Here is a 71393-nt window from a genome sequence, read left to right as displayed (position 1 = left end):
GTCTGTCTGTCTGTCTGTCTGTCTGTCTGTCTGTCTGTCTGTCTGTCTGTCTGTCTGTCTGTCTGTCTGTCTGTCTGTCTGTCTGTCTGTCTGTCTGTCTGTCTGTCTGTCTGTCTGTCTGTCTGTCTGTCTGTCTGTCTGTCTGTCTGTCTGTCTGTCTGTCTGTCTGTCTGTCTGTCTGTCTGTCTGTCTGTCTGTCTGTCTGTCTGTCTGTCTGTCTGTCTGTCTGTCTGTCTGTCTGTCTGTCTGTCTGTCTGTCTGTCTGTCTGTCTGTCTGTCTGTCTGTCTGTCTGTCTGTCTGTCTGTCTGTCTGTCTGTCTGTCTGTCTGTCTGTCTGTCTGTCTGTCTGTCTGTCTGTCTGTCTGTCTGTCTGTCTGTCTGTCTGTCTGTCTGTCTGTCTGTCTGTCTGTCTGTCTGTCTGTCTGTCTGTCTGTCTGTCTGTCTGTCTGTCTGTCTGTCTGTCTGTCTGTCTGTCTGTCTGTCTGTCTGTCTGTCTGTCTGTCTGTCTGTCTGTCTGTCTGTCTGTCTGTCTGTCTGTCTGTCTGTCTGTCTGTCTGTCTGTCTGTCTGTCTCTCTGTCTCTCTGTCTCTCTGTCTCTCTCTCTCTCTCTCTCTCTCTCTCTCTCTCTCTCTCTCTCTCTCTCTCTCTCTCTCTCTCTCTCTCTCTCTCTCTCTCTCTCTTTCTCCCCTGCTCTCTCTCGGCGGGTCGCGTGCCGACCACACAATCCCCCTCCTGATCGCCGCCAAGTGTCAGCCACTTCTGAGGGCTGCCGGTGACGGCTGTCTGATGGATCGGCCACGCCGTCATATCGCAGCACTGACGAATCGCTCTGAAATCGGAGCGTATCACTGGACGCAGCTCCACTGTGCTGCAGGCACACCGCTAGAGGACAGACCCACACGTGAGCTGTCTGACTGTCTGTCTGACATTGCCGGTCTCACGGACTTGACCCACACGTACTCACCGCTGTGTCACATGTGCGCTGTCTCACTGTCTGACCCACTCTTGCGCTTCCTAGCCGTCTCACATAAGCGCTGTCTCATTGTCTGTCTGATCGTCTCACACGCGGACCGTGTTTTACTGTCTCACGTAGGCTGTACCGATGGCCCGACTGCTCTTAGTCTGCTGATCTCTAATTAGTGTCACATGACGCCGAAGGCAAACTCGAGAAATTAATTCCTGGTCTATGGTGGCGACAGTGCCAGTGTGATATAATCAAAAGATTGGAAGGGGCAATCAGTTACCGAGTGGATGTGTTGCGCCGTATGTCAAGGTCAGACGTATTTGATGCGGGTTTCGAGGTATCGAGACCACGACCAGGGCTCTGGTATGGGAGAAAAGGGACTAGCGGGTGCTATATGTCCTCAGTTTAGAAGATAATAAGTCCTTAGTAACTTCAAGCGATAAGATAATCCGGTAGGGAGATTCACGATACCGAGGATCTACTAACGGTGTTTTATCGCTCGTTGCACTGCGCTGACTCGTTTCGGTGGCCGGCGGAATGCCACTGTATTCCGGCTGCGTCGGTTCCGTTCCAGTCGGCCTCCGTTCAGTGTCATTCTGCAGGTGCTCCGGAACGCGGAGCGGTCACAGGAAGCTGACCCGGCGCTGACCCGGCGCTGACCCGGCGTCCCAGAACCGCTGACCGTTGACGGACGTATTCTGCCGCGCGCGGCCTCACTCGGGCGAAGGCGCGCGACCTTTCTGACCGTCCACCGCGACCGGCGCCCCGTGCGTCGTGTCGCTTCGTGGCCGAATCAGACCGCTGCCGACGGCACTGGCGTGGGGCCGGACCACCGGGTGACGTCTCGGTCCTGGAGCGAGCGACGCATCGCCAGCCGCGCCTGTCCACGACCACGGCTGGCCGGCGGCGGCGCCTCAGAAAACGTGTCACGGAGAGACGTATGTGTCACGCTAAGACACGGGGTGGCACGCAGCGTGTCATGGAACACTGGACACGTGCCGGACACGTGCGGACTAACACGTGCGGTGGCTGGTCCGGACAGAATGGTTTGTAGAAGGCGTGACCGCTGCTCACGTGGCATTGGCCGGCCGGCCCGCAATCGACCGAGCAGGTGGTGGTTGATGCAATAAAAGTCCTATGCTATTTTGGTGGACGCAATGACGATGCATATTGATCTAATCGTTCAGGAAATCCACCTCCACATATACAGCAGCTATCCCTTCGGCACTGATCAGCGTCTCTCTCTTGTCTCGTCCGTCCGTGAGGTCTGACGTTTCGGTGCCGTTCCCAGCCCCTGCGCGCTCTGAGGGCGATCCCGCCGTTCGTCCGGGGTCCGCAGCCGCCCCGTCCCGCCCCGCTGCACCACCCCCCGGCCGTTCTCACCGCTCCAGAGCAGGCTGACTGACACTCCGAGTGCTCGACGCCGCCGATCACATCGTATCGAGGCAGGATCGACCGGCGCTGCCTCCCCGGCACCTCCCGACACGCCCCGTGCGAGGGAGCACCGCTGTGATACGCGGGATCAGTGAAGACAGTCACCCTTCGGGGGTGTTCCCGCACTGCTCCGGGGGTGTTCCCACGTCAGTCGGGGGCCGAGGCCCGTCAGAAGCAGCCCCGCCCCAGCCGCCAGGCGACAGAGAGCAGTGCCGAGTACAGACCAAATCGGGGTTGGGGTGAGATCCTTTGTGGCAGAGGGGCCAACGGCGCGGTATCCAGAAATTCGTTTGATTACGCACCGTTTAAAAGAAATCTAGTCCGTGTAAAACAATTGTTATTGGCCTGGTTATTTGTTACGGAGGCTTGTTGGCATTCGCGGAAATAAAAATGTTTCGGAGGCATTGAAATCTCAAGATCTCGTTCGTAGATGTAAACGAAAGCCACACTTATTTCGTCAGTAGGTACTTTTTCATTCATATTTTTGTTTTTGCTTAAAAACACGGCGACGTTGAGACAAATGAACTGAAAATCGATGTGACCAATTTCACATAGCCCGACTGTATGAGCATACACGTTCTCCAAGGCCGAATTAGACCACCGAAGCTAATCGGTCAGTATTTTTGCCCTTCCTGTCGGGCGCTTCTCGAACAGCTCCGAGAACTGCCCGGACTGCTCCGGCCTGTTCTCGGCCAGTCCTACCGTCTTTGTTCTTGTGTCAGGAACACACATTAACTGGACTTGAATCCCCCACTCCTGCCACTCTTCCAATGGCGGACACCAGTGCAGCCTCCCTCTTCCGAGCCTGCGCGGTCTGTTATCGCCCCATCTGGGAACGGGCGCCGGTGAGCGGTGGCTGGCCCGCCCGGGTCCGTATTTACACGTGCATTACACGCGTCGCGGCGGGCGGCGGATGTGTCAGTGTCACCCGACGCGTCACCCGCCGTGTCGGACTCAGTGCGGCCGGTTGAGGAACGGTCGGCGACACGGGGCGTCCACGGGGCGTCCACGGGGCGTCCAGGGGCGTCCGGGGTGCAGCGGCGCGCTCCGGGGCCACTGAAGTACCGGACTCCGCCGCTGCACTGGTGAGACCTAAAAGACCTTTGGCTGTCGGAGCAGCTATGAAACCGGCCAGGAGGCTGGCTGCATTTGCATGTCAATACGGCAGCCAAAGCCCCTCAGATGCTTGTTGAGATTAGCTGATGGGTTTCGCTAGATAAATGCTCCCAGAATCTATAGACGCATCGGTGTAGGTGCATTTTATCGTGGCTATGAAAATAAAAAGGCGAAAGCGGTCGAGGGCCGGAAGAAAGCCAAGCTCTCGAGGACGGCGCTCGTGCTGGAGTTCCAATGGGCTGAGCTGGCCGCGCATTCTGGTCCGCGGTAAATGCGGCTGATTTGCGGCACTCTGATCGGGGTCACTGCAGTGAACCTGCTGCTCTAAGCACGACAAAGTTCCTTTTCACTGAAAATATAACTTACAGCCCAAAGGCGGTATCTAAGTCTGCGTGCTAAGCTGAGATAATGTGCAATCGATGCCATCGGGACAAACATGCACAACTCCACCTGGCAAAAAACAACATCTGCAACACATATCACTTTATCAATGCAGCAACATCATTTTTCCGTCACTGGTATCCATTCACGCCGTTTGCTCCCAGCTCAGCCACTTTATACCGCCTCTGCCCGATATTCAATGGCTGGTCTAAATCCCCGGCTGCCGGGCCGAAAGGTGTCTGGCCCTCGGCCGCCGGCCCGCGCCTTACAACCTCCGCCGCCCGGCAGCGACCGCGCGGCGCTGACGAGGGCTCACCTCGCGGGCCAGATGTGGTCACACTAATTGACGGCGGTGGAAGCCAGCGGCCCCTTTGATGTCGACCGTTTAGGCGAGAGCACTAAACTGAACAGTCCGCTCTGATATACAGTGCCACTTATAATTTGAACGAATCACACAATAAAGTTTGACTGTTGGTTTCTTGTAATTTAAGCGTGGTCAAAACAGCCCGAACGTGTCTTGTTACAAGGAAAGTGAAATTAGGGTTTCGGTGGATTTAATGGCTCCAGCGCATTCCGATTGCTAGTGGGATGGTGCTTTTTATAAGTGATCCCCGCTTACCTCCTATCATAATAACAACTTTTGAAGCAGAATTGCCAACTTTCATTCACCTTGGTACGAATGGATTGCAAAGGATTGCAATTACATTTTGGTCTACATATATAAGCCAAAATACTGCTGCATGAACGTCATTTCAAACTGGTGCAGAACATACTGATTAGGTACCTGTGGTGTCTACCTGATAGTAAGCTAATCGATGAGTGTGCAGATCTACGCACATTGTTTGCATCCTTTCGTATTGTGTGAATGAAATAAACAAAATTTTACAGCGATGTGTCCCAATAATGTGAAAATTACTTCCTTTATGAAAGGAGATAGGTGCACACATTTCATCGATAGTGCGTTAGGAAGGCGTCAGGATAAGATAAACGTTCGGAATACGTTGTGACAGCCGAATTTATAACCCAAAAGGTCTGTGCACACCGATTATTATGCGATTGGTCTGCATCAGTCGCCGTTGACGGACGGTGGCTGCAGAGCGCGCGTGCCTGCACCGGCCGTTCTGCCGCCGGACCGCCCGTCGTTCCCATGGGACCACCTGAACCGCCCTGCACGTAACGTGACCCACCCAGAACAGCCGGCAAAACAACCAGCCCGATAATGTATGCGCGCCGCGGCGGCCCGTATTTCATGTACAGCCTGCGTGGAGGGCCCACACCGGCCCTGCCGCCAGTATCCGCCCCATCTCGGGCTGGTCGGGTTTCACAGGACCGTGTTTCAGGCCGGCCACCCCCTCCGTCTTCTCATCTACCTCGCCTTTCCCTTCTCCCTTTCCTTCTCTGCGCTCCCCTCGCGTCCGGTCATGGACCATTGAGAACGCTAAACGAGTTCTCGACCCGGTGACGCCTCAGTGCCCGTCGAACGAGACGGCTCCCCGATTGCAGGCCTTTGATGTGGCGCTGCCGGCCCGGCCGGACCTTGGACGGGCCAGGCGAGTGGCGCAGGACGAGAGCGAAGGCCGCGTCAAGAAGTATGCCGCAGATTCCACAGCTTTATCTCGTCCTCTGCCTCGCTCAACAGGGCTCTATAAGGACGAATTTGGAAAGAATTCGCCCCTGCTGTGCTTTGGAGCTCCAATCACAGCATTTAGCTCTGAAGAGGACCGTGTTCATCATCATCATCATCACGTTTATTAAGAAACAAAAGAATACACAAAATCAAGATAAGTAAGAACTGGTGCAAAAGCACTCGAAAGTGCTTAATTCGAGGCACCAGCTCTGTTAAAGAACATACAAGCAAATAAACACATACACACATATACAAGAACTTAAAATGGATTCAAACAAACTAAATCGCCGGTCGCCGCCACCAAGCCGAACGCGTCGCGCATTACAGGTTGTCCAGAGAGCCCCGTTGCCGACGCCACCCCACCGAGACACGCCCATCCCGCCTCGTAATTAAGTAGTCAGAGTGTTGGGATTGTAAAGCGCCCAGAATTAAGTAAGAACGTTTGGAAGTGTTGAGCCACCGCCCGGCCGTCGCCACTATTTAGGTTGGTGCCATGAAGAAGGATTTCCAATTTTTTATTAGTTTGGTATTCATGAAAGTTAGTATGGAGTGTTTGCGATACTTTTTGGTAAAGGATGCGTCTTTGAGGTAAAAACAATGGACATGCTGTGATGAAATGACGAACGCTTTCTATGCTGTGACCACAAGGGCATGCCGGAGAATCTTGTTTTTGTTCTTTCAATGGGGCAGATTCCGCGGAGTGACTGTCAGAAATTTGTCAGCGAGATCATTTGACGGGAAACAGAGGGAGATGACGAGGGCAAGTTTTCAGACGACCGATTAGGGGTACCTCACTGAAGCTCTCTGTGACGACGATTTCAGACTCTCTAAAGGCGGTGCTGCAGCAGAAATATCCGGCACCTAAAGACGATCCAGTTTCTCAGGTCCAGATCCAAGTCAGTTTCCGGAAAACGTGGTGTCGAACCGTGGGTTCTGGGTCGTCGAGCGCTAACAGCTGATGTGATATATGAGACTGTCACTGTGTCATGTGTTCTATACTGCCCATAGCTTCCAAAGAATCCACGTGTATCTTTCCTAATATTTGTTTGTTTCTCCGGTCCACTAACGTCCCACTTCCCAGGCTCCATGATCTTTAACGCTGCTTGACCTGTCAGGGACCGATCTCCGAGGCGCCGTCGCTGGTCCCTCTCCTCTCCAGACCACCTCTTGATCAGAGTGGTCCCAACGGTCCCCGGTCCGGTCCGGCGTCCAGCGGACGCGTGCCAGACCAGACAGGCACTGTCTCAGGTATCGGCCGGTGGGCTAGCGGCCCCATTTTTGGAAGATCGTTTTTACGACGTGCGGCCATCTTTCAGGCGCGTTATGGCCGGGCGTTACTGCTCATAGTTCGTCGACTCCGCGATAGACATCGGAGGCGGAATGCGGCGTCTCGTCGCGGCGGTGCTGGACGTCCCTGCGTGCGCTATGTCCCCGAACAGTTTCCCCTACGTACCGGGACGCGAGGTCGCAGGGGAGATGACCGCGAGTGTGTCTCGGAACAGCTCCTGAGGCACGTACCCGTGCTGTACTTACACTGGATACGACTTGCATCAACTTATGGCCCATCGTGGGAGATCCACTCGATGCCTGAAATAGGAGAGCAAGAGATGCTGATAAAAATTCCGTATATGCCACGAAGAAACTAAGTGCCATTGATCAAAGCAGAACATACGGCATACCACAGATAAGGATCGGTTTTGGTAATGTTCTATTGTTGAGGGGATTATGTTCGCTGGAGCAACAATTTTCGGTTCAGGCCACTGCCAGATTTAGCTTGTACTTTCCTTTGAAACGACGATTAGAAAAGCGTAGCTGTTAAAAGTGCGTGAACACCGATATCAGCAACGTTATCAATCAGACAACACGGTATACTTTCTGAGCCATGGAAATTTAAACAATGACTCAAAACATTGTAGCTCAATTCTGAGAACTTATGCCATGGATGAAAGCACTTCAAAGACAATTACCTACAATGCTGAAAAGGCATTAATCTTTTCTTCTATTGTAAGCGCATCGTAACTGACTGGAAATGTTTCCTGAAAGCTGGCGACACCGCTGGGGTCCGACGACTTTATGTGACTCAAGAACTCGCAAAATGTCTACTGAAATTCATAAAAAGGTAAAGTGGTTGTCAGTTTAAAATTAGTTATTTCTTTTATCGCGCATTTGCCTCAGCGTCACAAGTAGCACTAACCGATGGCCAGCAAAGGCTGAGCGGATCCCTTTGAACCCAACTCACTCGCGCTCAGGTGGGCGTCTGGCATGTGGCGCTCTCCCTCTCCCTCTCCCTCGGCGAGCGGCCGACCGTGCACCGATGACGGGTGACGTCGGACCGACCTCCATCGGACCATCGGACATCACCGGCCGCCATCGGACCATCGCCGAAATACCACCGGCGGCGTGCGCGCGCCGCGCCCGTCGCCGCCTGGGGTCCGCTGTCAGTCACTCGATAACGGGACGGCCCAACGGCCGAATTGAGACGCCACCGGAGCGGGCTATATGGGTCTCGAACGACAATCTCGTGCTCTCCACGGGGGATGCGGCCGCGGGCGCGCGTGGTCATTGGGCAGTCGGAGCGGCCGGCCCGGCGCCGCCGCTCGGCGGTTTGAGCCGCCTCCGCCGGCAGCTCCGCGCGTGCCACGTGCGCCCGAAAAGAGTCAGCCGACCGTGAAATTCAGCCGACAGAGCGCCCGTCAGCTCCGAGGGTTCATCCGACCAGCTCAATCCATTCCGTCGTATTGTAGCTTGGCAGCTGAGGTAGGCGAAAGAAGAGAACATTTTCTTCCCCTTTATGAACGGGAAACTGAGTTATATGTCCCATGACGCCGGAAACGAATAACGTGTGAAAAGCAAAAGATTAAGAGCTAGATGTCTATCTAGTATTAGCTTTGCGAAGTGGATTCGGCATATACCCGCATAGAGAGTAATGTATCTGAGAAGGATGAATAAAAAAGCGCTCACAACACAGGGCTGCTCCGGAACTCAGTCCACAAGAGCGCCATTTCAGATGGGGTGATAGGTGATCGGGCCGAGCCGCCCGAACGCGCTCCGTCAATGGCTCCAGAGCTCACCCCTCCAATCGAGGCGTCGCGCCGCTCGCCGCGCTGGTCACCTTTTGTAAGCCGCTGACGAGGTTCACACCGGCGAGCAGCAGGCGGCCGCGCCGCGCCGGAACCGGCCCCCATGAGCCCCTATTCGTCCCTATGCGCCCCCGTTGTCCCCGCCGTCAGCCCGCTTTCAGTCGCCGCGATGGCCATCTCCGCGGCTCGGAGCGCGATCGGCGGCGGGAGACGAAACGGCACGCGACCCGGCCGTCACCAGCGCGGCGCCTCCGCCATCGATGGAGAACGGCGCCGGACGGCCGCGGCCGCCGCTCTGAAGAAACGCCGCTCGGACAGTGGCACCGTGACGCCGGCGGAGGCACGCGACCGCCGCCGTGACGGCCGTCGCGGGCGTCACGCGGCACGGCGAAACAGAGCGCGGCCGGCGCGCACGCCGCCGTCCGGTGACGTTATTAATCAGCCCGCCGTCCGAGTCGCCAGGAAAGCCTCTTTGTGAGTGAGCGCCGCCAATGATAACGGGCCCCGATCGGCCCATCACCACTCCGCGCCATCGCACGGCTTTCACGGAAAAGAGGACTTCCACAGTTTCCGCGATACGCCGAATGTGATAAGATTGGATTTTAAAACAATGGGTTTATGGTAGGAGGTTTACAGCTGCGTATTACGGTCTTAATAGATTGATGATGGCCAAAAACCCTTTGATAAAAGTGCTTTAGACTCCGGAGAAATAAAAGGCAGATGCTTTCCTGGTCCACACATGGGTGGAAACCATTACACGCGGTGACAGTTTCCCTGACTGTGCCTGTCAGCAGTTTTTTAGCCAGCGCCAGGCCCCATCATCCCCGACCTAGTCTTTCACAGAGGATGGCCAGTCTTCTCCCAACCAGTGAGATCATTATTCACCATCCAGCAATCCGGCGGCCGAGGCGGGGCGGGGCGGGGCGGACCCGGTGGGCTATACGGTCGGCGGAGGAGGATCAGCGCTACCGTTCTGTTTGTGCGCCAGGAGCAACGTCTCGGTGACCAGCGCCTGTTTGTTATTGGTTCACGGCTGGGCAAACAAACACGCCGGCCGCGCCATGAATGCCGCGCCGCGCCGAGAATGCCGCCGCGCCGAGAAACGTCGCCGCGCGTTCATCACGGTCGGGAGGGCCAGGCGACCGTGAGGATTCTGCGGCCGGATCGGCTGTCTGCGAGGGGGCCTCGGGGGCCGAGGAATGAATGAATTTACCTAGTCCAATATTGAGAAGAGGAGCATACAATCGCAGTGAGGTGGATGGTTTTGGTGTGCGCAATCAGTTCCCAATCAGGAAAAGATATGTGGGCAAACTTTTTTTTTGTGAAATGGGAAATATATGAAGTGAACATTTCTTATGTCGATCATGTAAAAGAGCTTATTTATATGATCTACTGATGACCATGTACATTGAGCAACGATAAGATAACATCCTAAAGGCATATAAAGCCCAATCGATTCATATTAAAATAAATATAAGTCGTGTGAATATAGGTACGTTTTGCTTTAGTAAATGTCATTGGATGACTTTTCTAGATCCAATTTAATCTATTTAATAGGCATAACATTTATGGCCTTGATCACCTTTTCACGGTTAAGTACAAGTCTCAGCAACGTATCCACACAATAAAAATGTACTGCGGAACAATTTACCTTGGCAAGAAAGAGTCTGCAGGTTGCATAAGCACAAACAGATTATGTTGCGGAACCAGCTCCTGTGGTTGGTACCGATCTTCCTCCTTATTTCGTCATAGGTTAGCTCCCATGCCTAAAATGGTGTGCGTCGTGCGGAACTGAGCCATCATGGCCAGCTCAAACGTTACAGTGAACGTCTGTAAGTCTTCGCGTTTGTTTACAAAAGTGTAAAATACGGCCGCCGCAAAAACCGCTGTCTGGCCCAGTACAAAAACGGCGCCGTCGCCGTGTGTTTCAGACTGCTCTTTCAGCAGTGGGGTGTTGACGCAGCCCGCGCCGGGAGGGGAGCAGGGGAGCCAGGGGGAGGGGAGCAGGGGAGCCAGGGGAGGTGAGGACGGATTGGAGCCGGGGGAGCCGTGAGAGCCGCGCCGCGGAGCCGGGAGGAGCGGGAGCCGGGGAGGGAGGAAGTCGGGCAGCTGGCGGCGGCTGACCCGTGACCCCTCCGCGGGGAGCGGGGAACCGGAGCCAGCCAGTGTCAACGGGCGATGATTGGTTTTCTGCCAGTCCGACCGGCCGGTCTGCGTCACCGCCGCCGGCTGTCGGCCGTGTCGCCCCAAGCACGGCAATTTGCCGGCGCTGAGGTGACAGATGACCTGTGCGACAGCGTTACCACACAGTTATTGATGGCCAGCGCCGCGAGATTGAGCAAAAATGTGGCAGAAAGGAGAGCTGAGGATGATAAATGTCAGGAGGAGCTGCAGAGAGGGAGAATGTTGAGTTATTGACAACATTCCATTCCAGGGCTCTTTTTGCCGAAAGTGTGTAGGGAAATCATGTTTTGGATTTGATTTTCTCTATGATATACATAGGTAGAGATAGGTAGGTATAAATAAATATAAATACCGTTCAGACGAATTGAGGTTAGAAATGTTGATGAAACTTCGAGCAGAGCTCGTTTATCAAGTCAGCCATATTTAGTTTAGACAATATCCGGCTTCCCGAGCGCACTCTGGCGTCCCGATAACATCTCGCGTCTTCCGGAGAAAATCAGGACCATGAAATTTGGTCTGCTCCACAATTCATGTTATCACCAAGGACACATTAGCACAAAAGAAATTCCGCACATTAGCCGAAATGAATCGTTGTTTCGTCGTCGGCTCTGCGGTGCCGGGAATTGATGGCGGCGCGGCGCATCTCAGCGGCAGCGGTGCCGCGGCGCTGTTCATTTGTCACCCGATATCATCCATTACGGAGAGCGGCGCGGCGGCAGCACCTGACCCGGCCGGGCCGCCGAACATACAGGCAGCAGGGCCGACCCCTCGCCACCCGCCACCTGCAGCGGTGTTAGGGTCAGGGGTTCACCCGAGCAATAGCCATCATTTGTGTGATGTCAGGCATGAACAGTGAAAGGAATTGGATGGAAGATATTGCTTACCTAAGAGCGCGATATTTGAAAATGCAGTGCAAAAGCAGTGCGTTCGAAAACATAGAGGCTGGTGGTGACAACTTATGTGGTAAACTTTCACTTGGCGATGCCAAAAATGCTTAGGACTCTTCTTACATGCATGCTCCCCCCCCCCATCCACGTGTGTCGCCTCATTTGAGGCGTCCTCGACGGAGCGAATTCTTCCTCGGAGGAGCAGGATTCCCCTCAGAGGACGGCCCACGTGCTGCGCCACGGACCGTGGCGAGGACAGCCGCTCCTTCAGCGACTGTCGGTAGCACGTGGCGGGGACCGGCGGACCAAGGCCGGACTGGGACCACTGACCGGCCGCCGTCACGCCGGTGGTCGTCACGGCGATCGGTCGCGTCACGCCGTCACCGTGACGCTCTGAGCAGGATGGCCCCCTCCGGACCAGGGCGGCCGGCCCGCGGCGCCGCTCCACCTCTGACAAAGGTCTCGGCCGGCCCGATCACCTCTGCGAGGGACGGCACCGGAACAGGGGCGAGGGCCGTGACGGCTCCTCCGCGGCTCCTCCGCTGCTCCGGACACCAGCGGACCTCCACTGACGGCGCCCCCGCGGAGTCTGATGACGATAACCAGTGCCGGTGGTCTGACTCTGAGGGGGGGGGGGGCTCTCGGGGCAGAGCAGCGGCCGTGGGTGGCCGGTCGGTGTGATCGCAGTCGACCCCTCACCCCGCTCTCCGGCCCCCTCTGCAGGGCGCCGGCCGGATGTCGCCACTGAGCGGCGACAGGAGACCATTTGTCGCTCGGTGGTCGCCGTCGGCGCCCGTCGCCGGTCGTCGCTGTCGGCGCGAGACCCGGCTGGCAGACGCCGTCGGCCGTCGCTCCAGCTGCCAGCCCGGCGTCGGCCGACTCATTATTGAACTGTCAAACAGCGCGAGAACGGAGGAGGGCTGACCGAGTTTGAACATTAGTCTGATCGACTGCGCCGGGGTGCAGCTGGGGACTGGTGGCGCCCGCGACTGGCAAAACACGGCCGGCGCCGAGTCAAAACGCGACCGCTACTTCCGGTGTTGATGCGTATAACATCCATCTCCTCCCGCGTCCTCGAGCTGTTTATAAACACGGGCCAAGAACGGCTCGACCCGAGTGCAATGGTTGGTATTTATAGCCGTTTGTTTTACAAAAAGAGTGGCCGTGCCGTTCGCCCCGCGTCGTCGTCTATAGAGCAGCTCGTGCTCCCTTCATCCCCGGTAATTTACAGCCGTCCCTAGCTTCCCCGTGCGCCGAAATTCGCCTGACCAGGCGCGGTGCCATTGTCTGGACGGCGTGCCCTGGCCTCCTGAGCAGCCGGAGCAGTAAACACCTGAGCCCGGACCGGACTGTAATCGCCCCGGTATAATTCGCAGGCCAGGGCGGGGCGGCCCAGCGCCAGCTCTCCAGTGGCTGATCTGCCCTCATCTCGGCCTGAAGTACCGGCCATCGCTGACGGGGAGTCGCCACCCCATCGGCGCCGCGCCGCCGCTGCCGCCGGCCCGCCGCATTGTCGCTAAACGGCTCAGGCGCGGCCGGCCAGAAAATGATAATTTTACGGTGTCATTAGTCAATGGCGGCCGGCGGCGCGCGGTGCCAATGCGCTCGCCGCCGGCGGCGGTCTGCGTGGCGCCACCGATTGGCAGAGCGCTCCACGGGCAGGCTCTGATCACAACAACCGCGCGTGCATTGGCAGCGGAGAGCGCGCGGCGGGAGGGCAGAGCGAGGGAGGACGGGAGGTGATCGCGGGGTCCACCATCGACAGGGACTCGAGTGTCTGGAAGGTCAACGAACGGTTAGAGCAAACCTCGAACGTAGGTACAGTCGACTGTATGATACCATCAAAGCGAATGGACAACCTATCTTGCGAGAATATAACTGAAATGGTGTAAAAAAAAAGCAGTGGAGCACCTCTCATAGCAGGTAACATATTCATTCAAACATAAAGTCATAAGAGGTTAACGAATGTCGTTTGTGGTCGGACCATATCACAACAGGCAGAGATTTGAGTATAGAGCGGAGGATGCCGATGCATGAAATGTTCACAGGAAATGTTGAGCAGAGGTCACATGTCTGAGAGGTCAGCAGAGGTCAGGTCACATCCCCGTCCGTCCAGCACCGTTTGGAGAATACACACATTGTGCCACTCAAACGCCAGAGCCCACACTTAGTCAAATTATCGCCGGCCGGGTCGGACATTAGTGCCACACCTCCGGGCCTGTGTCACCGAGAGGTCAGTCAAACCACCACCCCGGGCCAACCCCGGCCCCGGGCCACGCCGGCCCACTCAACAGTCAACACCTCCCAAAACCCATCCGGGGCGGGGCCGCACGCCACCGATGGCGCTTTACGAGCTCCATCTCGCGCGGCGCGTTCGCGGAAAATCCCGCCGCGAGCGATTGCGATCGGAGTTCGGCAGCGGCTCCTGCACTTTCATGCTCATAAACCATTCGCCGGGCTGAGTGCAGGGCCCGGCCGCCGGCGGCGCCCTGTCCAGACCACTTAACTCTTTATCTGCGGCCGCGTCGGTAGCTGAGAGGGTGCCGGCGGCGGCGGCACAGCCGGCAGCGGCGCCGGCCCGCGGCGGACGCTGCACCCGACACGGCCGGCCATTAGAGCAGGGCGGCGGCCGGGAGTTATGATGGCAGCAGCCAGCAGCAGCTCACTGGACCTCGTCCGTAGATGGGAGGGACATGAGCTGAGTGCAGAGCTCGGCTGACGGCGCGGCGTCGGCCCGGTGCCGGTGGCCGCTCTCCCATTACCCGGCCGCGGCGGCGGACCGGCAGCGGCGCGAGGTGCCGGGCGGAGGAGGTCCATCGACCGTGCTGCCGCCTGGCGGAGTGAGTGGCAGCGCCCGGGTGCGTGCTCCCTCTCCGCGCCGGACCGGCTCGCCCGGGCAGTGTGCGTCTGAAGGTGGGACCGGGTGGACGTGTGTAGAGAGAGCCCCGTACCGCGCCGCACGAGGTGATTGGGCCGGACAGCCTGAGTGACCTGTGACCGAACTCGAGTGCACTGCCGCATAGGCCGCACCTGCGCCTCTGCACTGCCACAACCGCGATACGGACTCGGCCGCCGGAAGACTTGTGTTAGTTCATCTCCACCGTTTTCTCTCCTGCGGACTTGTCACTCGCGCGGGCCTGTGATGCGCCTGCTCTGAGTGCGCTGTCATCAGCTCAGGTCAGGTCAGGTCACCTCCCCACGGACACGATGCGCGCGGTTCTCTGGGCTCTGAGCTGCGCGGCGCTGCTGCTGAGCGCCGGCAGCTCTCGGGTGGAGCTGGTCGACAACGGCTACCGCGGACTGGTGGTGGGCATCGACGACCGGGTCAGCGTGCAGGAGTGTCAGGACGTCCTCAGCAGCGTGAAGGTGAGGGCGCGGGGTCATACCAGAGCGTGCACGCACATATACGGTGAGGGGTGGGTGTGGGTGTGATTGACACGCGCCGCCGATGTTACAGTACCGGTGCCGACCGTAAAAATGAGCCAATAAAATTGTTATGTGCTAGTGAGTTCACTGAGTGGAGCCCGCACAAAGGCAGCTGTCATTGCATATTATTCAATGCAACACGAATACAAATGTTTTCAACTCCCACTCGGAAATATTTTATTTCGAAACTGTCCCCCAACTCTAAGAAGACACGTTTTGAGTGCTTACTTCAAAAAATATGCTGAAATTTTGGTCCAGCCCGATAATGTGCATACGTAAAACATCTAATAAATGATATGAACATATCGACGAATATAACACATTTGCTCTCTTGTATGTGTTTATCGGGCTTTTTGATAACTTTTCAAGTTTCGCTGTGATTTGTTGTAAACATCCGCCTATGTGTGTAGAGCTTCGTCTGGTGCATTACATACTAAAAAAAAACTTGAATGAAGAAATTGCAAACTGCAAAAAACTGCTCCCGATCTGAGAAAGCATGCCTTTAATTATAATTTAAACCGATTCGTACCTATCTATATCCAAAATGGCATAACATCATTTCTCTGCCCAGTGCCGTGGACAGATATTTGATTTTGATGGATATTCGCCATCTTCAGAAATTAAAGGATAAAAATGCTAAGTCTGCTACATGTTTTATTCCCCCATCAATTTTCGGCATTACTTCTATAAATGCTTCTTTATTTAGCAGTGTTGCGTTTACTAAAACTTTCCTGCAAATAATCATACGGATGATTTTGTTAAATATATGGACGGCTTGGAACAACACAGTGTTCCAGATATTATTATAGTGCTGAGATTGTTTTTTCGTTGGAGCCGGCATCAGTTAGTGGCATTGTATTTTTTTTTAAACAATTTGAGAAGGAGAGGTGCTGCAAGGACCGCTCTCTAAAAATATTGTATCGAATTTTTTTTTCGTCTGATGCTCAGTTACCAGTTAGTTACTAGCGCTTGCTAATTTTGTCTGATGGAATAGATACTCCCTCAGTTTGTTTAAGTCTTTGCAATCTTGTCTGCAGTGATTACTGCGTTGCTTCCCCACAGTGCTACGGCTCATTTGCACCCGTATCTTATCGGTCTTTGTGTCGCCGCCCGTGCACTGCGCTCATCTGCACACGCGTGAAGACAGGCCTAACGACGCTCGAATAATTAAACACCCGCATCTGGCCGGTACGCTCTGTCTGACGGCGGCAGTGCGGCGGTCCGAGGCCCGGCCTGCAGTACGGCCCCGCTCTCAGCCAGCCGATCCCCGCACAGGACAGGACGATGGACGCGACTGTTGTCCGCCGCGCCAGTAACCCGACCCGGTCACCCCCAACCCCATCTGCAGAGGGCGAACCCGATCGCCGACAAATAAACGGAGACATTAATGGTGACTGGGCCATCAATTTTCCGGGCTGGGTTTCCACATAAACCGGGGTGTCAATGCGCCGGGCGGACTCCACCCTGGCGCGCGGCGGCCGGTCACGGATTAGCCGACCGGCCCACGCTGACGGGCTGTCTGAGTCGCCGGCCGGACAGAGACGGTGACGGGCCGGCAGCGGTCGGAAGGCCGGTGTCATCGCTGACAAATGGGAGGAGGGACACTCCACCCAGCGCCACGCGCCGCGCGCAGCTCACCGTCTCGCGGCACGGCGACACGCTGGTGTGCCGCTGTCGGAGGTGTTTGTGGTTCCGCAGGAGGTGTTTGTGGTCCTGCAGGAGACGTTTGTACCTTGCAGGAGGTGTTTGTGCCAGGGTGCAGCTCCCCGGTAACACTTACGCCGCCTTCTGTGCAGTGAGCCACGGACCGCCCGGCTGGCGCCCCCGAGTCCACCGTTCAAAGCTACCTTTGAATAGGACTGTTAGTGACAAATGTCTACTTGCTATTGAATTCCAACGAGCCGAGACAAATATTTGATATCCGGCTTATCGGCTCGTCGAACAATGGGAGACTAATAAGGCGTGCAATTTATCATGGTGTTAATACTGACGCACCTCATGCCAAACCAAATACAGGAATGACAGCCTTGCAATGCGATTAATCAAAGGGCGCATCCCTGTCCACATCCCGCCGGCTCGCCCCTTTCCGAGCTGCCCCCTCCCGTCGGTCGGCGATCGCGGTATAAGGTGCTGAGGAAGCCATAGCTGGAGTCGGGTGTCATGTTCAGGCTGTCGACCGTCATGTTCTGCCGTCAGCAGTGGCTATATGTTCCATGCCGCCGCCAGCAGCGAGCGCCGGGCCGTCGTCAGGTACCCACTGTCCAGTGTCCGGTCCGAAGTGACCACTGTCTAGTGTCCAGTGCCTAGCATCAGCTTAAGTGTTTGGTGACGAGGCTAGGCTCGCCCGATTGACCGAGCGGTCTAACCACCACTGTCCGGACCGCGGCGCGACTGACTTGCAGTCTTTGCGCCGCCGAGCCGCTCCAGAAGTCCCACTGAGCCGTCATGACGCGGCGGCCGATCGCGTTTGTTAGCCACGGATGATATACTCTCATTATCGAGGCATTCGCCGCAATTAAGATGGTATCGCCCGATGGGCCCTTCTTGCGCGCTCCGTCGCGGTCGCGCCGCATGGGGAATCGCGCGGATTTGATAGTGATAAATGGGCTACAAATTTCGGCTGGCACCTACGTGTGAGCAATCTGCATCATGCAAGCGCGCCATCGGCCGGTGAACTTTGTCGGCCGCGGCGTTAGCTATACATACATACCGGGTCGCGGTGCGTCGGAGATCGCGCGCTCTCTGGGTCACCCCAGCGCGGCGGGTCAGATGGAGGCGAGGTTCGCGATATTCACAACGGCCAACTAACTACAGCGTCATTTTAGTGATGAAGCTTTGTTTATACGACTCAGTTCCGCAAAGCAACCATCAGATTCGGAAAAAAATCACATATAAAGTCACTCGCATATTTACAGAAACCCATGTAGATAATGATCTTAGAATAATGAATGTACCAATACAAATGCAAACTTTGTCATAATTTTCCGTCAGGAACAATTTGAACAGTCGCTCGTTGGGAGCAGGTGCCAAAACTATGTGCTAATGACTGCTCAGTCCGCCAGCGACTGCTCCAGTATGCCAGCAGAGGTATGTCCGTGCCATTGTTCCGAGAGAGAAAGTCTGCTCGGGGGCGCGGGACGGTCGTGACGACCTCGTGCGCCGGACGGAGAGTTAGGGTCGTCTCAGGGAGGACCATGTCCCCCAGGGCATGGGGTCGGCTGAGAGTAGGTTGTCTAGGTGCCAGCCCAGAGGAGGGTCCAAACGATACCTGGCTTCTCACGGCTAAAGTGTGGGGGTGTCAAGAGGTGAGCGGCCCCGCCCGAAGTTCTCACACCCCGCCCAGAGTTCTCACACCCCGCCCGGTGTTCTCACAGCTCCCGCGAGCCGCCGTCACCCCGACCACCTCTGGCCGCAGCTCGGGTAGCTCCGCGGCTCCATTATCGAACGGTGGTATACCTACTCTCAGGACTCTCAGGACTGAGCTTCAGGACTGTCATGCACGGTAGCCGGTAGAAGGTACCTCAGGGACTCGCAAAGGGACCTCAGACCAATCTGGGACCTCGGAGGCCGTCTCCACTCCCGACAGGTGCGCGGTGCGGTCGCCGTCCCAGCGGTGTGCCATGTTGACGGCGTCGGTAGCTGTTTTAATTGCTACTCGCCGCTCCGGCGGGAGGCCGGCCGGCTGTTGTTTTCGTGCTGCGCGCGGCGCCGGCGCTCTGCGGCATATCTGGCCGCGCCGAGACAAAGGGTCAGACGCAGGGCGGCGGTCAGTTTATTCAGTGCGCGCTGCTGTAATTTGGCCGGTCGGCCGCGCGGGCGTTTGTGCGTACGGCTCCAATCATCAGTCATTAGGGCACCACCGCCGGCGGCCGCCGCGTCAATATTCAGACGGTAATGAACCCGCGGTCCTCAGTCAGGACGGCCCTCGAATACAGAAGAATGCCTGAACGTCCCCCAGCCGATATAAGGACGGCCACAAGGCAACCCTAGACGACTCTTCGGCAGTCTCAGCATATGAGTGTGCAGATCCGAGCTGCCTCCCCCGTCAGATGCAGTTTTATTCGTTAAAGGAAAATTAATGTTCGCACTAATTTTCTCACTGAAGTGCCTACTGTTCAACTCCCTAATGAGTTATCTTTCAGAAGTCTTTCAGGTCGGTCACCTACCTGACAGAGCCGCCGCATGACCCTCACGTAACCCGTGATCCACAACTGCATTGTGCAGCGGTGAGTCACGGTAGTGTGGTCACGTGACCGGCGCTCCCAGCGTGTCAGTGCGGGGGCGGGCCCGGCAGCACGGCAGCGTTATAAATGTGACCACACGGCACCTGGTGACCCGGCAGGTCAGCGAAGCGCGGTCAGCGGTCCGAGACGCCGCCGCCACCGCCGCCGCCTCATTCAAACGGCGCCTTCACGGAACGGAAATTAACCAAATTAGGCCAGGATTTTACTGTTTGCCACGGCTTTTAGTTGCAAATTTGTGATAAGCAAATGAGAAATCAATCTGCCCGACACAAATCGTCTCCCAAAAACCACTGTATTTTTGCCTCCCCAACAATCCGACTTGATTTTCTGAAGTTGATCTCGCGCAATTTCTCGCCCTTGTGTGAACTTCACACTTCCGTATCACAGTTCACATCACATCCCCCCCTGATCCTCAAGATCACATTACACCTCTTGGCGATGTCTGAGGTCACGGACGTGCCACGGGGCACCATCTACCTCCATCACCTGAGGCGATATAAAACCAGTTACCACCCCTCGCCGAGACTGCTCCCCACATCGCGTTTTTGGGACCCTCATCCAGACTTCGTCGCCTATCCTATACCCGCCATCTTCTGCATCTTCCGCACGTGCTGTCGGTGGCGCCTCGTTCCTGCCGTCAGTGGCGCCGGCCAGCACTCTGTCCCGCACCCTGTACTTGTAGACCTGGGCGGCGGGAGATGTTTCAGCTCGTTCCCCGTCTTGTGGTGTCACATTATATAAATGCACAGCTTCTGTGACAGAACACTGTTTTCTTGCCATAATCACTTTTACCGACCGGTGATTACGTTCAACTATCCCATTGCCACTCGGTTGATGGACCGCGCGAAAGCGCAGCCGCACTCCCCAGCTGGACATGAAGGCTGAAAACTCTCGACTTCGAAAAGCCGTGTCGTTGTCTGCCAGGACTTCTTCGACGGCTCCGCGCTCGCTGAAGATTTGATCCAGCTCCTCAGTCACGTGTGCGGTGTCAGCCCGCCGCAGCCGCCGCCACAGACTGAACCGAGACGGTCCACAGTCAACAGCTGTGAGATAGAGCTGACCTCGGAAATGAGTGATGTCAATGGCCAGACGGGACCATGTCTCCTTGACGCTGAGTACGCCGTGTCGCCACTTCACCGGCGCCGGGTCAATGGATCTGCACACATCACACTGTGTGACCACCGCACGCGCGTCCTTCCGGGTCACTGTCGGAGAAACATCACGGCGCGAGAAATATAGCGTGCGCCTTATCCCTGGGTGACCGGCTCGAGCGTGCACGTCTCTGATAGCCGAGTGTAGGCTCGTCGCCTCGCCGCCATCTGCGCCACTGGCCTCGGAACCTGTGCTCACTCCCGTTACACCGTCTGCCCCGGCTGCCGCGCAGACGGGCTCCGGTGAACTGTCCGGCTCCCGCAGCCACGCAGCGGGCACTCGGCTGATGCAGTCCGCCTTGTTCTCTGCCGACCGCACCAGCGTTACTGTGAGTTCGATGTGCAATTCTTCCACGATCTGCCGGATGGTATCTACCCGGCGTCGGATCAGCATCTCTCCTTGGGCTTTAGTCCGGAGCCGTGCGCGACCATTGAGAGCGTCACTGATCCAGCGGTAAACCGTTGACGAATCTGTCTTCAGTTCGACCTTGTTCATGTTCCAAGCTACTGCCAAGTTGAGACCTCGCAAGGCTGCGTCGAGTTCAGCCATGTTGATATGAGCTGTCTCGTCCCGCCGCAGCCAGCAGGCGTCCTCGATGGTGTGCCCGTCTGGTGTCTCGAGGACGACTCCGGCAGCGACAGAACTGGCGTCAGTCCAAATCACAGCGCTCTCGCCCTGAACGCTCCAGCGACCGCGCGCAGGGTCATCACTGACCAGCCGCTCCGCTACATACTGGAGCTGATCCAGCAGCATCGGGTCCCTTGTGACGTCATCCCAGCCACTCGTCACCGCGTTGGCGCGGCGCTTTAGCCATGCAGCCGCTGGTCTCAGCCACCCACACACGGGCAGGTGTGCCACCAATCGGCCGCACCACGAGAAGACCGATCGCCGAGTGACAACTTCAGGTGGCTCGCCGACCTCGTTGTCTCTTTTCCACTGCAGCGCTCCTGCCACAGCCCTGACGCGCAAACCAAGCATTCGAGCTCCATCTGCAGCGCGCTCTGGTGGCTTACACTCCAGGCCGTAAGCTGCGAAGTGTTCCACCACTCGGTCTGCGCTGACGATATCTTCGTTCACGCAGAGGTCATCCACGTACGGGATCGTCGCACGCTGTATATCTGCGTCTTGGCACAGGACCGCACGCACCACCGCCTTCATAACTAGCGGCGCGATATTGAGACCGAACCCGACCCTGGTCAAAGCATACCGTGTCCCGTCAACCATCACGGTCTGGAAGGGCCAGAGGCTCGGATCCGTCCTCAGTTGTAGATATGCCCGCTTTAGGTCCACCACGGCCAGGTTTTGTCCGTGTCGGCGCCACCTCCTTAGCGTGTCCGCACAAACGTCTGCATCGGAGGTGTGAGCGGGCACGTAACTGTTCAGCTCACGGTAGTCCATGACTGGCCTGACCTTCGACTTGTTGCCTTGTATCACAGCCATCAGTGGAATCAGTCCGCGCGGTGGTCCGTGAACGTCTTCTTCATACGGTGTGAGCCAGCCGTTCTCAATCCACACCTTCAATTCTTCCTCATACTCGCTTCGGCTCTCCTCAGGCACGGCGTACCCTGGCACATTGTTGTTGAGGTGTGTTGGCTCAGCTCCGTCTCGCCATTTCCAAGCCATTGTCCACGTCTTCTTCTCAGTATCAAACTGCACAGTGAAGTCGGACGTATTCACCGTGGGAACGGCCTGACACGCCATCGCCATCCCACAAAATCGCACGTCGGACGGGGATCCGATTGTAACACCACCAAGCGCTGAGATCCCGGGAACACCGAGAATCAAGTCAACTCCCATTGGCCTGTCTTCCAACACCAGTGCCTCGACTCTTGCCGACTGGCCAGACACCGTCCTCAGCTCAATGGTTGCAACGCCGGCGCAGTACACCGGGTCGCCGCTCAGTGTGGTAACAGCAGTGCGCTGCCGCTCCCATTCCCGACAAACCGATTCATGCACCAGCGTCTCAGTGCAACCGCTATCAACTAACGCCCGACATCTCCTGCCATTCACGATGATGTCGGTGACCGGCAGCGCACCACAGCTTACTGCGCTGGAGACGACGCCTGCGCTGACGCGCCACCTCCCAGCGCGTTTCCCGCCGCCGCGCGGTGTGGACAGCGGGCAGCCAGATGTGTCGGTTCGCCACACACCCAGCAACGGCGCGGCTCCACTGCACCGCGAGACGGCCTCTGCGTTTCCGCATCTGCCGCCGACAACTGGCGTCTTTGGCGGGAGCTCTGAGGCCGTCCTCTGGTCGATGTTGTCGCCATCACCAGCCGCTCGTCTCCCATCACGGAACGAGCCCTTGCAAGTATATCCGTGATCCCCAAACCATCGGCGATGGAGCTGGCTCGCAGTGTCCTCCGTACGGACTCGGGAAGACCGGCGAGAAAGGCGCACTTCAGAGCCCGTTCCGGCACGCCTCCAAAGCGATCTGCCAGCCGTCGAAGAGCAGCGAGGTAAACATCCGCGGACTCCCCAAGCTGCAGCCGCCTTGTCACGAACGCATCGTACGCAGCGCTTTCGTCGAGCGCAAACGCGGCTTGTAAGGCGGCCTTCACGGCCGGTAATGATTCTCTAGCATCGGGGGAGAGCTGGGACCACACCGCGAAGGCACCGCCAGTAAGACGTAGAGGTATCACCTCGATGGCGTCCACACCTCGATGTGAACATATCAGTTCTGCCCGTGAAAGCCATTCCATCACATCAGTTGATCCGTCGAATTCCGTTATCAGCCGGGGGTCAAACTGCCCTGTTTCCACTTTCCCCGTCTTATTCTTCCCTGATCTTGGAGCCATTCTTATTTCCACTGCTAAATACGTTAAAGCCGAAATAGCTTGTGATAAGCAAATGAGAAATCAATCTGCCCGACACAAATCGTCTCCCAAAAACCACTGTATTTTTGCCTCCCCAACAATCCGACTTGATTTTCTGAAGTTGATCTCGCGCAATTTCTCGCCCTTGTGTGAACTTCACACTTCCGTATCACAGTTCACATCACAAAATTATAGCCTGCTGCCTATGGAAAAACTGCGCAAACCTCCGCCGCGCGAGTGTTAATGATATGCTAATGACCGAGTCAATGAGCCGGCGTAACAAAAGGTGGCTGCCGCCGCGGCGGGATGCGCGGGACGGACCGCCGAACTCCCCACCGTCAGTGACACGGACCCGGCGAGCGTGCGCAGCCGGCCCGGCCCGTATGCGGCACTCGTTTAATCTGGGCTGGCCAGGTAATGGCACCGCGGGTCGCCGCCGGGGTGGCAAACCCGTCATTAGCCGCGGCAAGGAGTTTTGAGCCGGGGGCACGCCGGCCGTGGACGGCACCCAACTCCGAAATGAGGGCGGGCTGACGGGGTGAGCCGCTCCGAGGACGGCATGTGGGGAGAAATGAGGACGCGAGCGGTGAAGACAACCGACCGGCCTCAGACAGGAGCCGGGATAACGTCTGAGGCCATCGTACCGAGATAGTAGCCGACAGTCCTCGATAAACATTAGCATATTCGATGGAACGGCTCAATTTGTGTCCTGGGCCGGCCGTGATTAGGGTCAGCACTCGCATCAGTTGGCGGCGATCGTCGTCAGATCTTTCCGCGCCGCCGCCGACCGCCGCGGTCTGATCGCGCCACTATCGCCGGACGGGCCGTAACGGCCAGCTCGCGTGCCCAGTCGAGACATCATCGGCCCTTTGATCGAGACGCATTACCGGACGGACGACCCGCGGACGGTCATGGGGCTCGGCGGGAACATGCGGCCTCAGATACGGCCAGAGAACGGTGAAAGGTACGGCCGGAGGCCCGGAACACGGACAGAGCACGGCAGGAGCACGCCCAGAGCACGGTGCGTCGAGTGCCGTTAGACTACCGCCAGTCTGCTGATGGGCCGTGAAATCGGTGCCGTCCACAGCCTGTCCTCTGGCGATGGGTGTGGGTGTGAGGAGGAGACAGCGGTCCTGCACACTGCAGCACGGCGGACAGGGGTCCAGAAGGGGTCGGTGGGGATGTGTCGGATCACAGCCGAGGTGATAAACAACACTGGTGGCGCCGGCAACCGCTCACAGAGGACCGAGATCAGAGTGTGATGCACCGGCGACAGCTCACGCCCGGCTGCAGCCGATGCTGTAAACAGACCGGGCTCGGGCCGCGGTGACGGTGCCGCGGCCCGAACACAGGGCACCTCCGAGCTGAACCGATCGGTGATTACCGCGCCCTCGGCGGCGGCGCCGTCCTGACGTAAGAGCGCCGCCGGGCGCCGGCCCACGCGCCCGGGACGCCATCAATATGCCCCGCAAGAAACGGCCGCGCCGAGATCGCAGCCATCTGTGATGAATGCTTTAGTTCATATCCAATCCGTCTGATGTGATTTGAAATGAAAGCCGTGGGGCACATTTGCATATACATCCATCATGCGGGTAATTTGGAGTGGCATGCACACTGTACGCATGGTAAAAACGTCCCCTCTTTGTTTTTTTGTCTGGCCGTGGTATCTCTCCCTCCTTTGTGGCGTGCTATGCTGACAACCGATTGTTCGCCGTTTTATCGCGTCTTTTATGTCGAGAAGTCAACATAAAAGAGCGTGATTTAGCGTGCGTGAACTGAAATATCTTACAAAATGTAGCTCATTAAGATGGAGAGATTGGTTGATTGCGACATCGCTTATGTGTTATTATTTCAAATGAAGTGCCCGCATTCTGCGGAGTGCCGGCGCAGCCGTCCCGGGCTCCCTCCCACCGTCCGCTCTGCTCGCTACTCCCGCTGCCATTTGTCATGTTCTGCGGCGATGGGCGGTGCTTCATTCCCGCTCCGGATATAGTCGAGCCGCATTCTGTATAATCTGCGCCACGTCCGCCGCCGCCGCGCCACTATCAGTGCCATCGCACGCCGCCAAAGACTAGAGTCGGCCGCCGCACCCGGGGTGGATTCAGGGCCAATAAATGAAAATCCAGCCCCGCTCAGGTGCCCGTTTTACCGCGGGCGGCCTCTTTGAGCGTCTCAGCTGTGGATGATTCAGTGGGCACTGGCCACTGGATCTTCGAAGATCGGGTGAGTGATACGTGGCGACCAAATCAGGAAACTGTGATTTGTGAGCGTCGTGTCGCGGAGGCGGTGGTTCCGATCGGATGTGACAGTGACGGTACCGACAGTGCACAGACATTGCGTGACACTGCGTCATCGCTATTCGTTGGAATGGTCGCACATTCCTGGATGTTTCAGCGGTGTGTAGGTTGTAGCGTCACCCGCTAGCGACTCCCTACCAGCCGTCTGAGCGTAGTTCTTCCCACGGTTGTTGAAGTCATGCCTGGTCGCTGATGGCTCTTTCCCTGCCCATCTCTCTCTCTCCCTCTCCAGGCGAGCCGGTGCCGGGAGGAAGCGTCCATCACCGACTGTCCGTGACGAACAGTGCCGCCAACACGCGCCACTTACACTGTCAGAGCGCCGGCACCGTCTGATCGGCAGGCATCACTCACGGCGCCGCCCTCTCCCGCCCCTCCACCCGGCGTCCCCCGCGTCTCTCCCGAGACCTCTCTCTGGGCAGGTGACCTCTCCAAACGGCCGCTTCATCCACGGTGACTTTTTCCGACGAATCACGCCGCCTTTTTCCTCGCGGTCCATTGTGACGACTTCATGACCAATTTTGCCTCATTCTCTGTGGCTCATCGGTCTCCGTCAGAGGACGAACACTCGTGTGACGTGTCAGGATTTTTGCTCCGCTGGCCCGTCCGGCCGAAGCACCTCTTCAGCCAACATCTTCCAGTTTTTACCCACTGCGACGGGGAAAAAGTACGCGACACTTGACGACACTTTGGCGTGTTCAGGCGCTGTGAACGCTCAATCTCCGAGCCATTGTGAGTACCTGTGGTCTGCGGTTTTTGCCGGGATAGAGTCTGTCTCCTCCCAGGCCATATCAGACATCCGGCGGACAATCGGCGGGTCGGGCGGAATTCGGGCACGGCTGAGAGGCCGTCCGGCGGACGCTGACAGGCCTGCGGAACGGCGAGGAAACGTGCGGTCTCCGCTGGCCACTGCGAGTCATTTTCCGCAGATGATTGTCTACAATTACATTAAATGGTTCGTAGATAATTGCGATGAAATGACGGGAGCTGCGCGCAGGACTTTTGAGACGCGGGGCGGCCGGTCGACCTTTTCCCTGCTCCCAGCAGCGCTGCTGACCTCTGTGCCAGACGGTAAACGGTGGCAGACCGCGCGGGCCATTCAGGGCCCGCAGCGGGTCAGCCGCGCCCAGCCCGACCCACCCGGACCGCCGCGCGCAGACAGACTCATTTCAACGCCGAAAATATGTGGGAACAACTGCGGTAAAAGCTCCATAATGGAGACGGATGCAATCCCTGTCCCACTGGTGGCTACGAATAGAGAGGTGAATTATGAGTCTGATAACACAGCCGTCAACCGCATCCTCACGCACCGCTAATTGCAATAAATTGATTCCGGGACCACCGTGGTCCATTGGAGCACAGAGTCTGGTCCATTCTCGGTCCGGTCTGGTCCGCTGGTCCCTGTGGGTCCGCTGCGGTCTCCGACCCCGCGCCGGACCGGCGACAGGGGTTCGTTCGCCCCCGCACCTGGCTTCGATGTTCGCTCATGCGGTCATATTGCTGCACGTGTCTCCGGCGCTGCGAGGCTTCCCGTGCCGCGCCGAGACGCATTAAGTGGCTTACTGTCGGCGGCGGGGCGTTCGTAGGGCCTCGGGTGACAGCCAGCCACGCCTGACCGCCTCCGCGACACGTCACGTGCGAAACTGGCACCGGAGCCCAGCTGGATACGCGGAAACGCACCCTGCATCGACCGGCCGGAAAACCGACAACCGTCATGATCGTAACAAGGCAAAGGCTCTATTATCCGCTCGAACTGTCGTAGCCCACCTTGGAGATAAGACTTATTTGCTTGTTGCTCGAGCCTCGAGATGAGGGTTTCTGGATCTCGAGGATGGACGGCGAAAATATACCACCACTGCCGCCGTTCTTGGTCGGCGCGGCGCCGTCCTCAGGGAGCGCTTCCGTCATGGGCCCGTTGCGCTGGCCGCCCGATCGGGCGCTTCCGCTGATGTCCGTGCAGTGTGGGTGACCGGTGCTGTCGGCTGATGTCCGTGCAGTGTGGGTGACCGGTGATGTCGACTGATGTCCGTGCAGTGTGGGTGACCGGTGCTGTCGGCTGATGTCCGTGCAGTGTGGGTGACCGGTGATGTCGGCTGATGTCCGTGCAGTGTGGGTGACCGGCGCCACCTGCTGTTTGCTGGCCACGTCCGGATAATGACGGCAACAGGTGGCCGCCCGGCGGGACGTCGTTAGAGCGCCGCTCTCCCAAATGGCAGACATTATGACAGCGCTCTCCAAGGAGCTCATTTCGGGCTCATTAGTGCCGGGAGATGACAGTTTGAGACAGCACCGGACTGGGGTAAGTATACGGTAGCGCGGATGTTTTCGAATCAAATATTCAGTTAGAGGTTTTCCGGGTAGTGGCATAACAATGACGAGTCTGTTTAGCATGCATACGGTCCCAGAACTGGTAGCAGTGGACATTGTTACACGTCACAGCGGTAAACTGCTGCCATTGTGCTGCATGGCACCGCAGCGAGTTTTGCAATATGTAACATCCCCACCCGTGTGCAACTCCACTCTCTTTCGGCCTCAGGTCACGGCGCCGCGATTCATGACATCACCGTTCCTCTGATCTTGGGTCATGATCGCGCCCGTCTTCCCACCGACACCGGACCGTCTCAGACCGACCCACTCGTGTCCCTCCCGTGTCCCCGAGTGGTGTCAATTTGTCCAGTCCTGTCCGCGCGGCTGATCCGATCGAAGGCGGCATGTTTCTGTCCGGGGTCCCCGTGTACCTGCGCAGTGCGCCGTCCCAGGCAGGTGTCGCGCCTCCAGTGATCTTCAGCGGGCTACCTGGCGGTGCCGACTGTGCGCCGAACCCTAATCTTCGCAGTTAGGGCCCGGCAATTTGCCGACCCAGGGGCTACTTTACCCCGTGAGCGTCCTCCAAAGGGCTGAGTGGCTCGGTGGGTATAGGATGGCGCTAATTTTACCTGACCCGATCGGGGGAGGGGTTCCATGCCGGACAAATAACAGCGTTCAAACGGCGACAGACCGACGCGAAATTCCGCACATGCTCCCCGCCGTGAGAGCGGCAAAGACGTGTTTGAAGAGCCCATATGTAGCCAGTGTTTTAGCAGTCAGAATGCTAATATACCGAGTGTTTCTGGGGGCTCTCGGGGATAATTGGCAGGCGCCCTGTCGAGGTGTGAGCTCGAATGTGACCGACCGGTTAGGAGTAAATACCAGGCTTTGACACCCCGCTATCGGCTCGACACCAGTGACTAGAGAGCGCCGTCATACTTACGGCTGACTTATACCAGGAAATGAACGGTAATCGTCTAAACTCAACCCGATATTCTGGCGATTCTTTATCACCGTAACGCAGCCCATCTGGCCCAATGTTTGAATTCCACATCGCGCGGCGTTTTGAAGTGGCCTGCCGGCGGCCGGTGCCCATGTTTTGACCCGACCGTCTCTGTATACACGGCGTGATTCACCTGTGGGCGTGACAGTGCCGCGGGCAGGGGTGGGCCCACGCTCCGCCTCTGTTTACCCGACTGCCAGCGCCCGCCGATAACAGAGAGCTCGAGTGTCGAGCGACGCGCCCCCGGAGAGGAGCAGGAACGCTTTGAGCGCCCGCGCTCCCGGCAGTCCTGGAACACCGACAGCCGCTCCGGTCACCCCTGGGTAGCGGGCCATCGGAAGGCCAGCAGGCTGACGACCGGCTATGGTCCCGTCTCTGGTCCGTTTGACTCATTTCTCAGTCTGTCGTTGAGCGGGCCAAAAAGTGTCAGCTGTTCAACTTATATGCCCGCTGCTGCTATAATTGGTCAAAGATCTGAAGTCCCGTGACTCGTGTTGAGGAATTCTGGCCCGACATTTCTCTTTTCCGACATGCGTAAAAAATTATAGTCTACGTGATGTCTTGTGAGAATACCTACACTGACCCTAATATGTAACATTATAGTTACAATGATTATGCTTTATCAACCAGAAAGCTCAACCAGAAAGAAAATTTTCGGGCTCCTAATGACGTATAGAAGCTTTAATTTTTTCTGGTCCTGTCTCAATGCGGTTGCCTGGACTGCATTTTCCCAGACCCAGACCTCTCCTCTCCGTCCCCGTCACCAACAGACTCCAGACGAAGCGGCGTCACCTGCTGACAGCCGTCCGGGCGGCGTGTGTGGCGACCGTGGCGCAGTCGCGACGTGAGGTAAACAGAGCGTCTGCAGCGGCCGGAGGGGTTGGCCCGCTGTCGTCACCGCTCCGCCGGAGGGGTTGGTCTCTGTCGACACCGCTCCGCCCGCGGTAAACACGGAGCTGCGCCTCCTCCCTCCTCAGCGCCGGGCTGCTGACCTCCCGACCGCCGCAGCCGGCACCCGCCCGACTCGAGTCTGGACTCACCCCACCGCCGCGGTCCCGACTCCGTTCCCGCCGGCGGGCTGACCGCAGCACAGATCTCCGCAAAGATTTCGCGTGAGTTTTGCCTGTTTGAGCCGAGTTTGCCGGCTCCGTTTTTCTCCATTCATCTCGCTGCGTGGCTATCTTGCGGGCCATCTCCGCAGTGCCGGAATTTCGTTTGATTGCTGCGCTCGCGGCCAGCCGGCGGCTGCAGAGTGCAGAATGCATGGCCGGCTCCTGGCGCGCCGTAACTCTCTGTGTCGGCCGTGCGGACCTACGTGCTCAGTCGAGGCGCGTTTCGCGGCGCAGGACATGATTGAAGAACGGCGTAACTCCTTGCGACGCTCAGGAGTAAAAGATGGGGAAAATCTCTCCGGCGGACAGCCGAATTCTAACCGATCCCTCACGCGTAAAGCATGGAACATTATTCAATGACTGATCCATGCATTTGTCAGGGTTAGAGCGCTGGCTGCCGCAGTAGGTACCGTGGTCCTGCCAACGTCTGAGGCCTGCACCGGTATCTGAAGCGTGCCACCTTGCGATGCTCCCCAGAACCGCACGCTTTGTGAGGAGGAAGCGGCGCTCGTGGCGCGGCGCGGCGGTTTCACGGGACTCGCTGTCGACCGCAGTTCGGCGGCTGGGCCGGCGCGGGCCGCTCGCGGTTTGACCCGGTTACATCAGAGCCCTGAAGCACCTCGGTCTGACGCACACACAGCGCTGCCGGTGCGTCTTCGCAGCTCATTTCGACACGCCCCAGCCGGCGCAATGCGACCCGCATCCCGCAACCGCCGCTCCACCCTTCACAGTTCGCCGCCCGTCGCGTAACCGAATCCGCTGTGTTGGCCCGGTAGTGGTGTCAGAGGCAGCGTCGCACAGCGGCGGGCTCGTGCCGCCGCCCGTCGTTCGGTTCGTCGGCGTCACGCCCAGGCGCGCACCCGGTGCCCAGAGAGGTGACCCGCTCACGGCCGACCTCGCGGCGCGTTACGACCCGGCCCGCCCACGACCTAACGGCGCTCGGAGCGCTTCTGAACGCCGCCCCGCCCTCGGCGCCGCGCGCGTACGCTTATGCATGCAAGATGACCCAGATGCTGAGGATGGACGGGCGTGCGCGGTGCTCCGGCGCGCACTAACTCCAATACCCGTTAGGTCCAGATATTCATCTATTCGGGAGGCATTGACGCCGGCGGCGCAGCGCGTCGTCTCGCGCCCATGCGGCTGCCGGCGCCGGTCGGTCGTTTACGCCAGTAATTAAAGGTAACCACCACCTCGGGCGTTAGTGGGTCAGTGTACCGGCCTGACGCCCGCGCTGGGCGTGTCCTACGTCGGTGGCCGCCGAGACGTCCATCTCAGGCGTCGAGCGGGTGGACGCGCGGCGCGGCGTGCGCCCAACCGCCGCCCCCGTCCCCGGAACTAGCTTTTTGTCGCCGCGCCGACCGCGTTTTTCTGAATGGCCGAGCGGGACGCGATCTCAGAGGGCGTTTGCCGCGAGGCGTTTTTCCGCTGCGTGCAGCGCGGCTCGGCAGTGAATGGGAAACGGTCGGTGGAGGTGCGAGTCACCCGGAGTCGCTCAGTCACGGCGCGTCACGCGGCCAGAGACTGCCCAGCGGGTCGCGGCCGGTCACCGACTCCGCCCAGAGCCGCCCGGCCGCCGGCTTTGTGGTCTCTCTGTCCGTGTATTCCGGGCGCCGAGGGGCGGACGGGTCGCCGCGCACGGCGGGAATTAACCCGCGCCCTGCTGGGGGTCCTGGATTTCCACGCCCTGCTGGGGGGGGGGGTGTTTGAACACCCCCCTTGTAACTCGGCTCCTGGGCCACGTAGCGATACGCGGAAGGCGGCGTTCGAAAGAGCGTAAAAAATAATGACGAAATCACTTCGGTCAATTTTTTGGTCAGGTCAAAGGTCAGGTCACCAGAGGTCATTGAAGGCAAAATTTCGCCGATTTCCAGGTCGAATGTCGAAAATTTCCAAGAAGCCAACGCATAACTCGGGAACCAATAGAGCTACAGCGCCGCGGAAAAGCGCATTCGATAGCCCTATTATCGCCCTTTCTGAGTAATTCTCTCAGATTTGACCTAACGTCAACAGTTTTGCCTGCAGGGGGCAAAAACTGCAAAAATAACCGATTTTTTCGAAAACAGTTTTTCTGCAATAACTTTTGACCCAAGCCTTGTACGAGCTTACTTTTACCGGCATCGTGTTTCTCTCGTCAAGACGCATCGAATGAACTATAACTTGACCTTGAAAGGTCAACTTGAAAATTTGACCTCAGGTCAAGGTCATGACCTGACCGGAAAGGGTCATGTTGCATATCAGTCGATCCGTATCGTCGAGCTGAACACATCTAAGGCGTTTTCATCGCTCTAGCATGCCTCTATCAAAAGTTATTTGCGGAAAACTGTTAGATACCATTCGTGACCTAAGATGACCTCAGGGCATAAACAAGGGTCACGGACACCATTTTCAAGTTCAGTGTGTCTAAACCACTTGTAATTCGGTGTTTGGGAGTGTTTATAATGTCTTTCATCCAAAAGAGGCGCATTTCAATTTTATCCCATTGACTTATAATGGGGAGGTCGCAAAATTGACCTGACCTTAGGTCATCTATATCAAAATTCTGAGATATACATTTTGTACATGCTATTGCTCTTAGCAATCGCTGAAAGTTTCAAAGCGATCGGTCACTCGGTGTAGCTATGACAGACATTGAAAGTTTTTATGAGGTGAGGTCACTTCAAGTGACCTGGTGACCTGACCTTGAATGACCTTGGTCTGAAATTTTAACAACATGTGTAGAATTGATGTATGATAAGGTGTACCAAAAACGGCGGCGCTCCGCGCCGCCGTTTTTGAGATATTTGCGAAAAACCACAAGGGGGGGTGTTCAAACACCCCCCCAGCAGGGCGCGGGTTAAGGTGTGCGGCCCGACCGTGCGCCTGTTTCACAGCTCCTTCTTCCGACACGGCCCGCAGAGCGCAACATGACAGGAGACAGTCGGGGGCGGTGGCGACAGCGCTACACCGCGAATATAACTCCGACAAACTGCCCGACAGCTGCGGATTACGGCTGCTCCCGCCGCTAGTACGAGCGCGAGTGCAACGTTACGCAACTCGGGGAGGTCTCGTAAATCAAACGCGAGAAACAACGCGTTACCTTCCGCACATCCCGGCGGCTGCTTAGCCAGAAGGCCGACCGATCCGCTTCGTTAAGCATTGGATAAATTGTTTTCGCTTTAGAATGCCTTACGGGAGCCGTCTGCAAACGAGCGATAATGGTGGGAATTACCCTACCGAGTCGACGCTGGAGCTGCCTCCGCGCCGGGGAACAGCCATCGCTCCAACGTGTCGCGTCATCGCTCGGCGCCGTGTTTTCTCGGCGGCGCCTCTCCCAGCGCCGGCCGGTCATCCCGTGGCCGCCCGTTCCCACCGGGCCGCCGCCTCCGTCGCCGGGTCACTGTGGTCCCGGAGTCCGGCGGAGGCGGCTCATTGTGGCGTCCGTCACGGCGCCCGCGAATCACGGCCACCGGCGTCACGTCAGGTGTGACGTGACGCGCTCAGGTCAGAGGTCGGCCGGTTTTCGGCCGGTCATGGCGCGGCGGCCGGGAAGTCGGGTCAGCCGACGAGCCAGTTCCTGGCCCAGATTCACGGCAGGTTCCGATACCGCTCCCGTCGCTACCTCTTGACCTGCGGAGGCGGGCCGGACCGGTGTTTGATTATCCACACCGGCGTGAGACCGAGCTGAGCGGCAGGTGCTGGAGCGTCTCGAGGCGGTCGGCGTTTGGGTTTGGGTCGAAGATCAAACAGAGGAGGGGTTGGGTAACGCTGACCGGCGTCGGCAAACTCACTAGGGTGAAGCTGCCCGACAGCTGTATCGATGTCGGTGGGCTTTGAGGCGGAGAGAAACATCGTCTGGTCAGCTCCGATCAAAGCGTGCGCTCGGGAGCAGCGCTGCTCTGATGACGGATCGATGCACTGCGGATCAACAAGCTTTCATCGCAGACGGCGCCGAGTGCTGCGCTGATCGGCAGCGCTCGGCGCAGCGTGCACGGTTCATCTGCCGCTCTCGGACCGTGTCCGTGTGGGCGGACCGTCTCGGACCCACGCCCTTCGCTCCTAATAGAGCGTTAGCTCGTCAGGGACCATCCATCACGGGTCTCGCCGCGCGCTCCGTCCTTCAGTCCGGTCCGGGCTCCTCGCGCCTGTCCCACGACCCCTCCCGTCCCGACACCAGGGGGTCGCGCGGCGGACTCCCGCAGGGGCGGCGCACAGGCCCTGTCGTCCCGCCTCCTCCTTTCTGCGCCCTCTCGGCCGCATTGAGCGGCGAGGGCCGCCCGTTCCGGTGCGCTCGTCACAGCTATTGATGGCGATCCCCGCGCGGCAGCCGCGCCGATTCTGTACGCCCGATTCGGAACACAATAGTGGCGCACACACAAGGCGTCGACAGTGGCAGGGGCGCCGGCGGGGCGCTGGGGCGGACGTGCGGCCGTCCCGTGTTAGTTTAGCTGCCGTGTGCTGGAGGATTACCGGCACCAATCGCTCTGTTCGGGGTGAGAGGTGTGCCGACCGTCTCATGCCGACAAATGAGGCCCGGGCCGGAAGGATTACAGGGGTCCAGTGACAGCGACCCAGCGGGTCGCGCTCTCGGAATTTCATTGTTCTTGCCGGTCGGTCGGCCCCTCGCGGTGGGTTCTCAATTCACTGCTCGTCCTATTCTCGTGTTTGTTCGTCCACTCTGTTCTGCCGCCGAGCTGTCCAAGGCCAGCGACACACAAATATTCATTCTCTGGGAACCGAAATCCTGAATGCTATTGTCATTCCTTGGCAGTGATGAATAGTTTATTTTTCGACATGGTTCCAAGGTGTCTCCTCTATTTCGACAGACCTCTTTGTCTAAAAAACGATGTTCCATCTTTTTCTTCTGGGCCTCGGCGGCGATCGGTCAGCGTCCCCCTCTTTTTCATCTGTCTAATCCATCACGCGCAGTGATGGCAGCGTTGCTCTGACGATTTACCTGGAAGCCGCTGGCCATCATCTACACCACATGCCGCTGCCGGGCCTCACTGACAACCCGCTGACTGGGCTTGACTTACCCCGCGGCGTCGAACGGCAGCTGCTCGCCAGCTGACGGCGCAATCTGCAGTTCATTTGGGCCACATGCTGTCCGCACTCAGCCCCGCTCAGGTGCCGATGGGAGCGATCGCAGCCTCTCAACACCACCGACTACCAGCCGCGCCAGCCTGGGCGGCTTTGTCTTAGCCTGCATTCCAGCCATCGGTGCACCGTATGTACGCGATAAAGGTCTGGCCAGACGCCAAACGATCAGAGTGTAAAGTGCAGGCGCTGCGCGTACAGGGCGGGGCAGCTGCCGCCTGAATCTCACGGCAGTCACGTTCTCAGATACCCAACAACAACACTGCAACAGATCACAGATAACGCCTGGCTGCAAAAACACTGCTCCACCCGCCGAGCGAGAGTAGGAACAACCGCCGCCGCAGGAGCACTCATCGATGTTTTCTGTTGTTTCAGGCGCTGATCACCAATGCCTCTTCGTACCTGTACACGGCTACCAATCGACGCGCCTATTTTGGCGACGTGACGGTGGTGGTGCCGAACTCATGGCCCCGCAGCTGCACGGGCGGCGCCACGCCCGGCCAGGCCACCACCCAGAGCTACCTGACGTCGGACGTAAGGGTCAGCTCTGCCCACCCGGTGTACGGCGCGGCGCCGTGGACGCACCAGGCCGGTCTCTGCGGACAGCCGGGCGCCTTCGTCCAGTTCGCCGCCGACTACGTCACCGATGACCAGCCCAGCGAGGACCGAGGTAAGAGCATTGCGACACAGGAAGTAGCCAGAGTGACCCCAACTCGAGGTGATTGATACGGTCCCTTCTAGCCATTAGTTGCAACGCGATAACCCGTTCATCTAATGCTGGCGTCCGCGGAATGCGCCGCTTCCGACCCACATTATGTGCGGCCGTTCGGCACGTTTTGAGAGCACTCATCTGGCCGGCTGACACCCCGTCATTAGCCGGCGCTGCGGAGTGCGCGTTACGGTCCACATCTCAGACACGCAGCGCGGCCGAGCTGACCCGGGCTCCGCAGCCGGCCGGAGAGCGGTCCGCCGCCTCACGGGGAGGCAGCACGGGAGCCCGGGGCGTGGGGTTGCTGCCCGGGAGCCCGCGGGCGTGGTGCGGCGCCTGTCACCGGACGGCGGCGTCAGTCGGCGCCGCCGACCGGCCGACATCGCCATCCATCACTGGGCGTCCACCGCGCCGGGCGCCTGACAGATGCGCCTGTCTGCCGGACACGGGCGCCGGCTCTGACATCGTGTCACAGGATCGCCGCGCCTGCCAAAGAACCGCCCGTCCTCTGACCAAGTGTCGTTGTTTTGTCGCAGCTCGCGTGCTGGTGCACGAGTGGACCAAGTACCGCTGGGGCGTATTCGAGGAGGCCGGCTACGCCGAGGACCCACTGTACCCGTCCTTCTACCAGCAGTCGGCCGGCCAGTGGGCGCCCACCGGCTGCGCCGACGCCACCGTCGCCGGCACCATCACACCGTGAGTACTCCACTCAGTCTTCCGGGCCATTCGGAGCACTGCGGGCTATTGTGTGGAAATACCGCCCGACACAGCCGCCGATCGAGCCCAGATTATCATATCGCGGATTATCTGAGCGAGTTTTAAACCTGTCCTCGCATGACAGCTCGACTTGTTATTGTTCTCGGAGGAAAAGTCAACCGCCTTATGCAAGATTACGACGGATACTTTTTGATACAGTTTCTGCGGGAACGAGATGTTTGATATATAGCCGGGGATTTGGAGACTCAAGGTCACTACGAGTGCGTACGCATTGTAGCACCACTAAAAATGCGCGCGATAATTGGACCAGTTTCAATGCGAGCAAACTTCCTTCATGTAATAGTACTTGTCTGACCTGTCTGCTATATCGTGGGAACGTGACGGGCGGTGTGGGAAAGAGCCGCGGCTCGGCCAGCGGCGGCCGGTGTTTTATGCTCCGATGGCGCTGCACGGTAGCCAGGTTTCACGTGAACTGTCCGTGTGGCCGTGACTCGAGAGAATCGCCGGGTGCTCCTGCAAGTGGTTTGCATGACCCATGAATCTGAACGACCTGAGTCTGACAGAGGCGGCCCACTCGCCGTGTGTGTTCCAGGCCCGGATGCGAGCCCAGCTCCAACAAGTGCACCTTCGTGCCGCTGACAAACTCGAGCGACTCGACCGGCGAGTCTGCGCTGCACTCGTCCGCCCAGGTATGTACCGCAGTTCCGGTGGTTGTGGCTGGGTCCGCTGCCGATGATAAGATTTAGGGCCCGCAGTGTAACGGCTCCCTGAGCCAATTTGCACCGGGCGGTTCCGTTCTCTTTGTGGTCTACGCGATCCCTCTTTGTAAGTCTTGCGGTAGAGCGCCGTCATCGGTACAGCCCCTCCGCTTTGTGGTCGGGGGCCTGTGTGTAATTGTCAGGAAAGGAGAGCACTATGCGGCCGAACTATGTGCCGATCGCCGGTTTTCCTGCTGGCGCACCTGTCATTAATCACTGGCCGGGAAAATCGGTGCAGCTGCGCGGTTCGAACGAACTCCGTCATCGCAGAGGCGCGCCGTGCAGGAAGGATGTGAGGAAACTGCTTCCTGCGCATTTTCGTCATGTCTGTAGCCTGATCTGGTATGCGATGCATCATGTACCCCCTCCCTCTTTGATTACTACCCCAGCACAGGGGCAATCATTTCTCACAAAAACGCGGCAGCGGCCGGCGCCGGTCTGATTGCATCTCTATCTAAGGCTGAGTGGTGCGGGACACGCACGAGGCGCACCTCCGTACCGTGCTCACTCCTCTGTCCGCTCTCTGCCCCCCTCCGGCCTCCTCACCGCTGTAAAAACCGGCCCGCTCTCCACCCGGCGCCGGTTAGCGGCACGCAGCCGTCAGAACATGTCGGACCGGCTGATCTCCAGTGGGCATGACCACGAGCGTGTTTTCGATGCCCACCTAGCGATCGTGACTGGGTCCTGATACAGATCCAATTCGTCTGCCCAGATGCAGCCGACAAGATCGATGCGTTTTTGTGGTCTCATTATGGGATCGTGAGTTCAGTGGCTACCTAATCTGATAAAGAGAGCTTTGCCGTATACGGATCACTTAGTTGTATCGCGTGCTACGGCACGAGCACTTCCCTTAACTCGGACACACATCGTGATTTACGGACAATAAAGATCGGACTCTAATGGCTGTTGGCTCGTGCTGTTACAGGCGAAGCCGTTCTGCGATTCCGACAGTCACGACGGGGCGGCTCCGACCAAGCACAACTTGTTGTGCGGCGAAAGGTCCGTCTGGGAAGTGATGCAGAGCCACGACGACTTCCGCGGTGGCATCAACCCGCCCAGGATCGAGTCCAGCCCGCCGCCGGTCGACTTCAGCGTGGTCAAGGCTGCCCCGGATCGCTTCTTCTTTCTTCTCGAGAGCTCGGCCACGATGCGCCAGCAGGAACGCTGGGACTTTGTCAGCAGCTCCATCCGCAAGTTCGTCAACTGGGACGCTCCGACGGGCATCCAGGTCGGAATCGGCCACTTCGGCTCCTCCTACACGACCGACCGCAACCTGACCACGGTGCCCGACCTGCTTATGGGCCGCGGCGAGCTGGCCAACCTGCCGCCCATCGCCGACGATGTCATGGAGGACAACAAGAGCTGGAGGGCGGCCGTGGACGGCGCGCTGCAGTCCCTCGGAGACCGGGCGCCCGGCTCCACACTGATCTGGGTGACGGGCAACCAGCAGAACAGTCGTAACCAGCCCAGCGACGCCGACATCGACTACATGACCGTCAGGCTGCAGGAAAACAGGGTAAGTCGATCGACCCAGGAACTGACGCTGTCTTTCCTCGGGCTGATACTGATAGTGTCTGTCAGAAGGCTGCATTTTTGTTTTGAGGATTTTCGTGGTAGAGATCGGCAGCGATTTTGATACTTTCCGCGTAATCAGTGTGGTTTGATAACAGAATGAACGTCGATGTCTAAAATTTTTGGTAACATCGGCCTAAGTATTTATTTCAGCTTTATGTGCTGCTTGCCAATAGGGCAAGCTTTTCGTCATTTCCCTAAGCCTACAATTATTACTCAAAGTCTATTTTTCCCACGTCATTACAACACGTCTTCTTCCTTCAGGTGCGGCTAGTGATGGTGTTCTACCCCAACGAGACCCCGGGTTTGTCACGCGTTGCCACGGCGACCGGTGGCGACGTGATCCTGGTGGAGGACTCGTGGCTGGGCGACCAGACCTCTATCAGCGTGTTCCACGCGCTGGCTGACGCCTACGTGCACGCGCTGGACAAGTACATCTCGGACAAGCGGCGGCTGATGGTGCGCGTGGAGGACCAGCAGTTCGTCGGTAACGGCCAAAAGGTGCGCGGCAGATTCCTGATCGATACGACGCTGGGCGTCAACACCACGCTGACGGTGCTGTACAACACGCGCAGCGAGATCGGCCACGTGAAGCTGCGGCGGCCCGGCGGCGAGCTGCGGTCCGTCTACATGTACCCGGACACCACCAACCACCTGCAGTACATCCGCATCGACCCTGTGGTAAGTCGGGACCTGACTGCTGCAAGGAAGCGTTCGCAGAAGTCGCTGACAGTCATTTATGCTGGCACAGCAGATTGTATCGAGTCAATTTATGATTTGGAGCGAAAAGATAACATCGTGCAACGGTCCAAGGCGTTTCTTTTTAGGCATTGCGGGACATATATAAAGTCATTAAGAGGCTTTGCGCGGAGCTTGATCAGCCTTACATGCAGACCTGTAAAATGCGGACACAATGCACCATGGCCTCATGCGGTTTTGCCCTCCGTTTTCAGCAAGGAGAATGGGAGTACGTGATCGACAACCTGGCTCCGTCGCACAGCAGCATCGTCGTGCAGGTCATGTCCTCGCCGTCCTCCTCGGAGGACACGGTGCGGACAGAGGTGTGGACCAGCGCCGACGCCACGGGCACCCTGAACGCCACCGGCGCGCCACTCATCGTCTACGCCTCGGTGAGTGATGCCGTGCACGACTCCTCTCGCGCCCGCCGTCCCCGTTCCATCAAACCCGCCCCGAGCCGAAAAACGGCCGGTCGTTTCGATAAATCAGCGCGCGGCTGATGTATGGCCGTAATTGAGAGCGCGTCTGGGCGCCGGCGCGGCGGCCGCTCTCGGAAAGTGGCGCGCTCACGCCCGCGGGTCGTCCACAGGTGATGCAGGGCAGCGCGCCGGTCATCAACGCTCAGGTGGAGGCGGTGGTGACCGGACCGGACGGCCGCGAGGCCACGATCCAGCTGCTCGACAACGGCCTCGCAGGTGAGGATCGCCTATATCGGTGGCCAGAGCTAGGCTGTAATGACATGGCGCTGATGGCTGTTTTACACTGAGATATCGAGGCACGTCAATTATGTAGGGGCTCGTAGCTTGGCTTCTAATAATCGAAACACGTGCTTATTACGCCTAATATATCATTTGACGTTTATCAGGTCATGCAAGCCCAGATCAATTCATTCAGAATAATAAGCTGTTTGGTGACACGGTGAACCGGGCAGCTATACCTCCGAGTTCTCTCACATCACTTCTGCATGTAGAAGTTATTTAATGACCGACAAAAGGAGTAAATGATACCATGTAACGAAAGCCAACGAAGACGTCACGGCTGATCGCGCCTTTTGTCGGCAGTTCCGGACATCCTGTACGGCGACGGCATCTACTCGCGCTACTTCGCCGAGTTCGGCGCGCTGTCGGACGCCGGTCAGCTCTTCACCGTGCGGGTCGAGGTGGGCGGCGCGCGCGCGCGGGTCGTCACCGGCCGTGACCCGGCGGCGGGGCCCTGCTGCGGTTCCACGGTTGGCCCCATCACCTCTGTGCCGATGTTTGACCTGCGACGCACCGCCTCCGGCGGTAGCCTCCTGGTCACTGGAGACGCCGACCCAACGGCCGACCGGTACCCGCCCAACCGGGTCACCGACCTCCGCGCAGAGACCAACGCTGACGAGCAGACGATCGCTTTCAGCTGGTCGGCGCCCGGCAACGACTTCGACAAACCAGAGACCAGAGGTGAGACCTTATACCATGCATCATTTGCCACCGTGGTGGGACCACGTAATTTGTCAGGGCATCGCATCAACCAGAGGTTTATGAAGATGCCACTTTCTTCCAAAGTATGCATCCACCAAGATGAAGTCTGACCGTTTGTCATCATATGTCGTTTACATAACATGGTTTTGGTGATGGCCGATAGAAGAAACGTGAGGATCCCAAACATTGAACCATCTTTTCTCTTCTTGCAGTTGCCCACTACGAGGTGCGTTTCTCGGAGAGCCGGGACCAGCTGCGAGACCACTTCTCTGAGTGTGAGACCGTCTCCGAGTGGAGCCAGCCTGAACCGGCCGGTACCCCCAGCCTCGCCGTCATCGACTTCCACGCCGTCAACACCATGTTCTTCTTCGCTATCCGTGGCGTCGACGAGGCCGGGAACGCAGCCGAGCTTTCCAACATCGTGTCGCTGGTGATGCCGCCGCCGCCGCCGACATCGACCACGCCTGCTCCGACCGGCGGCACTGCCGCCCCCGTGCAGCCCACGCCGGCCGCCTTCGACAACCAGCTGCTGCTGATCGTGCTGCTCTGCGTGGCAGGAGTGATGATGCTCATCATCCTGATGGCGCTCTACTACTTCCTCTGCCACCGACGCAGGAAGCCCGACCCGGGCACCGGAGCCAAACAGCACATCACGACCGTCACCGTACCAACTGTGGAGAGCCGCGAGCCCACGCCCGTCAAGATCGCCTACGACCTGGAGAAGGAGGATCACGGCCGCAGCCTGTCCTCGGAGGGTCCCACGCCCGTCATGTGGACCGCCTCCAACATCCTCAACACCTCGGAGCGGCCGTACACGCCATCAGAGTCGCGCAACTACGGCCACTACAGCGCCAACCTCCATCTGGGCTCGGCGGCCGGCCGGGCGCGCTACAACAGCTACCAGACGCCCTACGTCGAGGACATGACCTACGACGGCCGCTCGCTGGTCAGCACCCAGCCGTCCGACTCGTTCCTCTCGCTGACGTCCGACCCGCGGCAGCGCAACAACAACACGCTCTCGGAGGGCGGCGAGCCGGCCGGCTGGCCCAGCGACAAGGACTCGCTGGTGGCGGCGCAGCAGCGCGGCCGGCCGGGAGGCCGAGCGCCGCCGCCCACCCTGCCCAAGCCGCGCCTCGACGAGGCTCCGCACGGCTCTCGAGCGTCCATCGCCGGCGACAGGAAGCGGCGGAACGTGACGCAGGTGTAGGGCGGCGCGGCGCGGCCGGGCGCCCATCCAACTGTGATCCAGAGACGTGGCGGTAGGCTCCGCGACACTGTGCTGTGTGTACATATTTATCGCGCGTATGGACGCTGCTCGCAGACCGGTGAGAGAGAGAGAGAGGCACACAGACTGAGACATTGACTGGCAGTGTGGAGAGCTGCCCACCAGACTGCACACGTGGTCTGCTGTTTTGTTTGCACACAGATCGCTGGTGAACGCTGCGACCGTTGAAGCTTCACGTGATGGCTGAATTTTATCGTCTGCATCGTCTTTGTTACGCGCCTGAGTTTCGCTTTGTTGCCTATGTATGTCACCGATCACCGATGTATCGACGGGATCGACCTATGATCGTGGAACGCAGCGATCTCTCCGACAACTCATTTTGCTTGCACATTATCACTGGTAGGAACGGTACTTGTGACGTGTACATATTCATATCATCAGCTAGGATAATGGGTGTGAGCGCGTGTGCTGACTAGTCAATGTGTTCTGACTAATACATGTGACATCAATAAAATAACCTTGTATTCTTTGGCTTGGAGAGATGAACCGCGCCACTAGATGCCAGCGGTGCGCGTACCTAACCACAACCAGTCAGCTGAGGTCTTATTTTGCACGTGAGCACGCACAAAGTATTCGTTCGGGGACCATCATTGCGTCGCTGGTTTATCGCAAGTAGCGTTGAGCTGGATTTTTTTTTGCACATGTATTTCCCAGTAAATAGGTAAAAGGGATAATAGGGATCATCAGGGCTTAAAACTTTAAAAAGATCACTTGCTTTGGCCATTTATCCATTACTCAGACTTTGCTTATCCATTAACCCGCGCACCGACGGGGGTCTGCGCCAACTTAGTACCGACGGGGGGGGGCGGATGACCGCCCCCCCCTGAGATCTCGAGAACGAAGCAAGATAGCGACAAGCGGTAAACGGCATCGGATACGCACGGTCAAGATCTACAATTTTTACTAAGGTCATTTTCAGGTCAGGTCAAAGATGACGTCACAGGGGTCGAAAAAGTCAAAATGGCGGCGCTAAATATGGAGAGAGTTTTTCTCGAATAACTTTCGAATTAGTCAAGATAGGAACAAACTAAGGGCATCATCGTGATCCTCTCGTCAATCCGCATCGAATGATATATATGTTGACCTCGAAAGGTCAAGGTCAAAGGTTGACCTCAGGTCACGTGACCTCGAGGTCATCATGTATATCATTCGATGCGTCTTGACGAGCTGAACACAATGAGACCATCCACGCGTCTGTATCTTGTTCCTGTACGGAGTTATTGGCCAAAAACCTTTGGTGACCTTTGATGACGTCACATGACCTCACAGCTGCCCAACAGCAAAACAGACCTCAAGGTAGTGAAGGTTGATCGTATATGAAGTCATGTATGGTATATGGGGCCATTCCGACCCGTTTTAGTGGTAAAAACAGGGAGTTGATTTTTCCCCCATTGACTTATAATGGGGAGGTCGCGAAATTGACCTGACCTTAGGTCACCGATATCAAAATTCCGAGATATACAAATTGTAGCTACTAATGACCTAATAACATCCTGCGACTTTCAAAGGCCTCCGACATCTACTGTAGCTCTGGCACGGTGACAAAGTTGCAAAAAAGTGACTTGAGGTTGGGTCATTCAAAGTGACCTGGTGACCTGACCTTGAAAGGTAGGAGGTTCAAACTTGCACACCATGTGTAAAATTGATAAGGGAATAGTCATACCAAATTTCGCGGCGCTACGCGCCGCGGTTTTCCCGCTATTCGCGAAAAACCTCAGGGGGGGGCGGATATCCGCCCCCCCCCCGTCGGTGCGCGGGTTAAATCCCGATTGTTCCAATTGCAACCGTTTTAATTATAGTGGCCTGCACTTATTTCATCAATGAAGTTGTCAACAATCTGGGAAATTTTCGTGAGGTATGCCTCAAAATCCTAATAAATCCTATGTGATTTCTCAACCCGCGCCCCGTTGAGTTCTGGCAGGTTCCACGTCCTGTTGGAGGGGAGGGGGAGGGCAAAGGGCCCCCCGTCGTATCGTTCGGAACCAATAGCCGGATCGGAAAAAATCAAACGGCAATCGAAAGAGCTCATCGAGATGCACAACATAAAATACGATGACCTTGATATTTGACCTGTGACGTCACAGGGAGGTCAAGCTAGGTCAAATCAGTCCAATTTGCAACGACGAGCAGTGAAGTCGGTCATAAAAATGAAATCTAAGTTTTCAAAATCAGTCTGGATATGATGTATATGATACCTAGATCTCGCATGTGGATAGTCACCTGAGTGGATGATAACCTGTGACGTCACAGCAGGGTCAGCCTCGACCAATCAGAAAACACTTTGGTGAATCGTAAGGAAAGGCATGCTAAATTGTGAATATTCGAGTCTTCATGAAGACATGTGATACCTATAGGTATGCATCCACAGAAACCTCCGTGGCCGTTTTTTACCTATGACGTCACAGGAAGGTGAAATAAGGTCAAATTGTACGGGTTTACAACGAAAAACAGTTTTTACGTAAAAGTGACTTTAGTCACGTATAGGATCATATTCAGTCAACAAAAGGTTGATAAGAATCATAAATATTACTCCTGACTGATTCCAAGCACAAATACCGAAAATATTGTGACGTCATAAGAACAGCCGCTACTTTTTCAGTCATTCAAATGGCTATATCTCAGGCAGTTTTAGAGATATTTGTGAATATTAGGCTTGTGTAAGGCCAGTAAGGGTTCGTCTAGCTTATTTTCTATTAAAAAAATCCTCAAATTTCAAAAATATCTCAAGAAATCTAAATTTTGAGTTAGAAAATCCCTAGATCTAGATATTTTTATATTTTGGGAATTTCGAGATAGCCATTTTGTTTGCCATGCTTTATTATACCTATGGTCCAATTTGTGAGTCGCGAGGTTGAAACCCTGATTTTCTGCGATTTTTCTCCGTGAACAACTGTTTCGACGAAAAATCGCCGAACATGACCTCAGTTTGACCTCTATAACTCGTGACCTGAGATGACCTGGGACCTAATTTTTTCAGGAGTTGTGTAAAATTGATATCCGGAGAGGTGCTGAAAGTTTCAAGTCGAAGTTCGCAGCTATTTCTGAATTATTGCCGAAAAACCACGGGGGGGGGGGCTCTTTGCCCCCCCCCCCCCAACGGGTCGCGGGTTAATGTTGCTGAACGCATTTATTATCTGTTTACTACCTAATCGACTTTATTCTACAATTTTTATGTACAAAGGCCACAAAGGGCACCAAAATGTGACAGTAGTAACACATCGCATTTCTCATAGATGCCAAATTCCTCAGCGAGCGTCCGGCGCACTTGTCAAATGTTTGACTCCGAGCTGATGGGACTCAATGAGCGCATCTTCTCAGGGCCATCCGACCCGTCCCCGGACCTCAGGACGCATATTTGGGCAACAGGTCCACATAAAACCCCCATTACGGCCACAAAAACCCACCTGGCTCCGTTACGCCCCCTTTTGTGCGCCGCCCTCAGTGGGCAGGGCGCCCCGAAGGTCGGCCCATACCGTCACTTGAGCAGGCAACGTAATGGAGATCGCAAAAAGGCCAGACGCTAAATCAGCTAAAAGATTCAAAGTGCCCTAAAGCATCAGAGAATACAGGCTGTCATATAAGGTGGTGTATTGTTCTTGCCCATTTACTTAGAGGCTGGCGGTTTTTCTGCCACGCCGGCGCAACCCAAGCAGGTAACTGGACAGCAAAGCTTGCTTGGGATAAAGCGACGCTCCCTTTCAGGTTCAATCGTGGCATAATGCCTTCTCACGGGTGGTCGGTCTCTTCAAACGCTATTGATTGAAGGTAAGTTGACGTACGTATGTTGCTGTGTTGTGCTAAGGTAAAACTACAATAGGTACACGAGAAACTCCCACCGACAGTGAGGTGAGGAAAGTCAGGAGATTCGAGACTTATCAAGCGAAAGTATACCGCCTTTGTTGAAAGTATGTCTCATATAAGAGTTCACAAAACGTAACGATTCTCATTTTTGGAATACGTATAAATGTTATAACCTTGAAGTCGAAGAAAGTCCCATGAAATCTTCAGTATGCTTTATTTTATTTCACTTTGAGTTACTAAGATACTTGAAGTCAATGACCGTCTCCCCCCTCTCTCTCTCTCTCCCTCTCTCTCTCTCTCTCTCTCTCTCTCTCTCTCTCTCTCTCTCTCTCTCTCTCTCTCTCTCTCTCTCTCTCTCTCTCTCTCTCTCTCTCTCTCTCTCTCTCTCTCTCTCTCGACCCAGGACTCCAGCTGCAATCCTCCCCACACTCCAGCCGTACGCTGCACCGGTGGCCGCCGGGTGCAAAGGAGTGTCGTGACCGGTCGCCGGACGATATGCGCTGCTCGTGACCGGCCTCCCCCGAGCACCGACCGCCTGAGCCACCGCTGGGGCCCGCTCGGCTCGGCGGCTGAGGTAGCCGTGACGCGGCGTGACGGGGCGGGCGTGACGCGATAGGAGCATCACCGCCGGCGCCTGAGAGAGGACGCCGACACCGCGTGACACCTGGTGACACCGGGCGACACGGGCGACACCGGTGCCGTGACCCGGCGCCGTTTCACGAGATGTAACGATGGAAAGTCGGCCCGTCGCGTAATTGAGGGTCATAACCCGGAGAAACAGCAAATGTAAGTGGGTACTTTCTAATTTGTCATTGCACCATCACACATTCCAACCATGTTACAGAGATGCTTACATATAAATGCACAAACCTAGGCGCTCACTGAATTCACTAAACGTTACTTCATGCTCCGGTTAAGCTAAATTTAAATGCCTCCTTCGGAGGCGCTCCGTCGCGGGCCCGCGCGTGACGCGTCTGTCCGCCGAAAGTGACTCGTCTATGCGCGCTGTTGTGACACGCCGCGTGTGAGGGAGCTGCGGCGAACAGAGGCGGGTTGCACCGTCTCCCGCCCCGGCCATTGTCTCTGTCTCACGCTCGTCACGTTATGCCATTGTCGCCAGTCTTACAAAACTCGCGGCAAATGTCACCATGACGCCTAGTTTATGCAGAGCACGCGTATTGTTGACACAGGTGTTTTAGCGGTGGTACTGTGAGGCCACTCCGTTTACGTAACCACTGGCGACGCATTTGGAAACATCTTCCCGAAAGTGAGGACAGAAGGGTACATTGTCCCTGTCAAAATGCATCTTTTTTGCAAAGCTCAGGTCACAGTTGCAGGTCCTGTTGCAAATGACACTAAGTCCGCTCAATTTTCACGCGACGTCCTTATACCCTGAGGGTGTTTAACCGCCCAAAGGCTGGATCATGAATGCGATGTTTTCACAGGTCCTACCCTAAATGCTTTTGTAATCGACCGTGCTTGCTGTGTATGTGAAGTAAATGCCTCCATCACAAAAAATAAACACCTTTGTCATTGACCTGTTGCGAACCTGTATACATTTGAAGCTAGTACAAATATCAGCCGGTTTCTCCCTGAGGGGACAATGCCCGGCATATTGCCTCCCTTTTGACCATGGACGCGATAGGACGGTCGGCATCTCCCGAGATCACTGAACACACGGACAGAGCTCGCGAGCGACGGGAAAGCGGCGCTCAAACACGGCTCCGAGCTAGCGTGTTGACCCGGCCGCAGGGTCGGTACAGGACCCGGAGAGCGGGGACGTGACGCCGCATCGCGCCGCGCACCTGTTTGCTTTCGTTTCGCCAAGAAAAAACACACACGTCTGAGCACCGCGGCGGCCGCTGCCGGAACGCCACTGTCATGTTAATGGCGGCTCATGAGGAGAATTCGATCAGCCCGGCCGAGGGCCGCGGGAGCGGATAATGTAAATGTTAGTGCGGACCCAGCGCCTCTCGCAGCCGCCGCCGTGCTGGCCTCTTTCATCAGGGTTCCGTATCAGTAATTGGAGCTGGCGCGTTACAAATTAAGAGCACGCCATAAGACGCCATACATCGTATGCAAATGACAGGTGGCGTCACGGAAGGGTGAATTACAGTGTGCAGCCACGCCTGTTCTTATTATTGCCATGCGCTGAAGGAAGTGGTTTCCGCTTGTGAAAAGTGCCATACATTAGCCGGTAAAGTAAGTTGCCATACGTTAGCAGGTAAAATAAGTTGCAGACCACTTTCCGATCGGCCGGAGCTGATCGGTAATGTGTCCGTGTAAATTACAGCGCTCGGCAATGTCCGGTATCAGATGGGCGGGTTGGGACCGCCGCCGTCTGCTCTGGCTGCAGCCCCCTCGATCAGAGCGGTCGGCCGGGCGGCGTCCATCCCCCGGCCTACCGACGCTGACACCTCCGCGAGCCCCGCCCGGCCGGCCGCCCGATCACCGCCGTGCAGCAGCGGAGCACGCGCACCAGCCGGCCCGCGTCACAACTGTCTCGTGTGGCCGGTGTAGGTGAGACTGGCCGCTAACGACTGCGGGGGGGGGGGGGGGGGACCGGGCTCGGTGTCGGGGCATTAATTGCCGGGTTCGGACGGAGACAAATGGAGTGTCGCCGCCCGTGCGACCGGTGACACGTGTAACTGACCGAGACCAGCGCACGATCTGGTCAGATCTGATCGCGACGCGGCGAGATGAGATCACGCTGCCAGTGACAGAGGTCGCGGGCGTGGCAGACTATTGATGCGTCTGATAGGAATCAGACATTGAAGGAAGGATTTGGTGCGCGCTATATAGGTTTACCTAGGATTTGAATACCTTTGTAGTTTGTTTTATTTATTACTTTTCCCTAGGCAAGCTGCCTATGATTCTGCGGCACAAGAGGCACATTAGTGGAATGCGCTTGATTTGTTTTCTCAATCTAATGGCAATACAGCAATTATTAAATTGTAATCACCGGTGATAACAACATAGCCGCATAAACCGTAGACAAAACTGGCAACCTGTAACAAGTACTCTCTGCCCAATGGTCACTGGACATCACAATGGCCCACAAATAAGCATTTCTCAACATGATACATTCTGATACTAATCGTCCGCTCTCAGTAATAACAGCACTATAAATAAATCACTGCGGCCGATCGCGCCCGCCGCTCCCGTAAAGCTGATATCTTCACCGTCGTTCCCCCGGGCCCGGTTTATGGGTGACAATTTCAATAAGGTGTCGCTTTTTGCTCGTATTTCGGGCGACCCCGTTCGGGGTGCCATTGTGTTTTTACGCACGGCGGCGTGACAGCTTCACCGGCCGGTGGGTTGACGAATTCGGCAGCTCTTTACGAGCCCGGCCGACCCGCTGGGCAGGTGGGTATAAATTCCGCCGCTCCGCCGGGTTCGGCACCTGAATAGGCCGGCCGGCGCACTAAGACCCCAATAAGATCTGCTGATTACCGGCGCCGGGACGCTTCTAGAGCAGCACGTGCACGTCTCCGATGGGCGTAACGCGGTCCGAGTCAACAGGGCTGGCCCCGGAGATGGAGAGAGTCACGCCGGGCGAGTGAGATCCTCCCCAACGCCGCCCGGGGAAACGTTCGTCTCCTGGTCGTCCGCCCCTGCTTCGAGGGCCTTCTGTCCAAACAGGAAATTCTGGGAAGGATGAAGACACTGCTGACTCGAATAGATGACACTCCTGTCCGGACAAAACGCGACATTCTGTCCGAACAGGACACAGTATCGTTACCTGGGCAGGACAGCGCGGTCATGAATAGGTATAAGACGACTCTCCCGTTTGGCAGGACTCGGCAATGCTGTTCAACTGCAGCAACGCTGCGCCGCCATCACGGCCCGAGAGTTCTATATAGCTGTTGATCAATGTTGGGACCGGTGCTCACCAGCATTTGCATGACACAGGCGCCGGGGTATGAATCAGCGACGCCTTTCAGGCGGCAGAGGGGCGCGGATGACAAATGTGAGGGTCCACGCGCGGGACAACTTCATAGCGCTCATCACGGCGCCGCCGCCCGCGGCCGAGCACCGAGAAAAGACTCAATGGGAAAAATGATTTGACATTATGTTCGGCCTGTGCGAATTTCGCGCTGCATCACGACCGGTCCCGGAGGATGGACTGTTGGGAGTCGGAGAGTGGCACGCCCCTTTGACACTGTGATGTATGCTCCTGCGGTGGACGAAGGGGACTGAGAGTGAGAGGTGATGAATTAGCTTTGTCATGTACTTTTGCACAGAACACCCGTTTCACGCCGCAGATGGCCTATCTACAGGGTCTCAGCACAAAGAGTGTCAACGCTGCAAAGAAACTTCGCTTTGCAGATCTGCTAACCAATTAACCTTCGCCCCAGTGTGGGGGGGGGGGCATATGTTACCACCCTGTCGCGTTTTTTGTGTGTGAATAAAAAACCGCGGCGCGTAGCGCCGCGCCGCTTGCCGCTTGGGGTAGCTTTTGGTACATCAATTTTGGACAATGTGTAAAATTTTTGACCCCAGGTCACGTCAGGTCAGGTCACCAGGTCAAGTTAACTGACCAAGCCTAAAAAAGTTTGCAATCATGTCCAGCCTGCAGTGTTTGTCAGAAAGGTTTTAAACTTGGTGGATTGCATGCTGTTATGGGCGCCTACAATTTGTATATCTCGGATTTTTTATATTCGTGACCTAAGGTCAAGTCAGTGGCGTGACATTTCCATTACAAGTCAATGGAGAAAAATGAAAATGCCTCTAGATCCGTGTGTACGCATCGGAACAGTCCAAATATTTCAGAATCACAATGATTTAGTCCACTCGTGATGACCAAGGTGTCATTTTTGCTGATAGCCTCTAGACAGGTCATCCGAGGTCACTTGAGGCTACAAACAGTTTTTTTTTTTGCCAATAACTCGCGATTGGAAAGAGATAGAACGCTGGGGATGGTCTCATTGTGTTTGTCTTGTTGAGACGCATCGACTGATATGCAACATGACCTTTTCCGGTAAGGTCATGACCTTGACCTGAGGTCAAATTTTCATGTTGACCTTTCAAGGTCAAATTATAGTTCATTCGACGCGTCTCGGCGAGGGGAACACGATTCTGGCAAAAGAAATATCGTGGCTTTTTGTAGTCGAAAGTTATTGTCGAAAAACACTTTTCGTAAAAACAGCTATTTTTGGAGTTTTTGCCCTCTGGAGGCTAAACCGTTGACCTGAGGTCAATATTGATAATGACCTTTTCAAAAGAAGAGTTCAAAAGCTATCGTTTGCTGTTCCATGCGTTTTTTTTAGCTACCATAGTTCCTGAGATAGCGGCATGTTTTCTGAAAAATATAATGACTATTGGCAAATTTTGACCTTTGATGACCTCTGGTGACCCCAATATTGTTCTAAGGTGAAAAATGACAAAAAATACTTTCAAACGTACGCATTGAGAGCTATCGACTGCTTTTTACCGCGTCTTTCTAGCCCTCTTAGTTTTTGAGTTAGAGGTGGGTGGTAACATATGCCCCTCCCCCCACACTAGGGCGAAGTTGGCTGAGACCGCCACTGGGGCGCGGGTTAAAAATTAGGTAGAGATTTTATGCATTGCATGTACCAACAAACGTAGGGATACAATCCAAATAAGGAAAAAAAACGTAACAGCCAAACTGTGATTTCACGAGCACCGTGCGATTTATAGGTATCATCTTCACCTTCACCAAGCGGCGTTATGACCACTCTCGACTAAATAGAGATAGGCCAGTGTGTCCGGCTGACGGAGACCGTATACCACACCATACAGCAGCATTTACGCTGCGATCTGCCCGCACCGGTCACTATCTATCCATTCCGCGCTGCTCCGTAATGTCGTCATTTATATTCCGGCCCACTAATCGACGCTCTGCTCCCGTACAATGAACGCTGAGCTTGTGAATTAATTTACTAAAAACCCAGTAGGTAGCGGTGACTATGAATACGGGGCGGCCGCCGGCTGCGTCCCGCGTCGACACGAGATCAGATCACGACGGGAGAGCGCTCCGCCCCGCTCTGCGAGCGTCGGTCCGCCCCGGTGTCGGTCACCGCCCCGCCCCGGAGTGACCGCTGACCGGTCTGTGTCTCTCCGGGGCACTCCAGGGCACTCGGCACTCGGCGGAGTAGAGAGGTCTGCCACTCGGAGTCGGCTCGCCAGGAGACCGCTCCTGATAACGGCCGGGCCAGTTATGGGAGTACCTATCGCAAAGGTCCTCTACCAGTGTAGTCAGCGGCGTGCCGACGCCGACCGCTGACACGTGCCGCGGACAAAAAAACAGACCGCAAAACGATGGACCGAGCTGGGAACGTGTCCACAACAGCCACCGGTCGGCCGCACAGTGGCGCTTTTTCATCCGGTCACCACAGCTGCGCCGGAGAGCACCGCGAAAATGTCGTAACCACAGTCAGCCTTGAGTAACAGCCCGCAACTGCTCCAATCTCACCAGCGAGAGCAGATGATGTAAAAACGGCAGGATAACTAGATTTTCAAAGAAAAGGACTCATGAAATCTTCCCTACCCCAATTGCTCCTCACTGAACTCAAAACAGCATGTTTTGTTGTTAACCCTAGAACGCCTAGGGGGGGGGTTGTATCAACCCCCCCCCTGAGGTTTTTTCGAAGTGCACGCTAAACGGCTTGTCGTAGCGGGCTGAAATTTTCAATACCCTCTGGGGCAACCTTTGCGCATCTTTTGCCGAAAAAAAATTGATCGGGTCATGTCAGGTCACGGAGTTATGACGTCATAAGAGGTACAGCCTCCGGCCGACAGTTACCAAACGTGTGCGCCGAATCCCTAGGTTTTCTGCCGGTGATACCCACATTGTTTGATGGATCATGATGAAACTTCCCATGCATGTTGGGGCAAGCATTGGCTATCGTGTGGTGCAAGAAAATTGACCGGGTCAGGTCAGGTCACGGAGCTATGACGTCACAAGAGGAACAGCGTCCGTTACTATTTTTGAAAAGCGCCCGAACCACTATTTTGCTAATTCTTGTCACCTCAATGGGAATATGCAGCAATATTAGCTTCTATAGGGAGCAAATGGACCTCCCAAATCCAAAAATACAATCAGATTTCAAAAATTTAAATTTTGATTTTTCGAATTTCTGCCGCCGACTGTGACCTTGCCGACTTCCGGCGCTCCCAACGCGCCATTTTTAGAGCTAGGGAAACGAAATACATACCAAACGATAGAGAATTGATCAAGGAACACGATAGTGAAGGTTTCAAGTCGATATCTCCCACTGTTTTGCCGCAATCGCCGCGGAAAGTTGAAAACGTTTGATTTTTTCGGAAAATTTGACCTTTGACCGGTCATAAGTAGGTCAAATGTTGACCTAGGACCAAAAAATATACCACCAATCGCGAGATCTCGTTGAGAGCAATCCGTTGGTTTTTTCCGCTAAGCTCTACGACCTTCCGTTTCGAAACGCCAGGGGGGGGGTCGTAACAACCCCCCCCCTGGTCGTTCGTGTTATGAGAAATGGCCTGGTCGTGCGAGGGTTAAGTTTTCAAGTGATCCTTTAGCAATTGCGCCAAACATGGCTCATTGGAAGGACCTTCTACCGAAACAAACTTGTTGGCTATCTTCACTTCTTTCACTGTTTTCCATTATTTAATTTCATTTAAGAGGCATACCTTCCAATGTTCTTCTAAGCCATCCTTTCAGGGCGTATAGCACGGATCCGGAAATGTGTTAGCGCCGTGAAATCGTGAGGCGATCATTGGCTCACTGCGGCAGACGGCGGCGCAGCCGTGCCACCTCCCTCATCACCGTGCCTGCGTATCCATTGCATCCCGCCGATCGAGTTCAATGATCCGGGCACAGTGGACGGGTGGGCGGTGGACGGCGGGCGGATGGAGGGCGGCGGCGGGCGGCCTGGAAGGGGTCGGTGATGGGAGGAAGGCAGTCGAGCATTACCAGCTGCCCGCGTGTGCGGACTCCCTCCCCCTGAGAACCCCAGCGGTGCGGTGCCGCCTCTCATTTGGCGTGCGGCGTTTTTGCGGCGGCGCTGAGATTTTTCGGCGGCGCTAATGTATTCAACAATGATATCGGCGGCATCGGGCGGCGGCGGCGATTTTCGGCGGCGATAGCGGCGCGCGGCGGCGAGGGCGGCGGCCGGTCTGAAGTGGAGGAACACTCCCTCCGCGCCGGCCGGCCGTCGACGCCGGCAGGTCACCACCGCCGCAGATCGGCCCAATCGCGCCATCAGCATTAGCTAATTAGACCCTTCATTGGCGCTGAGTTAAGTGCCCCGGCTACCGGCGGCTTTTTGATGACGTTTTGTGCGATTTGGTGAGGTGCATGAGGTATCATTTGTACCTAAAGTGAAATGTTAACATCACTTGAGCCAACACGTGTGCACTGTTCACTGTTCTCTATGTCACCTTGTGAAATGTATACCTGAGAAGTGTCCACTTTTCAAGACTATGCTCCGCTAGGAACCATCGCAGGACTAAGTTTCGGTGCAAAAGTTTCATAATATGAGGGCTTGTGCTCAGGGACCGCAGGCCGCAGCTGTATATTGGTGTGCAAGTACTTACCTAATAATATTTGTAGAAGGGCTGTGTTAATCCCCATCCTCAAAGACGCTTTGAGAGTGTCCTGGAGAGCCAGTCGTCTCGGCTGCTCCCAGCCGGTTGTGCCCATCTCCCCACCAGTGATCTCCATTTCGCCGCTGGTATTCGTCCCTCGGCCACCCCTCCGCCAGGCCGGCCATTTAAACGGGAGCCGAGTTTGTATAATGGAGCGGGCCGCAGCGCAGAGCGGCCGCCGCCCACCGGGACGAGATGGTGAGACCGATAGGCGCGCCGCGGCTAAAAGCCTGTTGTGGTCGGGCGCCACCGCCGGCCGTGCGGCCGAGATCTGCGGCCGGTCGATCTGTCTGTGACCCGCGGCGGTCAGTCTGTGACCCGCGGCGCCGCCCCAGGGCAGGCCGACGGTCAGCAGGGATCGTCAGGTACTGAAATGTCTTCAAGAAGCCACCAGGTAACCATTCGCAAGGGTGTTCCACCGGGTTTATGGGCGTTGGGTCTCGGAATATGGCGTGAACGGGCGCTATTCGTTTAGAGGTTCAGGTGAACAGTGATCTCCCATCGTTCTGGCGCCTGAGGTGGTTTTAGTAAATAGCGTTGCTACTGTAAGAAAACAGTCCGTCCGGGCAATGGTCCCAGTGTCCTCGCGGACCAGGTGGTCCCATGTGGTCTCGGACCGATGCCCTGCTGCCCCGGGGCACCCGATGACACCGCGGTGAGCGGAGCGGCATCACGTCCCGTCCCCGCTGACCGTCACTGCCGGGCGGGCCCGTCACGTTACACACAGCCGCATTTGTTTGGTCCGAGCCGTCCGGGATTTGTGGTGACTGAGACGAGCATCAGATAGCCAGCTCTGTCAAATGGTCCGGAGAGAGACGATGGTCCGCCCGCAGCTCCCGGCGGGCTCAGCGCGCAGTTTGGGTGCTGCTCACGGCGCGACAATGGCCCCACATTGGCCGGGGAGCCTGATGGAGTGGATGACGGGACGTCACAGTGGGGGCTATGAATCGCGCACGATACACGATACGGAGCGTATGGGCCGCTGTACATATAGTCTGTATAATGTACATACGATATGGAAATGTTGCACTGAATACTGCAGCAGACAGTGCTGCGTTGGTGTGGACTGGCTTAGCTCGGCAGGCTGATAATTATATATTGGAGTGACAGTGATTATGTAACTAGAGTGACAGCGAGTTTTCTTATGGGCGTCTTGCCGGTTATAAAAGCCGCGGGTAATGTCAGCTCGACCTAGAGGCATTACAAAACCGGGCATGTCTGCGATTGAACGCTATAGCAAGAACTGCGGTTCCCGGAACGATGTGGCTGTAATGCACAATAACATTAGCCAGACGTCAACTGACAGTGGTAGGTAACTCATCGTTCACAAATTGATGCGCTTTTGATAGACTTAAGCCAACGCAAGCTGTAAAAAGAATTCACATTTGTTTCGAACATGTCGTTTCCAGTTTGCACTGAGGTGGACCACATTGCAACAAAAAGAATCCCTACCTAAAATACCCTAAACAAGACCAAAATATGATCAAACATAGGTATCATCAAACGGGCATTGTGCAGCCCTTATAGGGACTGCCCGGTCCTTTTTGGCGGCCGTATTCCTTCCATGAACCTCAGACCCGAATCCAGACCATACCGAACCCTCTGCTGTCCAAACCGGCACCGAGCCCTGTCGTTCAATAGAAACCATCCTCTCATGGCTGTAAAAAAATCGCGCCGCGAGTGTCGATCGCGGCCGGCCGGCGGCAACCACAGACCGGGGTTTGAGCGGCGCCGCTGTCGGACCAAAGGGGCCAATTGGCCGCCGACAGGCCGGTTATTACCGTCACGGCAGCAGTGACCTGATAAACGACGGCCCGCCCTCGGCCGAGCCGAGACACCCAGCGAACAGTTCGGTAAGTGACGGCGAGAAAGGCAGCCCGGGTCCAGAAACAGCCGGACCGGTGGAGACGGCTACTCGATAGGTGCTGCCACCTGTCGCCTGAACGCTGAACTGTCAGCGCAGCGCTCCTCCGCCGGCTGACGGTATGGTAAGGGCGCTGCTGCGGGAGAGCGACATGCCACTCTTCTCGACGGTCATCATCATGTATGTATGTACTTGCATAATGCATATGAAAGTACCTGTTAGCCGTTTGGTATTTAGAAATAGCCAAACTATAACTAAAGTTTCTCCCGTATATCTCCTTACATGTTGTTATTCAGTTGTGCAAATTTAGCCCGACTAAACATAAATAATTATTTATGTTAGTTTGCGGACAATGCATAAGAGCTTATGCGCCCACGGGGCTGTTACAGACGCAGGTGGCGCGAGAGCTACTTTCAGGCTTGGGGAGGGTGGGGGCACACCTGATGCTTTCCGGAACATGGATCTAGTTAGTTTTCAAATCTAGTTTTCTCACCAGTTTTAGGCCACTTATTTTTTACCTCATGGCCTTTTCAACGAAAAGAACGAAACGAAAACATTTGCGAAAAAGTGAGATATTTTAAAATAAAACGTATTTTTAGTGGAATAAGGTCGTGTGATCATGTAAGGGAAAAAGAGTGTACATTTTGTCGTCCCTGCTCGGCATTGATAGCGTCCTCCTGAGACGAAATTGGCGCCCTGACCAATTCTAGCCCCTCCGTTTTTTTTTTCTTGGTTGCGCCCCTGAAAATATTTAAGTAGAGAAAATCCCTCTTTAGTCTTAACCTGACTTGACAGCTCACGTGAAAGATTTAAACCTTTAATCCAGGTTACCAAAAATGTAGTTCCTTGACTCAGCTGAGACGAAATATAGAAGGACGCCGAACAGACAGAAGGGCGCTCAAGGTGAGGAGGGCGCTAGAGGTCAGAAGATTGGGGCTGGATCAGGATGTCTGGCAGTTCAGGATTGTGGGTGCATCTTCGCCCACAAAGAGATATAAAATTGTTAACCTGGGCACCAGTGCCGCATGGTGTACCGCAATGGCTTACCGTCGAGGGCGCCTAGAGTACCTACTGGTCACTACACTGAAAACAATTTAACCCAAGGCCCGCGAGTAAACCGGTGTTTTGCGGGTACCCCTATCCGCAACCATTTTTAACCACCCTCCCAGGAGTACAGTCTGTCTTAAAAGTACCGCGCAAAGTGACGGTGGATCCATCAAGCCTGACCGAGAAAGGGCCTGTTTTAATTTAAAAGTCACCGACCAATTGACCTAGGGAATGGACAAGGATGCCAATTGCTTCGGTGACCCAAATTTAGCAGGCCCTTGCTCACTCAGGCTCGATGGATCCACCGTCACTTTGCGCGGTACTTTTAAGACAGACTGTACAGTCAGTATTAAAAGTACCGCGCAAAGTGGCGGTGGATCCATCAAGCCTGACCGAGAAAGGGCCTGTTTTAATTTAAAAGTCACCGACCAATTGACCTAGGGAATGGATAAGGAATAAGGATGTCAGTTGCTTCAGTGACCCAAATTTAGCAGGCCCTTGCTCAGTCAGGCTCGATGGATCCACCGTCACTTTGCGCGGTACTTTTAAGACAGACTGTACAGTAAGGTCCCATTGCAGTGTAGTCGTCCCTGCTCTCAGCGGACTTGTTCGCTGACAGCGGTTATATCCGCTCAGAGCAAGTACGACTACACCGCAATGGGACCTAGCACTACTCCTGGGAGGGTGGTTAAAAATGGTTGCGGATAGGGGTACCCGTGAAACACCGATTTACTCGCCGGCCTTGGGTTAAATTGTTTTCAGTGTATGAAAGGCGCCTTCGGCGCCCCAGGGTTGTGCTCGACTCAAAAAAAAATTGCCGACTCGACTCATCATTCAACCTCAGAAAGCCCTGACTCAACTCTGACTCAAACAAGGAGCTGATTTTTTCCCTTGACTCGACTCATGACTCAAGCGGCTCAATGAAAATATGAGTCGACTCAAACTTGACTCAAATTTTTTGTTGAGTCAAGTGAGTTGACTCAAAATTGACTCAGATAAAAAAAGCTCTTGAGCGGGGGGAGGGGAGTGAAAAAGTCCGGCAACAGGGTCAGGGAAGCGGGGATGGGGAATGAAAAGCTTGTTTCTGGAAAGTTGAGTCAGCTGACTCATGTTCCTAAATGTTTGACTCAACTCAATGTCAAAAGTTATTTTACTGACTCAACTCTGACTCAACTCAACGCCTTAATATTTTTGTCCGACTCAACTCTGACTGAACTCAACAGCTCAAAAATGTATCCGACTCGACTCAAATCTGACTCATTTGAGTCAGAGTTGAGTCAAATTTTTGACTCGACTCATGAGTCAAGCACAACCCTGCGGCGCCCCGAAACTGCAAGCTGCCGCGCCGGTTCCTGGCCCTATGAAAAGCTGTGGGACAGAGCCCCCATAGCCCTTAAGTTGTGGGGACAGGCTGCCCCCACTGTCCCTTCCCCCCCCCCCCGGCTCCCGCACCCATGGTGATTAGTAACTACTTTTGAGTTTCAGGTCAGCTGATGACCTTTTGGAGTTCATGTTTAAGACCAAAGGTCAAAGTCCAGTTTTTGGCAAGTAAGATACCTTCCTAAAAAACGTTCGTAAAACAACGGTTTTGACTATAGACTCTTCCCGTCCAGCTACCATGGAAAATAAGCTGCTAGTGACACTCAATGACGTCAGATGACCTCAGTAGCGTGTTGCTCGATCATAGTGTAACCGATGGATATTTCAGATAATGTTTGTGCGCTTTTTCCTTCTCAACGGTAAGGGCTCTTTATGAGTTGCATCTCCGATGTTGTTGAAACTCTTTTTAGCATTGAGAAAAGTAAATGCACATCAATAACACGGTTTGATTGCAGATACAGGGTGGGGCAGCATAATCGGGAATGCTTTTTGGGCTCTGGTCATGAGTAGGCATGGCATTATTTTGATAAATTATATCATGGCAATGAAACGCCCAAAAGTTGTGCATCATCTGACATGACTACATCCATGAGCATGCAACTTCCTGGAAAAGAGCAGCAAAATAGTTCGACGGTGCTCCAAGTGCTTTGCGCGCGCCCATAGACACTAATGTTAAACGAGTAAAACAAGAACATTTTGTTTAAAACAATGCCATTCCACGTAAAGGTTGCTGGACAGGTCAACGTGTTATCACGGACGATAAGGATTGTGTGGGGATACTTAGGACAAAAAGTTAACGTAATCGTCGTAAAATAACTCTTAGCAGAGGACATACAAGATGACTCACTTGAATATAAGGAAGAAGCTCTTGAGCATATTAAAAAGAAACAATGTTCAAAACTTCAGCGACCAAAAATCTTATCACCGACTGGAATACGATAAAAAAGAATGGCATGCCATATAGGGGATTGTATCGAGAATATTGCAGCGGTCATGCAAAGTAAACATCCTGTTGAGGTGATGGACCTATGGGTGGTCTTCAAGGGAGGTGCACGTGGTGCACCCTACTTCATCGAGCCCGGATAAAACGAGCACCTCTGGTAAATACATCCACACTCTGGCAGACTCACGTGGAGTCGTCGGAAGAGAGGATCACTGACGGTCCAGATCACGTCTTACGAGGACTCTGTCCGTGCTGGTACTGCAGTGAGGACGACATGTTATTGTGTAGGGCACCTCCACCTGAGATGAACCAAAAACTTCTGGTCCTTCAACTCCGCCGATTTAAATCCGACCAAATTCTTTATATGGAGCGTTTTTTGGTAGAAGTTTAATGAACAACTTATCATCAGTAAAAACGGTCTTCAGTGCAAGGTACGAAGCTGATGGGCGATCATGGACAAGCAGGAGGCTGCACGTGCATGCGCGTGCTTTTGGACCCGCCTTGAGAAGGTCATCGACGCGAAGGGCGGTCAAATAGGATGAGGGATAGGTAAAAGGTGACCGATTGATGGGATGTTGTTAAAATAGTGCTTGGAGCTATATTTTTAAATTCATGACCAAATAATCCCGTTTGATATTTATTCCCGATTATGCTGCCCCACCCTGTAATATGATATAGACTATCAAAGGAAGTGGTGGGAAAGTTCCTTCAACTTCGAAGAGCCTTAGGCATAAATATATGCGTGCATCACACTGCATCACGAAAGATATGCAGGAACAAAACCAAGTGCCTAAGATTCTACGATCTTAGGCACTGTTTTGCTCTCTTCAATGAGCCAATTGGAATGTCAAAACCACACCCGCCATCACGCCACACCAAGGCTCCCGCTGCGACGCGTGAACGTAATATAAAGGCGAGCTTTCGGCCGGCGCCGGGCGGCCGCGCGCGGCACGCTGATTGGTCGAGACGTGCGCTAACTGGCGGGTTCACTCGGATCGGAACAGTCGCGTGCCAGAGACCGACTATTAGCGCGGCACGTGCGTGATAGCCGAACCGAGCCGCCGCCACACCGAGAATAAAAACTCGAGGCTGGCGTAAAAAGGCTCGTGGTGACGCCTAAAGCCACAATGAGTGCCGCTACCTCTGACGGCCGTTATACCCCAGAGGTCGATTAGGCTGGATTGCTCTGAAACTGTTCCTCGCCGTGCTACCTCTAATCTCAGACACGATTTACCATGAGGATCGGCTGTAGACGAACAATTTATCCAATGTCCACACCACTCTGTAAGCTGGCACTCGGACAATAGTGACAGCCTGTTACGATATGCGTTACGGAACCATCGTAAAAACATTTGTATCTGTAGCTACTTCCATGAAATTAGGAGCCCATATCTAGTCAGCCTAAGCGCGCACAGCATGGCAAGCCAAATTCTTGTTAGGTCTTCATGCAGCCTGCGTTCACTCTCACATCGTAACTTGGAGCGCGAACGACCATAAGCACGAGCCGCAGTACCCCCGTGTCAAACGGCTGCATGCAGTCGTGATTCAACGAGCTGACACTGCAAACATCCTCAGACATATTGTGTCACCGCCGTTCGATACTCCCCCCCCCCCCCCCCAGCTGCAGCTCAGTGCCCCGCTCCCCAGCCTTCCCAGAAACGTCTGTCGTTCGGAGGTCCGCTCGCCGTTCCTCAGCTGCGCGCGATGCATGTAAAGAACACCCTGCGCGCACCTGCTGATGGCTTTACTGGCCACGGTGACAGGTGCAGGTGTGCTTTGCGGTAGCGCACGAGGCAGCCGTAAGTTGCAGCCGGTGGCAGCGGTGGCCGGCAGTGTTCCTCTGCACCCTCTCAGCATGCCCTCCACTCCCTCTCCTCCCTGCCGGACGGAAAAGGACCGTATTTACCGCGCCTAATGGGACCATAAAACCGCCCCGCCGCGCCGAGGGGATAACAGCGCGTCACTCCCGCCCGATATGGCGCCTTATTTCAGACGCTGGGTATCAACCTGTGTAGCGAGCAGGTGCCAACCCTGCGGACCGGGACGGCCAAGAAGGCTTCCAGTACTTACAGAGCCCATGAGCAGCCTTGTGAGTTGTGATAATCATCTAAGTATAAGACATATCATGACAACGCAATGCCATGAACAGCCTTCAGTCATTTGTATAGAAGAAGTCTAGCTGACGCTGAGGAAGTGGCTTGCAGATGGGTGACTGATAGCAAATGCTCTCAGAGGAGGCTGCATCGTGGGACGCCGCGACCAAGGCTATATAAACCAGGTAGAACGCTCCCGAAGAAAAAGTGGTGACAAGCAATATTTAGTTGCCGCGGCCCTCACTTGTTCAAGACTATATCCGCAAGCAGCATTTACAAGCTAGCGGAAATCGACCAATCGGCGTTCGGCAATACTCAACGCTGATTGGCCCGATGCTCGTGACGAAATTGCGGGGGACTGCAGCTATTCCCCTATGGCGTTTCATTGACTTATGACTTTTGAAGGGGATTTTTATAAGTTTTTGTTGGGTTTGAGGCCATTTTTGAGCTTGGATATTCTTTCCGTGACCTTTGACTATATAATAACGACATTTAATCATGACATTTCTATATACTACCGGTGTCACATCCGCCAAAAAGACCGTAAGTACATGGGATAGACGGACCACTGCTGATGGGGCTACACATGCCGGCGTGTGGTCATCGGAGGCCCATGAGGGCTCGACATGGGCCCTTTATGGGTCGGTATAGGCCCATTGGGTCCAGTGCAGGCCTACCAGGGACCGGTGGCATATAATGTAAGGCTGTCTAGGAACGTTGAGGGCTCATGGGGGCCATATAGGACCATTAGGGACCACATAAGCCAATCAGGGATCCATTTAGGCCAATAAAGGCGCTTCAGGGACTTGAAGAGGCCATTCAAGAGCCGTGGTGGGCCCATGAGGGGACGGCATTGGTCCATCAGGTGCAGTCAGGGGATGTTGTACGGGTTTCTCAGTGGCCCATTTGGGCATATCAGTGACCAATTTAGACCCAGCAGGGGGCTTTGTAGACCTATCAGGGGCTGGTGATGGTTTATCGGGGGCCAGCGTTAGTCCATCGGGGCACGGCATATGCCCATCAGAGGTGATTGCGGGCCCACGCTGAACAATGATGGCCCTTCAGGCTTCAACCATGGGTGTAACTTTGTATACTTTCGAGGTCCCATGTGGGACCCCAATGCGAACATTTGGGACCCCAATTGTCATTTTGGGACCCCAATAGTGGAGGCCCCCGAGACGCACCAGCTACTTTGCAAACGGAGGTCCGATGTTCATATAAAAGGTTCTCTGTTTAAATAGGAGGCCCCTTGGACAAATCGGAGGCCCTTTTGGACAAATAGGAGGCCCCCTGAACAAATAGGAGGCCCCCTGAACAATTAGGAGGCCCCCTGAGCAAGTAGGAGGCCCCCTGAACAAGTAGGAGGCCCCCGGAAAACAGGAGGCCCCCTGGAGAAATAGGAGGCTCTCTGGACAAGCAGGAGGCCTCCTGGACAAATAGGAGGCCCTAGACAAATAGTAAGCCCCATTGACAAATAGGAGGCCCTCTGTACAAAAAAGAAGCCCCCTGAACAAATAGGAGGCCCCATGGACAAGTAGGAGGCCCTCTGTACAAATAGGAGGCCCCCTGCAAAAATAGGAGGCCCCCTGGACAAATAGGAGGTCCTAGACCTAGACAAACAGGAGGCCTCTTTCACAAAAGGAGGCCCCCTGGACAAATAGGAGGCCCCATGGACAAGTAGGAGGCCCTCTGTACAAATAGGAGGCCCCCTGCAAAAATAGGAGGCCCCCTGGACAAATAGAAGGTCCTAGACCTAGACAAACAGGAGGCCCCTTTCACAAAAGGAGGCCCTCTGGACAAATAGGAGGCCCTTTTCACAAAAGGAGGCCCCCTGGACAATTAGGAGGCCCCCTGAACAAGAAGCAGGCCCCTGGATAAAGAGGAGGCCCCCTAAAAATAGGAGCCCTCTGGATAAATAGGAGGCCGCTTGGAAAATAAGAGGCTACTTTAACCAATAGGAGGCCCCCTGGACAAATAGGAGGCCCCCTGAACACGTAGGAGGCACGCTGGACAAATAGGAGGTCTCTTGGGCAAAGAGGCCCCCTAGAAAAATAACAGGTCCCTTGGACAAATAGGAGGCCCCCTGGACAAATAGGGGACCTCTTGAACAAATCGGAGGCTCCATGGACAAGTAGGAGCTAGAGGCCCTCTGTACGAATAGGAGGCCCCCTGGACAAATACAAGGCTCCCTTAACAAAAAGGAGTCTCTTAAAAAAGGAGGCCCCGGGACAAGTAGGAGACCCTTGGACAAATAGGAGGCCCCTGCACAAATATGAGACCCCTAGTCGAATAAAAGACCCCTGGATAAATAGGAGGCCCCTGGACAAATAGGAGGCCCCTGAACACGTAGGAGGCCCCCTAGATAAAGAGGAAGCCCCCTGGAAAATAGAAGCCCCCTGGATAAATAGGGGACCTTCTGGAGAAACAGGAGGCCTCCTGGACAAATAGGAGGCCCCATAGACGAAAAGGAGGCCGCTTGGACAAATAGGAGGCGTCGTTAACCAATAGGAGGCCCCCTAGACAAACAGGAGGCCCTCTGTAACAGTAGGAGGCTCTCTGTACGTACAAGAGACCGACGCTCGACCTGTAGAAGCTTAGCTGTATGTACACTAGGAGGCTCTCTGTGCAAGTAGTCGAAGTAGGAGGCTCTCTGTACTGTACCTACAATTACAAATAAGAGGCAACTTAGCAACTTAGATGCAACACAAATCGGAGGTCACCTATAAAAAAGCGGGACTCTGTTGGAACACGTGATTTAATAAATTATTTTTCTGATATTCAAATTACTTAGATAGGTAATCCTCGTCCGCACATGGGGGGGGGCAGTGGTTGCCACACCCAACCCCCCCCCCCTCCGCCCTAGGTAGTTTTTTCTGCTCTGCACTAAACATTTTGATTGCTAGAAGTCGGATGTTTCGTATAGCTGCTGCTCTATCCTTTTTTAGCGTCCACTGAAAATTTCAAGTTTCTGTGGTTTTTGGTTTCGGAGATATGACCTTATTCTTCAGGTAATGTCATAACCCAAATGACAAATACCCAATATCTTGCGTTGGCATTGGGTCTTGTGAGCTTTTGACACCTTGATTTCGGCCTTTTTTGTCAGTCTTACCTCCCACCTATCATGGAGCATGTTGTTCAATGATGTAGAGATGCCAGGGTCAGGGTCAAGGTCAACCTAGGTCGTCTAAAAATATTGCGTTTTAGGCAAGCTGAATTTACTTTCGTGAAGTTTCGTTGACTGTATTTTTGGTAAAAGCATGGTAAAAGCTTCTCAGTTCATGATCTCATGTAATATGGACACATTCACAATCGGTGCACACATCAGTATACACACAGACACACAAAGACATACAAACACATGTCATTGACCTTGAGCTAACTTGACCTGAAATGACCACAGCCAGCAAAAACCTAGTCAGATAGTGTGACAAAGAGGTTCTAGCTGGCTTGGCACCACAATACGGCAGCGTCATCGGTATATGATGAGCAGCGCACGTTATATTCCAACGGGCAACGGTGACCCCAAACAGCAACATTCTTTAGTTTGACCTGACCTGGAAGGTCAATGACTGACCTGATGAGGTAAAATTGGTATCATTGGATTCGTCTCTTCCCAAAGAATCTGTTGCTCTTGACCGCAAGGCTTAAAATCTTGTAAGAAAAAAGTGTGGTGATGTAGAATAAGATACCTACACAAGCAGCAGGCCAACCCATCACATACCGATGACGCTGCCGTATTAGTGCCAAGCCAGCTAGAACAGCTCGTTGTCACACTATCCGACTAATTTGCTGGCTGTGGTCATTTCACGTCAAGTTAGGTCAAGGTCAATGATATGTGTTTGTATGTCTGTGTATGTCTGTGTATGTACTGATGTGTGCACAGATCGGTTTGTGTGTCCCTATTACACTTGATCATGAACTGAGAAGCTTTTACTAAACATAGTCAAAGAAATTTCACGAAAAGTAAATTCAGCTTGCCTAAAGCGCAATACTTTTAGATGACCTAGGTTGACCTTGACCCTGACCCTGACATCTGTACATCGCAGAACAACATGTTCAATGATAGGTGGGAGGTAAGACTGGCAAAAAAGCCGAAATCAGCGTGTCAAAAGCTCACAAGGCCCATAGCCATCGCAAGATATTGGGTATCCGTCATTTAGGACATGACATGACCTGAAGAACAAGGTCATATCTTCAAACCCAAAAGCCACAGAAACTTGAAATTTTCAATGGACGCTGAGAAAAGATAGAAACGCAGCTATACAAAAAAAAAATCAGGTTTCTAGCTTTAAAAATGTTAAATGTAGAGCAGAAAAACTAACTTGGGGGTGGCGACCCTCCCCCCAGGTGCGGGCGAAGGTTAACCCTCACACTTTCTGGGGTCGGCTTACGGCTAGATTCCTTGCGCAATGCTGTGCCGTTAATTTTTTTTCTATAATAAAGGCATTGTGTTTTATTGTCAAAAGTGAAAAAGCCAGAAATTTTCGTCGATTTCGGATGCCGCGGGGAATATTTACATATGTACAATGTCACCCTGCTGGCCTGAATCCACCAGTAGGGTCAGGTGACCTACCATTTCTTTATCAATATTCAAAAAAAAAAAATCATGGCATCAGAGCTGTGACGAAAAATAAGTGGCCTAAATCCGATGAGAAAACTGGATTTGGGTGTACCCCAGGTTTGGCTTCTGAGCCTCTGGTCCCCCAATGAAAATTTCTTAGAGGAGGCCCTGGCGTGGTTCGTAAATTACCTCTTCCGCAATTGGAGGCCCCTAATTGCTTGGAGGCCCCCACTAAAGGGAGGCCCCCTTGGACGTTTGGGACCCCAATGGTGATGTCAAAGTTTCACCCATGGCTTCAACAGCCCCTAATGGATCTAGATTGACCCATGTTCCATGATGTGTCATGTCATGCCCCTATGGCAGGCCTACTCAGACCCCTGATGGATGTTCCCGGCCTCTGATGACCCTATACTGAATCCTGGTGGGGCTCTAAGAGTCTCCAATAACCCTTCGTCAGCCCATTATTACCATACGCTGGCACTAGAGGCCCCACATCAGCCGCAGGGCAGTCCGTGCCAAGACAGCATGTCTTTTCGGCCGATATTACATCGGTAATATTAACCCTCGCATGTGTGCGGCGTTTTCCAGCTTCTAATGTGTAGGGGGGGGGGGTCGGTTGGACCCCCCCCCCCTTGCCGTTTGGCCCCTGATCGAGCTAGAGCTTCGCGGAAAAAACGAGCGTGTTGCCCGTGACGAGAGGAAGCCGATGATACCCAATTTTAAGGTCCTAGGTCATTGGTTGACCTTCCAGGTCAGGTCAATGACCCAAAGTCGGGAAAATCGGGACCTGTTAGAAAGTCGTAAAGTGTGGCTGCTAAGGGGTTTTTCGGGGTGCTGATCACGAATATCGTGTTAGTTTTGATCACAGATGATGTCTTGAAGCATTTAGACCAGGTCGGGTCAGGTCAGGTCAGGTCAACCAGTAGGCGTCGTGACGGGTATTCGTAGTACGTGTCAACCGCCTCTGACAGCTTCGTAACATGTTACGAAGTCACCAAAACTACTTCGTAAATGTTCAAATGGTTGCTAAATTCGAATTCAGCTCCAAAAACTAGCCTAGAAACATGTAAAACTCGAAAAAGTGACCCGAGGTCACCCGAGGTCACCAAAGGTCAATGACCTGACCTGACCTTCAGGTGACCTTGACACACACGGGAGTAACATCAAATCACATGTTTGAACGTTTGAAACCACGAAAAGCTTGCAAACACGCGGCTAGTGCGAGCCGACATACGCGAAATCGCGATTACGGCCAAACATGGTCTCGGAAAAGAGGTCACAGGTCAAAGGTCATTTGGGTCAGGGTCATGAAATTTTCAGGGTAGGTGTAAAATTGATCAATGCGAAGGTACTGAAAGTTTCGTCGCGATCGGCCGCTTTTTACGCGAGTTATTCGCGAAAAACCATGGGGGGGGTCCATCCGACCCCCCCCTACACATGCGAGGGTTAATTAAAATCATGATTTTATGGTGCCATTATATAGCTAACAGTCATAAGAAATATATTTCAACTCGAAAACAGCTCGAAACAGCATATAATCTTAAAGAAACCCCTCCGAAATCCAAAAGCCTATTCGGGTCCATAGAGAATAACTGCGGTCCCCCGCAATTTCGTCACGAGCGTCGGGCCAATCAGCGTCGAGCACTGCCGAGCGCTGATTGGTGGATTTTCCGCTAGCGCGTGAGTGCTGCTCGCGGAACAAGAGTTCGTCGACAATCCTCCACAAACGTCTGTCACCACTTTTCGTAATGCTAAACAGCCGGAGCGTACCCCCTGGCCGCGACCTTGCAGAACCAGTGACGGCCCCGCAGCTTCCGTCGCGGTATCCCCCTCACTTGACACGTGCATTCCGCGGGCCGCATCTTCCGCCGACGCCGACCGCCAGCGGTCATTACACTGAACGGCGTCCTGTCCGAGCCACATAAAGATGTATAATTATAAGCATAAACGGTGGCCGACTATGTGCGGTATGTGCTGTACCGCCTGCGCCGGCCAGATGTCGGTCCAGGTGCCGCGGCACAGCACAGCTTCCTGGGCCGGTGGGGGAAGCTGAGTCGGTGTATATGAGACGAACAAAACGGGCTGGGTCACCGGCGTCTCATCTGACGTAACAGCAGGCTGAGTCACAAGGCTAGCATCCCGGCTGAGCGCCCGGTCAACCCTTCGCGTGCACCCGGCTCGGCTCAGAGAGGGCGAGGCTGATGAATGGCTGAAGTCTGCGCCCAGAGCAGTCATCTCCGGTGGTCAGAGGGAGTTAGGAGAGATAACCCTTAGGGAAGACGTAAAGAATGATCCTCGATCACAGACGGGAGAGACCCGAGATGGCTCAGGGGGCAGACGAGAGGGAAATTCCCAGTTCCCAGTCATTACACGACAGTATTACATTCCAGTAGCGATCGTCATGCTGCTGGCGTCGTAACAGAGACGCACCCTTCCCCTCTTGCAGTCTACTGCCAGAGGAAGGGGCAGACGCCCGCGGTGAGGGAAGCTAGAGCTGCGCTGCGACTGGGTCCCTGATCTGCCGGCACTGGTTTAGAGTACGACCGGTGCCGTCTGACAGAGCTAGACCTTCCCAGACACGCAGACTCCGGCTGGGAGCGGTGCCTATGTTGCAGGCACTTTAGAAAATCAGTCATTTTGTAAAATGCCTAGGCATTTTGCAAAATGCCTGATTTTCCAGGCTTTTTGCAAAAAGCCTAGGCATTTTACAAAATGACTGACTCTCCCCAGTCATTTTGCAAAATGCCTAGGCATTTTACAAAATACCTAGCCATTTTACAAAATGACTGAGCAGCGTGTTGTAGATACGAGTACCTAATTATATGCGTTTTGGTAGCGTGTAGGTGGACCGAGGAGTCCAGCATTATGACCAGAGGAGTCCAGCAGTGGGAAGTCCATACCTACCTCTATTTTGAGAAGTGCAGGCCCGCGACATTTCCAACCCCCCACGTCAGCGACGCTGCTGGATTTAAAATGATCGATCTGGAGCGTCAACAAACGACTGGCCCTATGCCGGCCTGTACCTGTAAAGCTATTAGAGGTCGCGAGGATTCGATCCCACACACTTAAGTAGGCAGCGTCTTCTGAAACCAACGCTCTCGTCCTACGCCAAGCGACCTGACGATTCTCCCGATGTGGAGCTTTGTATTTTTAACTGGGACCATGCAAGTAGGTACTCAAAGCTGTTGCCACAGAACAAAATTAATCGTGTTTTGTTAATTATTGCTTTAATACCTATTCATTGTGATCAGAGAGCTTTTTTATTCCAAAGAAAAGTTAGGAAGAAAACCTAAACAATAATACTGTAAACAATTGCGTGGACTTTAGGCCTAGGGTAGACTTGCTGAAGTTCCTTAGAGCCAATGAGCGCTGTCCAGTCAACTGAGGAGGGGAGGGGTGGTCCACACTGGGCTTCTTTGTTGATCCTTGGGCTGTGAGTGAGCGTCCGTGCGTGTCGCGAGAGCCGCCGACTCGGGCCGGTCTCCGGCTGGTTTTGTTAGGTCTAGTTTCAGGCAGAACATGAACGGCGTTGATGTACTTGGGAGTTTTTACAGCGTTAACTAAACAATGCATTATGCTACAGCCGAGTTTGCAACTCATCCTGGTCGTTAATCAGCATTGTCGTCATCACAGAGCTTCAAATCGATCAGCTACAGGCTGAACACGTACCTATACCTATAGGGTATAGGAAGACGTCCAAAAACTGTTGGCCATAGTATCTGTAGTGGGATCTACGTTCCATGCTGGTCAGGCATTTTGCAAAATGCCTAGTCATTTTGTAAAATGGCTAGCCATTTTGAAAAAAGCCTGGTTGCGTTCAGTCATTTTTCAAACAGCCGTCTTTTTGTAAAATGCCTAGGCATTTTACAAAATGACTGATTTTCTAAAGTGCCTGCAACACCTATACCGGCCGTTATACAGACTCCACCTGGGAGCGGTATACCGGCGGCGGTTCCGGCCCCGGCGGCCGCCAGCCGAGCCGCTCAAGTTGCACGCCCAGCCGGCAGCCGAGCGGGAAATAATTTAATTTCGGTTGCAGACGGTGCAGTGTTCCACCCCAAGTGGCCACTCGGCCGGCGGAGCTAGAGGCCGCCAGGGCACGCCGGTGGCGGCGGGAGGCCATTTGGAGCGCGGTGACGCCCACTGCAGCAGCCCCGGGCTCCGCTCTGCAGAACACGAAAACAGAACGGCTGTGGCCGGACATATTATCCCAGCGGGATATTAATCTGGCGACGGGCCGGGATTGAATTAGGAGCGCCGGCGGCTGCCTTTTCCAGGACCGCCCGGTCAGAAGCCGGCGGGAGTCAGCAGTCGCTTGTGAATGTGGGGCCGTGGGCCAAGGAAACAGCGAAACAAAGTGATAGACGATTATCCAGTGATAGGCGGTGATTCAGTGATAGGAGACGATTTAGTGATCCATGACATTACAGCGATGGCACAATGGGCGTCGGACAGGCCAACCGAGAGAACTGTGCAGCCGTCAGATGCACTGATGCGGTGATGCAGAATCGTACTAAGTCATGACGCCACGCCACCTTCATACTGACTCTGTCTTGTTTGAATATGCTGACCTGGATCAAATCTAGTACTTTTACTGCGGCTAATTGGGGGATCGAAGCACATGGTAATAAAACGAAATTGTGTTCATAGCAAAATAATGCCTAAGATGAGGACGGAATGATTTAAAACCACTGACAGAATGCGTAAATATATTTACTCGCTTTTACATGAGCACTGAGCAGTGAATGCTGGTTCTTAATCGTTTTCTTTTTCCGC

General features: G+C 55.1%; 1 protein-coding gene across 1 annotated transcript; it reads left to right on the top strand.

Moving 5' to 3' along the window:
* Positions 1 to 14563: 14563 nt before the first annotated feature.
* Positions 14564 to 42793, top strand: LOC122386086 (calcium-activated chloride channel regulator 4A-like). Its single transcript, XM_043374898.1, has 10 exons — positions 14564 to 15039; positions 35476 to 35770; positions 36346 to 36505; positions 37119 to 37215; positions 38210 to 38800; positions 39121 to 39537; positions 39810 to 39986; positions 40184 to 40289; positions 40656 to 41033; positions 41267 to 42793. Exons 1-10 carry the CDS (start codon positions 14881 to 14883, stop codon positions 42259 to 42261), a joined length of 3375 nt encoding a protein of 1124 aa, XP_043230833.1. The 5' UTR covers positions 14564 to 14880; the 3' UTR covers positions 42262 to 42793.
* The last annotated feature ends 28600 nt before the right edge of the window (positions 42794 to 71393 follow it).

This window comes from Amphibalanus amphitrite, unplaced genomic scaffold (genome assembly GCF_019059575.1).
Source record: "Amphibalanus amphitrite isolate SeventyFive unplaced genomic scaffold, NRLGWU_Aamphi_draft 000240F_arrow, whole genome shotgun sequence".
In the NCBI taxonomy this organism is placed as follows: domain Eukaryota; kingdom Metazoa; phylum Arthropoda; class Thecostraca; order Balanomorpha; family Balanidae; genus Amphibalanus; species Amphibalanus amphitrite.
The sequence above is the reverse complement of the archived record's forward strand: the minus strand, read 5'-3'. Positions and strand labels throughout refer to the sequence as shown.

Excerpts from the sequence above, each read along its gene's own strand:
- LOC122386086 (XM_043374898.1), top strand. The coding sequence starts at position 14,881 with ATGCGCGCGGTTCTCTGGGCTCTGAGCTGCGCGGCGCTGCTGCTGAGC. Across the intron at positions 15,040-35,475 it reads ACGTCCTCAGCAGCGTGAAG|GCGCTGATCACCAATGCCTC; the intron begins GTGAGGGCGCGG and ends CTGTTGTTTCAG. Across the intron at positions 39,987-40,183 it reads CACTCATCGTCTACGCCTCG|GTGATGCAGGGCAGCGCGCC; the intron begins GTGAGTGATGCC and ends GGTCGTCCACAG.